This window comes from Haliotis rufescens, unplaced genomic scaffold (assembly GCF_023055435.1).
Source record: "Haliotis rufescens isolate VD_foot unplaced genomic scaffold, xgHalRufe1.0.p SCAF_78, whole genome shotgun sequence".
In the NCBI taxonomy this organism is placed as follows: domain Eukaryota; kingdom Metazoa; phylum Mollusca; class Gastropoda; order Lepetellida; family Haliotidae; genus Haliotis; species Haliotis rufescens.
In genome coordinates, this window is record NW_025964370.1 from 1,546,792 (window position 1) to 1,618,880 (window position 72,089).

The window sequence follows — 72,089 nt, forward strand, 5'->3', positions numbered from 1 at the left end:
CCTCTACTACTCTGGTGTAGCCTAGCTTACATAGCCTCTACTACTCTGGTGTAGCCTAGCTTACATAGTCTCTACTACTCTGGTGTAGCCTAGCTTACATAGTCTCTACTACTCTGGTGCAGCCTAGCCTACATAGTCTCTATTACTCTGGTGTAGCCTAGCTTACATAGTCTCTACTACTCTGGTATCGCCTTACATAGCCTCTACTACTCTGGTGTAGCCTAGCTTACATAGCCTCTACTACTCTGGTGTAGCCTAGCTTACATAGTCTCTACTACTCTGGTGTAGCCTAGCTTACATAGTCTCTACTACTCTGGTGCAGCCTAGCTTACATAGCCTCTACTACTCTGGTGTAGCCTAGCTTACATAGTCTCTACTACTCTGGTGTAGCCTTACATAGCCCCTACTACTCTGGTGTAGCCTAGCTTACATAGCCTCTACTACTCTGGTGTAGCCTAGCTTACATAGTCTCTACTACTCTGGTGTAGCCTTACATAGCCTCTACTACTCTGGTGTAGCCTAGCTTACATAGCCTCTACTACTCTGGTGTAGCCTAGCTTACATAGTCTCTACTACTCTGGTGTAGCCTAGCTTACATAGTCTCTACTACCCTGAAATAAAATCTGTGTGGCCTTGGCTTAGTCAGTGCAGGGTGGTTGTTACTTCTAGCTCGGCGGCCTTGACTTAGTCAGTGCAGGGTGGTTGTTGCTTCTAGCTCGGTGGCCTTGACTTAGTCAGTGCAGGGTGGTTGTTGCTTCTAGCTCGGTGCCCTTGACTTAGTCAGTGCAGGGTGGTTGTTACTTCTAACTCGGTGCCCTTGACTTAGTCAGTGCAGGGTGGTTGTTACTTCTAGCTCGGTGGCCTTGACTTAGTCAGTGCAGGGTGGTTGTTGCTTCTAGCTCGGTGCCCTTGACTTAGTCAGTGCAGGGTGGTTGTTACTTCTAGCTTGGTGCCCTTGACTTAGTCAGTGCAGGGTGGTTGTTACTTCTAGCTCGGTGCCCTTGACTTAGTCAGTGCAGGGTGGTTGTTACTTCTAGCTCGGTGCCCTTGACTTAGTCAGTGCAGGGTGGTTGTTGCTTCTAGCTCGGTGGCCTTGACTTAGTCAGTGCAGGGTGGTTGTTGCTTCTAGCTCGGTGGCCTTGACTTAGTCAGTGCAGGGTGGTTGTTGCTTCTAGCTCGGTGGCCTTGACTTAGTCAGTGCAGGGTGGTTGTTGCTTCTAGCTCGGTGGCCTTGACTTAGTCAGTGCAGGGTGGTTGTTGCTTCTAGCTCGGTGGCCTTGACTTAGTCAGTGCAGGGTGGTTGTTGCTTCTAGCTCGGTGGCCTTGACTTAGTCAGTGCAGGGTGGTTGTTACTTCTAGCTCGGTGGCCTTGACTTAGTCAGTGCAGGGTGGTTGTTGCTTCTAGCTCGGTGGCCTTGACTTAGTCAGTGCAGTGTTGTTGTTACTTCTAGCTCGGCACCGGCCGTTGTCGGTAAGTTTGAATTGCTTATCACTAATGTTTGTGCATTGTCATTAATTGGCCTTTTGCCTTTCAATTTTGTCTATTTTCATTCCATTTGGCGTAATGGGCAAACTAGCGGTCATAAGATATGAACGGACCACTGAAAATCATTGATGACACCATTCGCGAAAACACTTTACCGGTTAGTCTTTGGTTACCATATCTGAAGTGTGACATTGCCTTTTGCCATTTTCTTTCTGGCAATAAATACTTTAAACACAACCAGACTTGCTTCTCGCGCACGGTGACCAGTGAAGAGAACCGGAAGAGAACCGGAAGAGAACGGGTCTTCACCAAACCAAGCTTGTCGTAGGGAGACTAACAGGATCGGGCGTCAGTCTCAAATGAGTAGATCAATGCTCATGACGTCAATCATTGGACTGGCTGTTCCAGTCTCGATTATTTACAGACCGCCGTCACATGGAGCTAGATCTAGCTAGGTGTAATATTGCTGACCGAATGCAAAAGAACAAACAAACAAAACAAACATGCACGATAGGAGTATAGTGTGTGTACAGATAAATAAAACAGAATATTACTATTTTCAAACCTTTTTTACCAACCAGAACAAACAATAGGTAGCGTAACGTTTTATCCGGAAAGGCCTTTCGTTATAAACTCTGCAGCACTCACAGGGATCGGGGAATTCCCTTGCCGATCCCTACACTTCACTGTAGTGAGTATGGTGAGTGATAACCGGGCCGTAATAAACCTGTCTCCGTCTCGTGATATCCCGTGTTGAGGAAGCGCATAGAGATTCGGGAACCAGCTTAAATAGAATGTCTGCGCGTGCGCACGAAGAATGGATATGACATCAGGAACGGAGGTTGGGAATTCCAGGATTTCAGTTACTTCGTTGTTTACATCGAACTTTGATAAGTTTTCGCTGCATATTGTAAAAGTTCGAAATAACACACATGAATAACACGCGACAAGGTGTGTACGTTATCAATACTGTCTATAGATTATGAAAAATATAGTTTTTGTGTGAAATGAAGTGATATATAGAGTGCTCAAACGACAAATAATGTCCGCAACGGAAAGTTCTGATGAATTCATCGTTTGTCATGATAAGGTCGGGTTGATCGACGCTCTGAAAAGCAAAGTAGAAAGGTTGTACGGCACAAGAGTTTTCTTTCACGAAGTATCAAATGACGGTGGCAAGCAAAAGAGATGGGTTTCCGTCACAGGAGGAAAATGGGACAGACAGAATGCAAAGGTGACTATGGGTAAAAATCTCAAAACAGACCCATTTTCTTATTATCAACTAGCCAAAATAAAAGTGTCCTTAATATAAGTTTTCTCTTGATATTAGAGAAAATGATACTTGAGAAGTACTTTCTAGATCAGTGCAGTGCATTAATATGTTTGATTAATTAGAAAATAATTAATGAATTAGCCTAATCCGCTAGGACATTCAACTCTGTTACGTATCACAAAATGGAAAGTATTTTTAATAGCACTAGGTTACTTTGAAATATGAAATCATATTGACCAATTAACTTTAAGGATGAATACAATTCAGTGTTAATATAAATGGAAACTTGCTAAATAAAATGTATGCTTAAACAATTGTAAGTACTCCATCCATATTTCAAAAGTTTGCCAAACAACAAAGTCATTTGAAAGACGGTATCCAAAATATGGTATTTTTAATCTTTTGTCACAACATATATTACCATTAATCCTAATCTAAAGTTAAAACTCATGAAAATATCAAAGTTTTTCGGCAATTGTCAAACACTGTCAAAAGAGTTGTCATCTATATAAAAATCCTGACGTAACAAAGTTGAGTTTGTTGTAACGGAGTTGTAACTCATACATTTTGTTATTGCTACATAGCATAAAATAAGAACCTTTTCACCCCTTTTGAGATGAAATGTGAAAATACATGTACTGTATTGTGTTACTTGCTAGGACTTTGGTACTCAATCAGTCATGCCAGAGACCATCTAGAGAATCTATTATATGGTCTCTGGTAATGCCTTATAAGCCAGTTACTGTGGTAATGACATACAAAACTAGGTCTACTAAATTACCAATGTTCAACCCTTTGTATATATATATAAGCACAAAAACAACACTGTGAGAAAATATGTACGAGTTCTTCCTCTCCGTTACGCTTAACAGCATTACAGAGTTGAGTGTTACGGAGTAGAGAAACATTACTTTTTATGCCTCGTATCCCACCATGCTTTGCATTTTATAGATCTATAGACAGTATAAAAGAGTTTAGATTTTTTATTCGGTACTTCAGGCCACCGGCCCATAATACAATGGAAATATACTGTACATATATTTGCATGCTGAGTAGATTTAATAATGATTTACCGTTCAACACTATGTTTCCGTTCAAATATTCATGACTTGGAGGAGAAATTTACCTATGCTTTTTATAATTTGTTCGTTTTCAGCTGACAAGTCTTATAAAATTCTCAGTAGAGGGTGGTGATTAATGTGTCCAAATTGTTTTTGATAATTATATACTGATAGAAGTGCTTTCCTTGCCTCTGCTGCTAGACATGCTTGGGCCATGGTCCAAGATAACTTTGGTGAGAAAATAATTCCTAAATATCTGTTCATGTTGACAACTTCTATCTGATGACCATTCTCAAAAACCACTTTTCATAACTGAGAAGAGAATCTCCATTCTGGAATACTATTATTTTAGTCTTATTCAGATTGACTCTCATGCCAGTATCGTCACATAATTTCTCCAGGGTCTTTATTTTCTTTTGAAGCTGTAAAGCAGTATCAGAGACGGTTGACACATCATCAGCAAATAACAGAGCAAATACATCAGGGATATGAGTAGATATAAACACACCTCTACCACCTTCTTCCTCCAAAATTGAAACTAACAGATTAAGGGATATGATGAAGATCTGAGGGCTTAAGATACACCCCTGACGAGTACCCATGGTACACTTGAAGTATGGCGATAGTCCACAATCATTTCTCACACATGCACATAGTGTTGAATACATCTGAATTATAAAATTGAGAAATTTACTTTTAACTCCCAGTTGAAGGAATCTGTTAAATAACATTTTGTGGTTCACACTCTCAAAAGTTTTTGAAAAGTCTATGAAAAGACAATAAAACCTTCCATTTCTCTTTGATAAATATTTGTTGACCATAGCTTGTAGGGTAAATATCTGGTCAATAGTGGAATAATTTTTTCTGAAGCCAGCTTGAAATTCAGATATAATATTGGTGTTATCACATCAATGTTGAAGTCTGTTGTTAACTACTGTTGTAAGAACTTTACACAATGAATTTATCAAGGAGATGCCTCTGTAATTATTTGGGTCTGAGAAGCTGCCTGATTTGTGTAGGGGACAAATAATATTCTTGCCCCAGCTACTAGGAAATATACCACTGTCATAAAGTTTATTGAATAGTTTTGTTAATAATGGTGAGATATAGTTCTTAGTTGCTTTAAAGAATTCGTTAACTATGCCATCTGGGCCAGGAGATTTGCTTGTTTTGAGCAATTTCAAACTTGCATTAATTTCCTCTTGTGTAAACGGGTAATTTAATTCACATAAATAGTCCCTGTCATCTGCATCTGTGTATTCCCAAATTGGGTCACTGTAGTCATAGCTGCAGTCAGAATTACAGTTCAACAGGTTATTAAAATGTTCAAACCACTAATCTACTGTTATGTTGGAAGGATTCTTATGATTTACTCTGCAGGATTTTAACACTTTCCAAAAAGATTTTGAATCATGTTCGGATGTACTGAGCATTTCCCTCTGTTTATGGCAATAATCTTCCTTCTTCAAATAAAATGTTTCTTTAAATTTCCTTTTACATTCTATATATATAGCAATATCCTGTCCATATTTCCTATGGAGCCTTAGAGCTGTATATTTCTTTTGTTTTAATACTTCCAGCTGATCATCCCACCAAGGTGGCTGTGGTGAAATGTCAGTTAGCTTACTACCTTTGTACACTTTTTTAAACTCGTCTGCAGCACTATGGTAAAGGTCTGTTAAAGTATCTACACTGTCTTCTACATTTTCTTCAATCTGTTTGTATATACTGTCACAGTATGTTAAAAAGAGATCTTGGAAATTCACCATAAATGATTTACTGTAATATGGGCACCATGTATACTTGGTCCATCTTTCTTGCTGAGCTGAATCTTGATGGGCTTCATTACCAATATGACTATTATTAAAAACATCGGGGTTGCTGTTGGATTCCTCAGAGTAATTAAGTGGAAAGTCAATAGTACAGTAAAGAGGGAAGTACTGAATTTGTGTGTCTGTCTGTATGTATGTCTGTATAAAAGAGTTTAGGCATAGAAAATAGGGCAGGGACGAGCCCCAATCTACCCCCCCCCCCCGGTACCCGCTGTAGGTAAAAAATGTCAGATTGGGAAACTCTCAAAATAAATGTAGGTACATGTATTAACGGAACTGGTGTCATGCATACACTGAAGTTATATCATTATGCAAACATATAAAGTCAGAAGGAATGTGTGTCTAGTCAGAAAGTTATGTGAACATTTGTCACTTAAAGTGTAACCATAGTGTTCTAGATAATTTTTGCCTTAAACAATGTAATAACCACAGGTCCTACTCAGTACCCACCTGACCCGAGTTACCCGTCCCAGCCCTATTAGAAAACATACTGTACCAGAGACATCTTGATGTCATTAGCTTGAACATTGTCCATAAATGTGGCATCTATCTATCACCAGCAGATGATCTTCATAGACATATTGCCAAAAGAGGAAGCATATGAGAGTTATCTTCCATAGCACAGTTATTTTTTTAGTACGTTGTAACAGAGTCGAGAGCTTTTTGCATGTTTTAATTTGAGTGACATCTTTTTTTCCTAATTTTTTTTTTTCAATTAGGTTTTAGATAATAATGATAGGATACATGTAATTAATGTTCATTTGAGTATCTGAAAAATAAGATATGTTACATTTTTATAATATTTAGATCAGGGACAGCCATGTTTTAATTAAATCCAGGAAAATATTTCCTCATAAACAAACAAATATTAACTTAAAAGAACATTTTATTAGCATTTTACATTTTAAGAAAGGTAATCTACATGATCTACTTGTGAATAGTCTTGAAAATGAAATCAAATATCTTAAAATACATTTCTGCCAACAACCTACTGTTGTACAGGTCGAGTGGGAGATTTTCACCCGTATATCGGGTAGCAAACCAACTGATACAACTAGGCCTAGCTAGCTGATAAATATTAAATGTTTCGACATGTGAAGATCTGGGGTAGAATAGGTCTTCAGCAACCCATACTTGCCGTAAAAGGCGACTATGCTTGTCGTAAGAGGCGACTAACAGGATCGGGTGGTCAGCCTCGCGGGCTTGGTTGAAGCATGGCATTGATCACAATTGCGTGGTTCAATGCTTATGATATCACTCACTGGATTGTCTGGTCCAGACATATAGCTGGAATATTGCTGAGTGCGGCGTTAAAAAACCAACCAACCAACCAACCAATGAAATGTTTCAAGCTCTGACGTCATATGTTTTCAGACAGCCATTTTATCAGGATTACTTGCGAACAGCAAACTGTTGTGATTGTGAGAATCCGTTGGACGCGAACTTGCAAACTTCAGATTGTTATCACGACAGCTAACCGAGTAAACTACATCCACGCTGTGAAACCAAATAAAATTTCCCTAGTCATGCATACAATGTTACGGAACTGAACATAGATGGTTAAATAGGTGACAGCCTCTTACGAAGGTTAGGGGTAGGACTGGTGTCTCGTGACTTTAGTCTACAGACTCTTATGAGTGATCCCGATGGCATTTTGTACTTGTCCCATTGTCAGGAATGAGCCGATATAGCCCAAACTGAAAATGTCTCCAGGCGACGGCCATCGTACTTGCATGAATGACATTTTATTTAATAATTCATTGGGTGATTTTTGTAAGAGAAGAGTGTAGTAGGGAACACTGTAAGGGTAATGTGAATAATAGTAATGAACTAGGGAGGCATCAACATGGCTTGTGACAACACACGGGGGAGTTTGCTTTTGAATCAGTATTGAATAAATGTAGCGGGTGAAAGTGGCTTGTATGAATGTTCCAGGACAATTTCAAGTAGCCAAAATATTTGTCACTAAACCATTTCACCCTGTTTTCTCAACATTTTTGTTTAAAGAATGTTAGGAGCAGCTATAGAATCTATAATAGCCACTAAACGGGTACCTAACCCTAATGATTGTAAAGCTAGGTTTGATAGATTGTGAAGGGGATCCAAGGACTAAGGATAGAGTTTGGGTAATCCAATAGCCACGAAACTGGGACCTGACCCTTATGATCGTAAAGGGGTGATCGATTGTAAAAGGGATTGCAATACAGTCTTGTGCATCGTAAAATATTGTCGTAAAAGAATAGTTATGGAACTGAAAAACTGAGAACTGGGGGCACACTACTCTGGTGTCATATGTCCAATGGCCCATGTCTTGCTTTATCATTACGCGTAACGAAATCCACCTATTTGATTGGTCCAAGTGACTGTCCTAGTGTTTCATATTTGGTAATATTTCTAATGACCTGTACTTTTCATTTTCCAGAGTTACATTCTTGGCCTAAGTGACCCAGAAGAAACAAAGGTCATTAAGTGCTCTGCCGACTTTCTTGACGAAGAAATTCTTGAAAACGTAGAAAAAAACACAAATGCTGTGTTGATAAGACAATCTTCCGACAGCATCAAGATCAGTGGTAATGAACTGGCCGTTACTCTGGCTCTGTCAGCCCTGGAGGAACTGACCGGGTGTAGCAGTGACGCCATTGAAGTGGACAGCCCTGAGATCACTTCCTGCAATGACCCCAGTTCCCAGAATGCCAAGGGCAGGGCTGCCTCTCAGAGACTGGATGAGAAGTTGGAGGAGACGTTTGGAGAACACAGTGGGTCACTCCACTACCCCGACAAAATCAAGCGGGTCTTTCTGGAGGTGGGACAGCGTCAGACGGAAGACGTGTCGGACCAACAGCTCCACGGCTCAGGTGTTAGGAAAACAGCATCTGAGGTTATTGTGCGAGCGAGAGGTGAAGATACAAGAAAGGTATTTACTGCTCCAGTATGCCGGAAGAAATCATCAGATGAGGTTGATGAACTTTTGGGGAAGACAATGGAAGATGGCGTGTCTGGTAGGAGACCTAGTGAAGAGGTTTCCACGGTGACGAAGCAGTTCACATCAGCAGCACACATTAGTCCGAGAAGGAAAGGTCAGGGGTCAGATGCTGAAGAGCTGAAGGGGTTTGCTGCATCTGTTGGTTACACAGATGAGGAGATTGAGGAGGGGTTTCTTTATGCTCCCCCACCCATGAAGCCAGCCGATTTCCTCAGTCTGTTGATGAAGGTGAAGGAAGGGAAGGAGAGGCTGGGCGTGGGGACAGATGCCAGCCAGGCTGGTGCTGAGGAGTTGAAGGACGATGTGGTGTGTTTGGATGACGACATCATGATAGTGGAGGATCATTTCCAGTGTGACGAAGACAAACAGACAACTAAAGGGGCCAGCAAACAAGGGGGTTTGACACAAAGGGATAAAAAGAAAAATGAGCAGAAGCAGAAAGACTTGGAAGCAGCTTTCCGCCAACAACAGAGCAGCGGAGACAGGACAAAACAAGTGAAAGCAAAATCACCAAAGCACCAAAGTGTTTCAGGCACAAAACGAAAATCAGATCCAGATTCGGATCAAGAACAGACTTGTGTGATGAAGCTTTGGGAAGCTGCACCAGACTTGCCTGATAGGATGCCTCAGATCCCACCCAGACAACAGAGACTTGTGGCATTGGCACAGGATGCGCGACATACGGCACTTGATGCATCAACACGGGTGGTACCTCAGGTACGACACGAGGCACAGCAGAGAGGAGGGGGTGCACCACAGCAACAACAGGCAGTGCCTGTTCCTCTCATGTCTGTCAACATGCTGAGAGTTGCGCCCCCTGTTGCTGTCCCTGTGCAAGGTTACAGTACATCAGATGGTTTGGCTCCAGGATCTACACAACAAAACATTCCCACAAAGGATGCTCTTCGTTACGTCATCATCGATGGGAGTAATGTTGCCATGTTGTGAGTGCAAAACAGTATCTGCCTCGTTTTCGCTTATGATGTTCAAATTTCCTATACCATTGTGCAGAAAAGTTCCATATCTCAAGAAAATGTCTTTACGTAACTATGATATCAAATTTACATGATATTGTTGCCATGGGTACAAAATACCAGAACAAATCACCACCTCCGTAGTCTAGTTGTAGAGCATCAGCCCGAGAGCAGAAGGTCGTGGGTTGGAAACCCGGCCACGTCATACCAAAAGACATTAAAAGATTGTACTTGTTGTTACCCTGTCTGGCGCTCGGCATTAAGGGGCTAAAACAAGGACAAGGACTGGTCGGCACTATACTGTGTCTGAGTGGGGTGCCTCATGGTATCTCAGTGGGCTACCACACACACGCACGCACGCATGCACGTTCATGCTCATCGCTTTATAAGTGAACTAAACGTGGACGCGACCATGAATTTAAACCCCTATGTCTATCCATTCCCTTTCATCTCCAGACTGTTACCAATCTGTTACCATTGGGCACGCCAGAAACCTAGGATTGTGGATTCAAATCCTGTTTTGTCACAATTATGTTAATAGGTTTGTCAGCACCTTTCCTGTACTCATGCGTTCTATTTAAGTCGTAAAACATGTGCATCATTCAGGCTTTCCTCCCGCATTATGCTGACACGCCGTGATATAACTCGAATAGTGTCCAAAGCGGCATTAAACCCACCTCACTCACTCACTCACTCCCTGCAGTGAACTCAGCACTTCTGCCACAGGCCAGCAAGATGTAATGATTCGTCAAATCTTACACAGTCCATTCAACAAATGTTTCATCCTTGTCATTTTTGAAAGGTCCTCAAGATAAACATACAAACATATGTCATGGAATAGGTGAACTGTCATTCAGAAATATCCTAAAACATTCCAAACTATTTCCATTTGCATATTTGTCCATCGTTTACAATGGTTGTACATCCATGTGCAGACATCAAAGCCCTACAGAAATCTAGTGATATTTTGATGTTTATCATGTTGTGTTTATAGATATGTTGTCATACTGTCACTGTCGCTGGTGTAGTAGCACATCCTATTTGATATCAGAGCATGTGAAGCTTGAGTTAAACGTCTTGGCCAAATTACCTTCCTTTGACTTTGCCAATCTGAGCAGAACTTTCGATTCATGTGCATAAAGAAGAGGGTCAGCAAGAAGGCGGGCACAAGTGATGCCCATGGGATGCCTACTTCTTGACTAAATATCTTTCCCCAAAATTGTACACAAATGTCTTCAAAGAGGAAATCCTGCATGTCACATATTGTTTTCTGAGATGGCATTGGTTTCATTTTTTGACAAATTGCTCTGAATATAGATATGTGACTTGTTGATGGCCACCATGTGTTGTAACAAAAGCCCCATGGATCAAGGAATCAAGTTTTCCCCAAAGCTTGTTGTGTGAGATAGTAGTGTACAAAGTGGAAAATCAGATTTTTGACAAAACTGAACTTGGTTCTTTTTGAGATTGTCAAAAGTCAAGCAAATCCTTTGAGTTTTTGAGAATACACATGGTATTTATTCCACTTGTCTCAAATAATTTATGGGAATATAGAGAAAGTCCTTCCTTGTTTGTTTCATCGTTGAGACAGGGACTTGGTGGTACAGTTGCAAGACCCAGCATCAGCTCTCTCTGTACGGATATATAGGGAGCTTTGGAATCCAGTACAAAAGTGGAATGGACGGACATGTCTTCAGGTTTTTGAGTCAAGCCAAATGTTGATAACTGATGCATGATTTTGGCAGAATTCTTTCTCAGTTAACATACTGGCCTAACGTGTGGCACTATGTGATCTGTCACCTGTACCAAGTTCTCTGATCAAACAAGAACGGGCTGTGCCCAGTTACTGATGCATTGTGGGGCTTCTTTCCAGTCACGGCAACAGCAAGATCTTCTCCTGTAAAGGTATCCAGATTGCTGTTGACTACTTCCTGGACAGAGGTCACAAGGTCACAGTGTTCATCCCCGAGTGGCGGAAATACAGGAACTACCATGACAACAAGATCCGAGACCAGGACATCCTGCTGCGGCTGGAGGAATCAGAACACCTGGTGTTCACTCCATCCAGGAAGATACAGGGGAAGCTGGTGGCAAGCTATGACGACAGGTAGGTTGTGATGGCTAGCAGAGTCAGTTAGGGACACAATGTTGTTAAGATCCTATTCTTTACTCCAATATTATCCTCTTTGTTTGAAGATCTGAGGACGTCTTCGGAGGTCGCATCAGAAACTTTCTAATCATCCAAACAGCATCAAGGCTTCTAATTTCTCGGTACAACTAAGCGAGGCATTCAGACAAGCACATCTGATTTCTGCTTCTCGTTCATCAGAAACATATAATCAGGTAGTTCTGAATGCAAAATATCAAAGCGGGTCTAATAATGTGGATATTATATAAATCACCGTGGCATCTACACCAAAGAGGAGTACTATCGTGGGTGTATTTGTGTTCTGTATGCTGAGGATTATAGAATCAGGGTGGTTAAAGAAAAGAAGCTGAATCATTTTATGAAGCTAGCATCTAACTGGCCCAAGAACCCACACAGCATTTATTTAGATGAGGTAGTCACAGATGATCAGGCCCCGATTTCTCGAAACAAACTTTAGTTCAAAAACACACTTAAGTCTGAGTTTTTACTCAAATCTGAGAAAACTCAGCAAAATTCATTTCTCAAACCAAACTGAGTTCAATTTTCGACTCAAACTGAGTTCGAAACCACATAAAACTTAAGTAAGCCTACATGGTAACTTAAGTTTTTATTCGGACAAAAATGGCGATTGCTAAAAGACGTAAGCGGAGATTGAGAAGGAGACAGGTTATTTCCAGGCGGCTTACCGATCGTGAAAACCCACTGGAATACATGTCGGACGATGATTTGTTCCTTAGATTTAGGTTTCGGGCGGAAACGATTCTTTACATCGTGTCACTCGTGTCCAACAGACTGCAAAGACCAACTCAACGTAACAGCCCCCTTCCACCCTTAACACAGGTACTTGTTACGCTAAGATTCCTTGCTACGGGAGGCTTTTATTCCCTCATTTCTGACTCCTTCTCGGCAATATCTGCACCATCGGTCTTCCGGTCTGTCCGAGATGTTTGCACCAGTCTATGTTCAGCTGCTTACCAGTTTGTGAGGATGCCGACAGGATCAGACGCAGACACCACAAAACAGAAGTTTCACAAAATCGCAGGTAATTCATCGACCTTTCAACCGTTTTAACATTACGTTATAAAAGTAAGGGGGGCATAACTCTAAGTGCAAGTTAGAGCAATGCTAAAATCCGGAGTTTAGAAAACGGAAAACGGCATTGTTTTGAACAGACATAATAGTTCCCTTAGGCTACATTCTGTAATTGTATAGTGTAAAATGTTCAGGTATGAATCAATATGAAATTACCATCCACCATCATCCTTTTAACCAATAAAAATAATAAAAAATAAGAATGTTTGGTATGTTTATCAAATAATAAATCATTAACAAGTATTTGAATTATCTGACATTTTCAAAAGTAGTGTGCATTGACCTTGATCATATCAGTAAGTTTATTCATAAAGCTGAAACTTGATATGCTTATTTGAGTAATATTTACAAGTATTTTGCTGTTCCATATTATGTTCACTTCATTTAGGAGGATGAATGTTTTTACACAAATACAAGATTCCAACCAATTAAAAATAAAATCATTTTCTTTCAGGATTTCCAAATGTGCTAGGATGTGTAGATGGCACATTTGTAAGAATCATAGGCCCAAAGGTGAATGAAGGTGACTACCTGAATCGTAAAGGCTATCATTCGATGAATGTTCAGGTATGTATATAAATGGTTCACACAAGTTATGTATTTATTAACACCAACAAAAAATTAAATTATGATTACATGATACCTAACAAATAATGGTAATTTTATGTCATTATTTACAAATGAAAGTATATTTCAGTACCAATGAAAACGGGCCTCTGCTCCCTTTCAGATGATCTGTGATGCAGAATACAGATGTATCAACTGTGTAGCAAAATGGCCAGGAAGTGTACATGACAGCAGGATATTCAGGGACAGCAGAATCAGTGTTGCGTTTGAAAATGGTAGGTATCACATTTGATTACCAGACTTTGTAGTTGCTATGAACATCGGTACAAATGACTCTTAAAAAAAAATACAAGTAACGTGAATATTTCTCAAAGCTGGTTTTGTCAGAAATAAATTATGATCACATAACCACTGAAGTTGTTAAATATTTCTTGAGCTGGCATGTTGCAATGTTTTCATGAAGAAATGTAAAAGCACCATTCACGATATTCTAGCATCCTTAGCAGACAGACAGCATTATGATGTGAAATACTTAAGTTCTCATTTGTATAGTGTGATCATGTCTATCAATTTATCTCCCCTGCCGTTCCAAATATTATTTGGGTGACAGAATTTCATATGTCATGTGTTCTTATTTTTGTATGTTACAGGCACATACAAAGTTTTTTTGTTAGGGGATTCAGCCTACCCCTGCAAAACCTACCTGATGACACCATTCCTCTCTCCAGCATCTAGAAGTCAAGAAAAATATAACTGCTGCCATGTCCGAACCAGAGTTTTAATAGAACAAAGCTTTGGCATCTTAAAGCGGCGATTTTCTTGTTTACATAGTGGCCTTAGAACATCACCAGAGAGGGCCTGTCAAATTATCACAGCATGTGTAGTACTTCACAACATAGGAATTGATAGGAAAGACATAATTAATTTGCATCATGAACCCTCTGATGGAATGGAAAATGCCAATGTCAATGTCAACATTGCTAATGACTCGAGTGGTGTTAATGTCAGAAATTATATATGCGAGTCATTCTTTTCATAAATCTATTTGATGTATGGAAGGTAAGATTTAGTCTCCATACCTGATGCTTGTTTTAATGAATGACTAAAATGTTCATTCTGTAAGCAGATACATCTTATGAACTGAGGTGTGAATTTGATGCATGAATAAATATGTGCATCATATGTGATTATATATACATGTGTAATTGTGTACCAAAATGTTTGATTTGTGTAAGAGGATGTGTGCATTATTAAGTGTCCAGTTGATGTGGTATAAACCAACTGTTTCCACTGAATTTTATCTGTATAGATGCATCTGTAGTAATGAAAGATAAGAACATTTTTGCATGACTAAAATGGTCAACATTTATTGAAAGAATACCTCCAATAGTTTGGCATATTTCATGTGAATGGACAGACAGACAGCACACATTCATCTGTCCCCCTTCCACTTCATAGCAGGGGATAGTAAATAAATCCACAATAGTATTTCAAGTTCAACATTTATTAACAGTAAAACATTAATAAAAATCAGATTATCTCCCTTATCAATGTTATCAATGTTATCCATATTACATCCATTCCAATAAATTGATCAAATTGTTTTGGGGGCCAAACCAAATATATGAGTTCAGTTGAAAAGATTAGGTTACATGTAATGCTATTGAACTCAAGGATCAGGAATATACCTGCTCATCATCACACAGGTTTTCATTTCCCTTAAAGTAAGAGTTCATTGAAGGAAATTGGCAAAAGTAGAGTTGAAAACAGGCTTACATTCAGTAACACAAATTTAGGGCAAACAATGAAAAACTAGCTTGCCAATATTTACTCAGTTTCTTCTCATATCTTCATTATCTAATAAGAACATTTCCCTTGTTGTGTGGTTATTTCTTCCTCACAAACGTTACTTTTTTTCCCGCTTGTACATGTTGAGGCCTCGGTTACTTTTGGCGCTGTATGTAGTATCCCAACCAGGGATATTAAGACATCCATGCTCCTGTCCCTGCAACACTGATGCAAAATCATATACTGCATATCAGTAGTCTGGACAAGTTGATGTGGATCACTGAATATATATATTGAGAATGTTATAATGATTCGCCTGTGATCATTGCTTATGAATCTTGTATTGATAGTATGTAAGGATGTCCATGGCCACCGACAGGTCATACCAGCATAAGATTCATTTTATGAGTCCCATGCTGAACTTGTTGGTGTGTATTGAACTGGTTGCAAGCAAAAATTTGGAGGGAAAACTATTTGTGGTGAAGGGGCAGCTTGTATTTCTGCAAATACATACAAATACATCTACTTTTATACTATTGACATAAGATTATAATGTCTTACCATTGTCACAAAAGGCACTTTCTGTTGGTGTCACTGCTTCTAGGAGTAAAACTGCAGCTGAATCCCCATCTACAGCACAATAAGTAATGCAACATTAGCACATATGCAAACATGTACTTAACCCTACCTCTGATGGTTTATACCTGTTTGACTGCACTGGCACTACTATACATATTAGCCTTGAATAAACCTGTCGTCTGTAGACTGCAGGAGACGCCACCCAATGAAATATTGTGTTGTTGATAAATGTGTTATGTAAACTTGAGATAAATTAATCAGAACATAATGTCTACATTTTCAATAAACAGTTCCATCACTTAGAATACAATATGTTCATTACCAGTATACTTCGGCATTGTATCAATGGTCACGCAAGACTAAATAATCTTATGTATGTATCATAATTGTATTGTAACATGTCGCTGTTTCTTGTAAAAAATAGGAGGTATTTTAACATATTTCTTATAGTGAGTTATGAGTGAATAATACAAGGGAAGATGGGGATATTTATTTATGAAAATGATGAAAACATTTATGAAATTGTGAAAACAATAATAATTAATAGCAAGTTGCATACAAAATACAAAAAACAAACAGTATCATTTGTAAACATACATCTCTGTTTCAAGTACCATATTGCTTCCTGACCTCATCTGCAAATATTCACAAATAACTGTATTTTCTGGAATACGATTTGCTTCATTTCAATATACAATTTTCAAATATGTCATTCACAAATTATCCAATATTTTCGATTATTAAAAAAATTCTCACTGATATATGTACTTTTACTAAAATAGGCTACTGTAACATTATATCATTCATTTTCAACAACATCATTAACAAAGGCAGGTCCAGAATTTAGAAAATTGGTGAGTTTTTGGCAGTGTTAATTATTATGAGGGCTATGAATACGTGTAGCCATGATGGGGTCCGACAGTCTCGGCTGGGATGCGTGTAGACATGCTATGGTTCTCGTTTTTAAAGGCTCAGTGTATCCAGCAAGGTATTTCGATTTCTACATTCAATGTTACATCCGAATATTTATGTGCATTAACTTACGCATTTAGGACCTCGGTAATCTGCTCCCGACGACTGCTCCTTGTTCTTTGCGCCAATGCCGCACCCCTTGAATTTTCCAAAACAGCGATCGTGTCGCATATGAACTCCTTCAACAAGTAGCTCCCTCTCCCCCTCGGTCCAATTCGGCCTCCTCTTGCCACCATCGACATTAAACCGTCGTGTCTCGTACGTTGACACTCATGTGCAGACGGCAAAGTGTTTACGGTCCAGTGTTTACATTGAAAACGGAAGTCAAATCTCGCGCCAAGGCCGCTTACATCACATAAAAAAAACCAACTGAGATCGGACTTAAGTCCTGAGTTAAAAACTCAGCTGAGTTTGATTCGAGAAATGCAGTTGAGTAAAAAACTCAGCTGAGTTTTTTTTGCAAACTCAGTTTGAGATTTGAGTAAAAACTTAAGTTTGTTTCGAGAAATCGGGGCCAGGTCTCACCTGTCCCCACCTCCTATGGAGATGTCATGACATCGGACAATACAGGGGAACTGGTGGCAAGCTGTGATGACAGGTGGGTTGTGCTAGCAGGGCCAGGTAAGCTATGATGACAGGTGGGTTGTGCTAGCAGGGCCAGGTAAGCTGTAATGACAGGTGGGTTGTGCTAACAGGGCCAGGTGAGCTGTAATAACAGGTGGGTTGTGCTAGCAGGGCCAGGTGAGCTGTAATGACAGGTGGGTTGTGCTAGCAGGGACAGGTAAGTTGTAATGACAAGTGGGTTGTGCTAGCAGGGCCAGGTAAGTTGTAATGACAGGTTGGTTGTGCTAGCAGGGCCAGGTAAGCTGTAATGACAGGTGGGTTGTGCTAACAGGGCCAGGTGAGCTGTAATAACAGGTGGGTTGTGCTAGCAGGGCCAGGTGAGCTGTAATGACAGGTGGGTTGTGCTAGCAGGGACAGGTAAGATGTGATGACAGGTGGGTTGTGCTGTGATGACAGGTGGGTTGTGCTAGTAGGGCCAGGTGAGCTGTAATAACAGGTGGGTTGTGCTAACAGGGCCAGGTGAGGTGTAATGACAGGTGGGTTGTGCTAGCAGGGTCAGGTAAGCTGTAATGACAGGTGGGTTGTGCTAACAGGGCCAGGTAAGCTGTAATGACAGGTGGGTTGTGCTAACTGGGCCAGGTAGGCTGTGATCACAGGTGGGTTGTGCTAGCAGGGCCAGGTGAGCTGTAATAACAGGTGGGTTGTGCTGTGATCACAGGCGGGTTGTGCTAGCAGGGTCAGGTGAGCTGTGATCACAGGTGGGTTGTGCTAACAGGGTCAGGTGAGCTGTAATAACAGGTTGGTTGTGCTGTGATCACAGGTGGGTTGTGCTAGCAGGGTCAGGTAAGCTGTGATAACAGGTGGGTTGTGCTGTGATGACAGGTGGGTTGTGCTGTAATGACAGGTGGGTTGTGCTAGCAGGGCCAGGTAAGCTGTGATAACAGGTGGGTTGTGCTGTGATGACAGGTGGGTTGTGCTAGCAGGGTCAGGTGAGCTGTGATGACAGGTAGGTGAGTCCAAGTCGTCCATCCTGACGTCAAATCTGAAAACTGTTCATTTATTTTATGAAGTCATCTTTGCAGTTTGTCTTCATTTCTGTCAACAGATATATCTTAGGATTAGCTGAGAAGGAGGACTCGGTGATACTGTCCAATGACCAGTACCGCGACCTCATGAAGGAAAAAGCCAGCTGGAAGAAAATCATTGAGGAAAGGTAAGAACTGGGGGATATACTCATAACATCATGTAGAATACATCCTACTCATAACATCATGTAGAATGCAGCCTACTCATAACATCATGTAGAATACAGCCTACTCATAACATCATGTAGAATACAGCCTTCTCATAACATCATGTAGAATACAGCCTTCTCATAACATCATGTAGAATACAGCCTACTCATAACATCATGTAGAATACAGCCTACTCATAGCATCATGTAGAAGGCAGCCTTCTCATAACATCATGTAGAATACAGCCTACTCATAACATCATGTAGAATACAGGCTACTCATAGCATCATGTAGAAGGCAGCCTTCTCATAACATCATGTAGAATACAGCCTACTCATAGCATCATGCATAATACAATCTACTCATAGCATCATGTAGAATACAGCCTTCTCATAGCATCATGTAGAATACAGCCTACTCATAACATCATGTAGAATACAGCCTTCTCATAACACCATGTAGAATACAGCCTACTCATAGCATCATGTAGAATACAGCCTACTCATAGCATCATGCATAATAGAATCTACTCATAGCATCATGCATAATAGAATCTACTCATAACATCATGTAGAATACAATCTACTGATAGCATCATGTAGAATACAATCTACTCATAACATCATGTAGAATACAGCCTTCTCATAACATCATGTAGAATACAATCTACTCATAGCATCATGCATAATAGAATCTACTCATAACATCATGTAGAATACAATCTACTGATAGCATCATGTAGAATACAATCTACTCATAACATCATGTAGAATACAATCTACTCATAGCATCATGTAGAATACAGCCTTCTCATAACATCATGTAGAATACAATCTACTCATAGCATCATGCATAATAGAATCTACTCATAACATCATGCATAATAGAATCTACTCATAACATCATGTAGAATACAATCTACTGATAGCATCATGTAGAATACAATCTACTCATAGCATCATGTAGAATACAGCCTTCTCATAACATCATGTAGAATACAATCTACTCATAGCATCATGCATAATAGAATCTACTCATAACATCATGTAGAATACAATCTACTGATAGCATCATGTAGAATACAATCTACTCATAACATCATGTAGAATACAATCTACTCATAGCATCATGTAGAATACAATCTACTCATAGCTTCATGTAGAATACTGCCTACTCATAGCATCATGTAGAATACAATCTACTCATAACATCATGTAGAATACAATCTACTCATAACATCATGTAGAATAAAGTCTAGTCATAGCTTCATGTAGAATACTGCCTACTCATAGCATCATGTAGAATACAATCTACTCATAACATCATGTAGAATAGAATCTACTGATAGCATCATGTAGAATAAAGCCTACTCATAACATCATGTAGAAGGCAGCCTACTCATAACATCATGTAGAATACAATCTACTCATAGCATCATGTAGAATACAATCTACTCATAGCATCATGTAGAATACAATCTACTCATAGCATCATGTAGAATACAATCTACTCATAGCATCATGTACAGAGCTCCAAATAAGCTTTTGTTGTTGTTGGTATTTTACCCATGCATTTTAAAATCATTGGGTATCAGTAATTCTATCTGGGTATTCAAATTTCTGTTACGCACTAGTTTTTACACATGTGGGTATTTAAGTTAAATAATTAAAAACACTATTCATCTAGGCCCTGCAAACTGGTTTCATGTGGGTTCGAGAGCTTTATAGGACTCAAAATACCACGATACTTCCACAAGAAAGTGTGATGGCAAATGATCATGATGTAACTGTCATCTCGGACTATGGCAATCGAATGCGCAGGGTTACTTCACAATATTTTGATGATACGCACAAGTTTTATTTTTGTAGCGTATCTGTAATGTTCGTTGCGTATTTGATACACTTTGATTTGATTTTACTGCGTATTTCTGCATTTCTGATGCGTATTTTACGCAGATACACAGCTTATCGGGAGCTCTGATGTAGAAGGCAGCCTACTCATAACATCACGAAGAATACAATCTACTCATAACATCATGTAGAATACGGCCTTCTCATAACATCATGTAGAATACAATCTACTCATAGCATCATGTAGAAGGCAGCCTACTCATAACATCATGTGGAATACAATCTACTCATAGCATCATGTAGAATACAATCTACTCATAGCATCATGTAGAAGGCAGCCTACTCATAACATCATGTAGATGGCAGCCTACTCATAACATCATGAAGAATAGAGCCTACTCATAACATCATGTAGAATACAATCTACTGATAGCATCATGTAGAATACAATCTACTGATAGCATCATGTAGAATACAATCTACTGATAGCATCATGTAGAATACAATCTACTGATAGCATCATGTAGAAGGCAGCCTACTCATAACATCATGTAGAATACAATCTACTCATAACATCATGTAGAATACAATCTACTCATAGCATCATGTAGAAGGCAGCCTACTCATAACATCATGTAGATGGCAGCCTACTCATAACATCATGTAGAATAGAATCTACTGATAGCATCATGTAGAATACAATCTACTGATAGCATCATGTAGAATACAATCTACTCATAGCATCATGTAGAATACAATCTACTGATAGCATCATGTAGAATACAATCTACTGATAGCATCATGTAGAATACAATCTACTGATAGCATCATGTAGAATACAATCTACTGATAGCATCATATAGCCACAGTTAACTGGATGAAGCCAGATGTACAATAAGGATAAGGATTAAAAAGGTTGTGACAAGCTGATTTGATGCTTGTTGAAAAGTCTTTTGCTTAATTACATCTTCACAGGCAGGCAATATGTAATACCCTTGATCTCTGTTAGTGAAAGGTCTGTGATGGTGGATTTCTAGAGCGTCTGAGTTTCCTTGTAGTGAGGGGAGTTTTGTTGAGGGGAGATGATGCCAGTCTTGGGTTTAGGGGGATGGCTACTAGCTGTGCTACTTGTTATCTATTAAGGTCATCTGAGTTTCCTTGTAGTGAGGGGAGTTTTGTTGAGGGGAGATGATGCCAGACTTGGGTTTAGGGGGAAGGCTACTAGCTGGCTACTTGTTATCTATTAAGGTCATCTGAGTTTCCTTGTAGTGGGGGGAGTTTTGTTGAGGGGAGATGATGCCAGACTTGGGTTTTGGGGGATGGCTACTAGCTGTGCTACTTGTTATCTATTAAGGTCATCTGAGTTTCCTTGTAGTGAGGGGGAGTTTTGTTGAGGGGGGATGGTGCCAGACTTGGGTTTAGGGGGAAGGCTACTAGCTGGCTACTTGTTATCTATTAAGGTCATCTGAGTTTCCTTGTAGTGAGGGGAGTTTTGTTGAGGGGAGATGATGCCAGACTTGGGTTTTGGGGGATGGCTACTAGCTGTGCTACTTGTTATCTATTAAGGTCATCTGAGTTTCCTTGTAGTGGGGGGAGTTTTGTTGAGGGGAGATGATGCCAGACTTTGGTTTAGGGGGATGGCTACTAGCTGTGCTACTTGTTATCTATTAAGGTCATCTGAGTTTCCTTGTAGTGAGGGGAGTTTTGTTGAGGGGAGATGATGCCAGACTTGGGTTTAGGGGGATGGCTACTAGCTGTGCTACTTGTTATCTACTAAGGTCTTATGCATAAAGTGGAACCCTGAATTTGTTTCAGATTGCTGATGTATAGATTTGTGGGTGATCACTTCATGCCGGCGGAAGACCCGCTTGGAAGGCACGGACCGATGCTGGATGAATTCCTGAGAAAACATCCACAGGCTCCACGAACAGGCGTTCCAGCACAGCCAAGGTAAGGGTAGTAACAGTAGGTAGAACAGCCATAGTTGTAAGGGGAGTAACAGTAGGTAGAAGAGTCACAGTTGTAAGGGGAGTAACAGTAGGTAGAACAGCCACGGTAAGGGGAGTAAAAGTAGGTAGAACAGTCACAGTTGTAAGGGGAGTAACAGTGGGTAGAACAGCCACGGTAAGGGGAGTAAAAGTAGGTAGAACAGTCACAGTTGTAAGGGGAGTAACAGTGGGTAGAACAGTCACAGTTGTAAGGGGAGTAACAGTGGGTAGAACAGCCATAGTTGTAAGGGGAGTAACAGTAGGTAGAACAGTCACAGTTGTAAGGGGGGTAACAGTAGGTAGAACAGTCACAGTTGTAAGGGGAGTAACAGTAGGTAGAACAGTCACAGTTGTAAGGGGAGTCACAGTAGGTAGAACAATCACAGTTGTAAGGGGAGTAACAGTAGGTAGAACAGTCACAGTTGTAAGGGGAGTAACAGTAGGTAGAACAGTCACAGTTGTAAGGGGAGTAACAGTAGGTAGAACAGTCACAGTTGTAAGGGGAGAAACAGTAGGTAGAACAGCCATAGTTGTAAGGGGAGTAACAGTAGGTAGAACAGTCACAGTTGTAAGGGGAGAAACAGTAGGTAGAACAGTCACAGTTGTTAGGGGAGTAACAGTAGGTAGAACAGTCACAGTTGTAAGGGGAGTAACAGTAGGTAGAACAGTCACAGTTGTAAGGTGAGAAACAGTAGGTAGAACAGTCACAGTTGTAAGGGGAGTAACAGTAGGTAGAACAGTCACAGTTGTAAGGGGAGTAACAGTAGGTAGAACAGTCACAGTTGTAAGGGGAGAAACAGTAGGTAGAACAGTCACAGTTGTAAGGGGAGAAACAGTAGGTAGAACAGCCACCATTGTAAGGGGAGTAACAGTAGGTAGAACAGTCACAGTTGTAAGGGGAGAAACAGTAGGTAGAACAGTCACAGTTGTAAGGGGAGAAACAGTAGGTAGAACAGCCACAGTTGTAAGGGGAGAAACAGTAGGTAGAACAGTCACGGTAAGGGGAGTAACAGTAGGTAGAACAGTCACTGTTGCAAGGGGAGTAACAGTAGGTAGAACAGCCACGGTAAGGGGAGTAACAGTAGGTAGAACAGTCACTGTTGCAAGGGGAGTAACAGTAGGTAGAACAGTCACAGTTGTAAGGGTAGTAACAGTAGGTAGAACAGCCATAGTTGTTAGGGGAGTAACAGTAGGTAGAACAGCCATAGTTGTAAGGGGAGTAACAGTAGGTAGAACAGTCACAGTTGTAAGGGGAGTAACAGTAGGTAGAACAGTCACAGTTGTAAGGGGAGTAACAGTAGGTAGAACAGCCATAGTTGTAAGGGGAGAAACAGTAGGTAGAACAGCCATAGTTGTAAGGGGAGTAACAGTAGGTAGAACAGCCATAGTTGTAAGGGGAGTAACAGTAGGTAGAACAGTCACAGTTGTAAGGGGAGAAACAGTAGGTAGAACAGTCACAGTAAGGGGAGTAACAGTAGGTAGAACAGTCACTGTTGCAAGGGGAGTAACAGTAGGTAGAACAGTCACAGTTGTAAGGGGAGAAACAGTAGGTAGAACAGTCACAGTTGTAAGGGGAGAAACAGTAGGTAGAACAGTCACAGTTGTAAGGGGAGAAACAGTAGGTAGAACAGCCATAGTTGTAAGGGGAGTAACAGTAGGTAGAACAGCCATAGTTGTAAGGGGAGTAACAGTAGGTAGAACAGTCACAGTTGTAAGGGGAGAAACAGTAGGTAGAACAGTCACAGTAAGGGGAGTAACAGTAGGTAGAACAGTCACTGTTGCAAGGGGAGTAACAGTAGGTAGAACAGTCACAGTTGTAAGGGGAGAAACAGTAGGTAGAACAGTCACAGTTGTAAGGGGAGAAACAGTAGGTAGAACAGTCACAGTTGTAAGGGGAGAAACAGTAGGTAGAACAGCCATAGTTGTAAGGGGAGTAACAGTAGGTAGAACAGTCACAGTTGTAAGGGGAGAAACAGTAGGTAGAACAGTCACAGTTGTTAGGGGAGTAACAGTAGGTAGAACAGCCACCGTTGTAAGGGGAGTAACAGTAGGTAGAACAGCCATAGTTGTAAGGGGAGAAACAGTAGGTAGAACAGCCACCGTTGTAAGGGGAAAAACAGTAGGTAGAACAGCCATAGTTGTAAGGGGAGTAACAGTAGGTAGAACAGTCACAGTTGTTAGGGGAGTAACAGTGGGTAGAACAGCCATAGTTGTAAGGGGAGTAACAGTAGGTAGAACAGCCACAGTTGTAAGGGGAGTAACAGTAGGTAGAACAGTCACAGTTGTAAGGGGAGAAACAATAGGTAGAACAGCCACAGTTGTAAGGGGAGTAACAGTAGGTAGAACAGTCACAGTTGTAAGGGGAGAAACAGAAGGTAGAACAGTCACAGTTGTAAGGTGAGTAACAGTAGGTAGAACAGTCACAGTTGTAAGGGGAGTAAGTGGAGTAACAGTAGGTAGAACAGCCACGGTAAGGGGAGAAACAGTTGGTAGTTTCCTAAGTATTTCGTTTTTAATTTCTATATCCTTTGAGGTGTCAAACAATGCTTCGATATGTTTTTGTCAGTCGTTTTCTCTCTGTTCTTCCTTTCTTTTTGATAGAGGAACTATGGTAATTCTCTTTTGCTCTTTTTCATTTAATGTATAATAAGTATGCATCATGCTTTGTAGTTAATTTCCAGTATGAAAGGATTCCAAGAATGTATGTTGTGCTAAGCATTGATTATCCCACACTAGACTGAAATATATTTGGAGAAACATGTGTTCATTTCAAACATAATGCATCCTCATGGGGTGACAAAGGAAAGGGCAGTTCCTCTGACTTAAAGCAACAGGTATATTTTATTTATTAACAAACTATTTACTATTTGTTGTTGACCAGCGGGGATAACGGGGGTATGTGAGCTTTGCTCACTTCTTTCTTGTTTCTCTGGCATTTAGGTTGTTTAAGTTTTTATAGTTATACAAATCAATCTCCACAGATGTAGCAGTGATCTGACTAAAACTCATTGACAATATCTATTATTTTTTCGAAGAATGCTGGCGTGTCGGTATTTGGGCCGTACAAGTTGATTAGAGTAAATATTTTTTCTCAGGGTTGCATTTTAAGCGCAAGAAAATTACCAAATTCATTATCATGAACTTCTTTCAATATTTTAAATTCAAAGTTTTCTTCAAACATAATAGCTACCCCTCGGGCGTTACTTTTATAACAACTAAATATACAATGTTTTGATCCCCATTCTTGTTTAATTTTATTTTCTATGTTCTAAGTGAAATGGGTGTCCTGCAGGCAATATATATTTGCTTTGTTCTTTTTCAAATTTAAAAAAAACATCTCTACGCTTTTTGTTGTTGTTCAGGCCTTGGCAGTTTGTGCTGATTATTTTTATATTGTCAACCATTTTCTGATCTTGCAATGTCATAATTTTGCATGAGAACTCGATAGATGAGAGTATGTTGTGTACACGGTATAACAAGAAAGGAATAAAAAAACAAGAAAGTAAGAAACAGATAGAATTTTTATTTATAATCATATCCAAATGTATGATAGACCTCAAATATTATTTGTTACTTTTGTTAATAATTTTAAAGATGTTGCAAACACGGAACAATGTATCAAGTTGCAATTACAAGGGGTGATGAAACCTCCCTGTCTGTTAGGTAGGTTTTGCATATGTAATGAATCTAATCAATAGCTCTGTAGACAACTACACAAAAAGTATATCATAAATGGGATATTCCATGTGTCAAGTGAAATATCATGTTCCTCTCATTGAGTGATAGGGAAAGGAGGTATTTTCACGAGTGGCAGAGCCTTACATAACATCCCCTCTATTCGACCAGTTCTGTGTGTGTAGCCTTTCAGTATGTCTTCTATTACCGGTACATGTTTTCTATAATCTGTGATCTGTGTTCTATTTTCTATGCTCTGTGTTCTGTGACTGTCATGTGATCTGTGTTCTATAATTTGTGATCTGTGTTCTGTGACTGTCATCTGATCTGTGTTCTATAATCTGTGATCTGTGTTCTATGACTGCCATGTGATCTGTGTTCTATAATCTGTGATCTGTGTTCTGTGACTGTCATGTGATCTGTGTTCCAGGTACCCCCCTCCGGCCCAGTTTGGAGGCAGACAGCCACAGCAGGTTGTGAATGTGGGCAACCACTTTCCCATTGGACATTGGGGAGCTGATGGTGTCGCCCACCACCATACAGATCACCATGGCAACATGGCCAATGGGGGAAGTGTCTGGCAGACAAGGGGGAGACAACCACCGCCCCGAGTACATAACGCCGACAGAGAGGAGCCGCCAAAACGCATTCCTAGTGTCACTGAAGACTTGTTCTTACATTTGAAAAGTGTTTTTCCGGAAAAATCTCAAGAAGACTCCATCAGAAAAGTTTTAGATAACCACAGCAGTGAGACTGATTTGAACAGACTAACCAACTATTGCATGGAAGTGATTTTCCAGTGACATATATTGGTGGTGCATATTGTGTGGGAGGGAGATCCTGTGTGGTGCCCATGATTGTTGACCTTGATTGAATACAATTACCTGTGCTTATTAGAAGTATTTGATAAGGACGAGGATGCTGATGTAGGCGAGTTCACTCATAAAGGGACTAATTGATGATAATCTTAAATACTAGTTACTTCATGTTATTTATACTTCATATACTTGATGGTCTTCAGTGTTCGAGACATAGTGCTGTTGTGTGCAGAAACAGTATTTCGAACAACGCTTTCTTTTTATACACGTTTTACACAAACAGATGAAAGTATAGTGAAAAACAATACTAAAGTAAATTGATTTGAAATAAGTTTTAGGGAGACATGTATTTTGGAGGATTTTTTTCATTATTGCTTATTGAAATATTTTGTGTCATTTAACAATTGTTCATGGTATGGCTTTATTAATGACTCACAGTTATATACACCAAAATCGTTTCATATGAATTTTATATATTAGAGCTGTATATACAAGACATAATGCATTCCATATCTCACTTATCTGTGTACGTCAAATCTGACAGGCAGCAATTGTAACTTGCTGCACCGATGACAAATGAAGTGGTCTTGAATATTTATTGTGGGTACTTCTACAGGAGATAAGCTGACATCGTTACTCAATTGACTGGCCAATCCAAAATTGACAAAACATTAGAATTTTGTTTCAGCTTCAAATATTTAACTTTTAGAATGTGTGAGATTTCAGTGGTCAAGACGGAAAATTAAAAAGAGCTAAATTAATTTGTGTTTCTATCATTATGGTTGAATTGTGTAGCTGTGTGACACTATCAGCGGTTGTTGTGTATTACCCTGAACCCCGAGGACTTGTTTGTGTTTTATTGAGGCATAACTGTGTTGCCTTCTGTTCCTGCCACAGCGTTCACAGAGTGGTGTGTGCCTCCTGACCATTACTCCTCATGACAAAGTGAGTAGTGGAAATATTAACCTGGAATCTCGGAGCAGTATTATGTTGATGATTATTGTTATGATTTGTGGTAGTTCAAAGAATAGTGCTCTCTCGCCTTTGCTTAAAAGCATGGGATTTACAGGAATTTATTTAAACCTGCTCGGAGGTGGGTATTCAGCCACTGACAATTCAGAAGCAATTGTCAGACAACTTCCTAAATTTGAATGTTTTAGGGTTGTTAAGCTGTAAAAGTACTAGATATTGATATGGGTGACTTGAATTTTACTGACAACAGGACCAATAAACAAGAAGAGACTTTAATGTCTAGCATTGAATGAAAAATTAAAGACCTCAAGTCTCAATTTTGAATAGAATTACGTCTTTTTTCCATTTTGTCTGCAAGGCACCTAGTTTGGAAATCTTGATAAATCTCTGACTTTATGTTTTATTAAAATATTTTATGTGTGTAAAAACCAGAAGAGCGATGGAGTTGAATCTGCCACAAAGCTGGTTCAGTAGCAACTCTGTAAAACTATGTGAGGCCATTACTCTGCTGACATTCGAGCATCAGTTTGCTTCTTGAGGGACACAGAGGCTTTCCATGTAACACGCATGCTTGGGCTGGAGAGGCTGGGGCCAAGCCTGGTCAACACACAAACAGAAGTGTGGCCTTTATACATGCTGTTACTATTTGTCAGTGATTTGTCATGTCAGTGTCAGGATTCTCAATTCTACAGTAAGACAGGAGTTGGGTTCTGGAAGTAGACGCCAGCATTGTGGACTTTTCAGTTGAGAGGTATGCTGTGACAAGAAACAATCAGTGTGAAATTAATTGAAAATTCTGTTACGATTTCTTCTTTATTGAATAAAATAATGTTACCCAATAATGTTTTAGTTAATCTCTGAAGAAAACATGTAAAATGTTGTAACGGCCATCAGGCACAGGCCGTACCACAGAGAGGATGCATGCAGCACGTCTCACTCACCACGACTTCTTCGGAATGGGAATAAGCCTGAAACTTTTGCAGGGGAGATAACTTGTTGGGAGGTAACTCTTGTAGAACAATAGTTCCATCATGTTCACTGTGCAGAATTATGCGTTCATGGTGTTAAAAAACCCATCTGCATACACTGTGTTAAGTTTTTATATTTTTTAACTTATCCTGCATTACTCCGTATTGCATCTACTGCTGTCTTTTGACAGAGTGACAAACTGTGTGAGATCCAGCTGCTGAAGAAAGTTGTATCAACCGCCAGGAGGCAGCACCCCCCTCGCACAGTCCGCACGTGACCCGGAAGTCATGACGTCACTTCAAAACACATAACTGCTTTGTCACTTCCACTAAAGCTTATTGTTTCCCTATTTTGCGTTTTTCTACATTCATTGTATGCTGCTACATTGTTACCTGTTTATGGGTTGTTACCTTTAGGGTCTCCCATTCGTAATTTCTAACGTTTATTGCTCGTTTGTGGCTCTAGTCACAGTAATTTACAGGCGCAATGTTGTTCCCGCCATTTTGTTTCTTTCATGCCATTTTTGCCATTCACCACGTGGCCACATTATTTCGTGTTCTGCGTTTTGAATTCATTCTTTGGCTTGGGCAATACACAAAATATTTGTATTTTGTTTTGTTTAAAGCTTTGCCTTTTCGCTACCTTTTAGCGTAATTGTTTGCTCTCATAAACTTCAATAAAATACAAAATTTCCAAGTTAAGAATAAACAAAATCAAACACTGATCGAAGGCTGGCAGTTATTATTTCACAGGCACAACACAATGACTTGAAGTGCAGTAGATGGTGGTTTGTGAATGTGTCAACATCTACAAAGACGATGATTGTTCCCACTAAGGCTCTACTGTGTGAACTTCAACCAGTGACAATAGAAGACCTACCAGACGAGATGTTCAGACTCTGAGAGGTGGATTAACGACATTGAGCTGGAGGAAGATGGACTTAACCTTGATGAAGTTGCACGGGGACTTGACGTTATAAGGAGGTATGGTGACATCTACTCTAAACATGATAAAGATCTTGCAGATACCAACATGGTCAAGCATCGGATAGAACTCTATGATGACGTGCCCTTCAAGCAGAGACATTAGGGTATACCACCAGCGATGTATGACCAAGTTCAGAGTCATCTTCAAGAGCTGTTGTCCTCTGGTGTGATTAGACACTCTCATAGTCCTTGGTCATCCAATGTTGTGTTAGCCAAGGGCAAAGATGGCCGTTTACGTCTATGTATAGATTTTCGCCAGCTGAATAACAGGACCTTATGGACAGTTATGCTCTCCCAAGCATTGAAGAACTTGTAGATTGTCTCGGAGGGAACAAGTTCTACTCAGTGCTTGATGAAGAGCAGCTATTACCAAGTCGAGATAGATGATAACCAAAAGGAGAGAACGGCTTTTACTGTTGGTCCACTCGGATTTTTCGAGTACAAAAGGATGCCGTTCGGCTTGTCAAACGCCCCAGCGACCTATCGGCGCCTTACGGAGAAGTGTCTAGAGGGACAGAACTTGAAGATTTGCCTTATATACATAGATGACCTCATATTTTCCCGGACATACGCAGAGCATGTGGAGAGGCTGGAGCTCGTCTTTAGAAGATTACAAGAATGTGGACTAGTCGTCTAAGGCGCCGCAATTCGCTGTGTAGAGTTATGTCCCTTGGGCACGCCAGAAACCTATGATTGTGGGTTCGAATCCCGTTTCGCCCCAAATATGTTTCTAGGTTTGTCAGCACCATACACGTGCTCCTGGGTTTCACCGAAGGGGTAAACGTCTTAGACCTGCATCACTTCCTCCCACATTAAGCTGACACGCCGTGATATAACTGGAATAATGTTAAAAGCTGCGTTAAACCCAACTTACTCACTCGTCACACGGAGAAGCCGCTCCTGTCGCTGCTCTCCCGTACGTCGTTGAGATCGTGACTGTCGTTCAACTTCCTCGGAGGAATCTTTTCAACCAGTAGACATTTGGTCTGATTCAACTTGCCAACTGGCGACGTTCTCCTTAACCTCGTCGTTTTGAAGCGCCATGCTTTCTGAGAGATGACCTGCAGGATTCTATCGAAACAGAGCTTCTGGTGGACAACGTCTGTATCACAACTGGCAGATCTTCACTGTTCAGGCTCATTTAGCCTGTTTGACCCCTTCGTCATAGGCTACCGGGTACCCACTTCTCAAGATCAAGACTGGTCTCGCATATCATGGTGTATAAAAGAAGCATATCGCCCTGCACCGGCCCCACCATTCGATGACGTCATCCACTGTCTTCTTCGTCCACATCGCCGGCACTAACGCTCCTCTACCCTGCCTTAGCGCCAGCGTTTCTCAAAGAGACTAGTCCTGTGTGCTCCCCGAGTTTTCCACGGCGCTCCCGCTGCTCCCGGTGGAGATTGCACCTCATTTCCGGCTCCAATGCCGCTTCCTCGGCTACTGCGCAGAGTGATTTATATGTCACGTGTACTCCGGCTGTCAACTGACGTTGGCGAGCGGTGCAATGTATTTCTGCAGATTGGTTTGCATGCTTACATGTATGCATGGTACAACCACTCAACCAGACGCCTGTTGCAGTCCATCCATGCACAGATGATGGAAACGATAGACCTCCGCTGCCAACACGGCAGCTGACTGTTGCTGACTTTTCAACTTTGCAGTCTTGTAGACGACCTCATTTACCGTCTTCCAGCTCTTCCACTGCCGCTTCCACCTTGTCAGTGGCTCGTGTTCTGGGATTGACCACACCAGCCCACGTTGTGATCGACTGTGATCCGGAGATCAACACCACTGGCACAGCAACAGTCTCGAGATAAAAGTACTTATCCAGGACGTCACTTGCTGGCAGAGAATTCTCGGCCACGCCCTGTTGATCATGTCCATTGACAACATCACCATGGTGTGGTGTTTGAGGAACCAGGGTACTCTCCACTTTCCGTCCCTGCTAAACCAGACCTTCCGCTTCCTCGACTTGGTTGTCTGCCTGGACCTGTACTTTCTCGTCTTACACTCACCAGGTTGAGAGCATGTTCTGGCACAGGCTCTGTCCAGGCCGGACTAGGTGGAGCCCACCGAATGGAAACTCCACCCAGAGGTCTTCGCCAGACTATGTCAAACTATCGACTGCCCAAACATCGATCTGTTCGCCAGATATCAGAACTGTCAGCTGTCGCCTTACATTTCACCGGTGCCGGTTCCGGCCTTTGTGGCAGTCGACGCCTTCAGTTTTCCCTGGGAAGGATAACACGCGTACACTTTTCTGCCTCCGGTTCTCCCTGCCACGGTTCTCCAAAGATCCAGGCCACTCGGCACCTATTACTGATTTTGGTTTGTCGACCTTCGAAACATCGCCAGAAACAATCCCCTGGAACTTCCGCTGTGGTCCAACCTTCTGCTCCACCCACACAGTCGTTTGCCAGACCCTAAAACCAGCACGGTTTCGGCTATTCGGCTAGAGTGGCCAAGGCTGTGGCTTCAGCTCATCGTCCACCTACACGGGGACTGTATGATGATAAATGGTGCTTGTTCCAGGCATTCTGTTCAGACCACTCCACTCGTCTTCCTTCTACAACCTAAGCATCAGGGCACTGAAGGTTTCCAACGATATTCAGCATGATCTGAGTACTATTTACAACTGCAAGAAAAATGAACATATTTCTTAAACGGTTTTTACCTATACTCACAAGCGGCACAATCCCTAAATTAACATATCATTTTTATATTGAAACCACTGAAAATACATAATCAACTTTAACTTACTGAATGACATGGAAATTATTTCGGCAGAACATCTCAAAACGAATGGATTGAGATTCGAACCGGTACAGATTGCAACAATCTTGCTGACTACACCCTCAGATGCACCAACTCGGTGAGCCCTGAGGATGGTTTTTGTTTTGTAAACTTGTTGTTCATGTTCTTTGTTAAAGCTGAATGTCCAATTTTGTCTCCTACATGCTCTCAGTAAGGGTAGGAATTTGCATTCTTTTAACAATTTTTTTAATATGTTTTCATTACAAGTATGGCATAATTCTGGTTGACTTTGAAGGTCATGGTTACCACATGAAATTTACAAGCAAGCGTTTTAGGATAGCAATAACATGAGATTTCATGCTAGGGTATTTATCCAACTGGGAACAGCTCTTGAATAAGTCACTGTTGACTTTGTTAATGTTTAAGCTCACCACAATTGAGAAATGAACATGTGTGAAGTACTTAAATTTGGACAACTTTCATATTAAGAATTTTTTTTAATCACTTTTTATTTGTGTCAAGAACATAAAAAAGAATATAGTTTAATCATCAAATACTGAAATAGCAAATGGGTAATTTATTGAAGTTAGGGATAGGGCCAGAAGTATCAGATAAAAACCGATTGATTTCTCTTCTGAATAAATTATATTATAAAACCATAACTTGACTACTAACATTCTCACAGCTAACTCTCTCAAGCCTCTGTTCAAATATTAGACGCCCCTGCCTGTGACTTCAGTAATAATATATCTATCTGTTAGCTGGAACCTCTTCTTCTCGAGGCAAGAGAGTTAACTGACTATTAAAATCCAGTTTCCACCCTTTCCGAACTAGGCTGGTATTATGGAGTTAGATTTTGGATTGACTAACGAGTCTATGCATAGTCCAATCAAAATCGCGCAATGAAATCGAATTCCGGTTCGTAAGCCGTCATGCAGAGTTCGGCCGATTGTAGGATTTGCAAAGCATGTGCACCGCCAACTCGTTGTCACAGATATTTTCTAAATCTGTTCATGTTTTTAATCAAGGTGCTCACGTGATTTGATGCACTTCGTGATGTAAGACCCGTTTTTTTGGACGGATCCCTTCGAACCACTCCACTCGTCTTCCTTCTACAACCTAAGCATCAGGGCACTGAAGGTTTCCAACGACGATCTAAAGCCTGCCGCAAGTCTAGGAAAGGCCTCTTTTTCCGCCGGTCTCCCCTTCGTCGAAGTTGGGGGTCAGCCGGAATACTTTTTCCCTGTGGCTCCGGTCGGTTATCCTCCAAGCTTATAAAGCCGCCGGATTGGACCCTCCCCCAAGGCTATCAACCCACACGAGATCAGGGCGATCGCATTTACCATGGCTCTTCACAATATAAGTTCCATCCAATCGCCCATGGAAGGCTGTTCTTGGCGATCTGACAGCGCCTTCGCCACTACCTCCGTGATGTAGCCTTGGAAGATGTTGCCGGTGTTCACAGTTTGATCCCTGGTTGTAGCCCAACAGGTCACCAGTCACCAACGCCACTGATTCTCCGTTACCATGAGCGGGGCCCGTCGACCTCTCTGGTGTATCTCACCTCCAGACTAGAGGGCTCTACTGCGTTCCGCATTCGCTCTTAGGTCAGTTCTAGTTTTTGGCTACCCGCCTCATTCTACTTCTGTCACCTATTCGGGTTTTACTTTTTGTATCGACTCTCGTTTCCTGACGACAGGAATGGTAGTAGATGTTGACACCGGCGCCGACGCCAACGCCGCTGATTCTCTGATACCCCTAGCGGGGCCCGTCGACGCCGACGCCGCTGATTCTCCGATTACCCAAACGGGGCCCGTCGAACGCTCTGGTGTTTATCACCTCAGATTAGAGGGCTCTACGGCGTTCCGCTTTCGCTCTTACGTCCGCGTCCACTAGGCGAACAAACATGGCGGACACGCCATGTATTTACTATAGAAAAACGCTAGAACGGATGGTTAATTTTTTTCTTAGCATTTTCATGAATGCTCTTGCAATGTATATGTCACGAGAATAACGTCCATTGTTACTTTAGAAAAAGGTTAGGGTTTGTTTAGATTTAATTATGTCATAAATTCTGCAACAGGGGCGGGGGATATAGCCACGTTAGTGGCAAACTCTTGTTTAAGCTGCTTCGAGACTCGAAATTGGTCAACAGTGACACAAAATGTTAACGCACATATCACTACTGAAAATGGTGTGCGTGTCATTGTTTACATTTCACCGTTGTGACGACCAATTTCGAGTCTCGAAACAGCTTTATTAATGTTTGTGCAGTCATTGCCTGGGTAGCGCCAGCGCAGCATACCCAGGGAACCCGGCTGCTATGTGTTTTGATGTGCAGTCGTGACTTCCGGGTCACGTGCCGACTGTGCGAGGGGGGTGCTGCCTCCTGGCGGTTGATACAACTTTCTTCCGCAGCTGGACCTCACACAGTTCGTCTCTCTGTCAAAAGACAGCAGTAGATGCAATACGGAGTAATGCAGGATAAGTATACACATGTAGAATATATTTAGATTTTACTAAATTTATTGTGGTGTAGATGGTTTCTCTTGTTTCAGATGGTGGACAAAAGGCTACGATATTCAGCATGATCTGAGTACTATTTACAACTGCAAGAAAAATGAACATATTTCTTAAACGGTTTTTTTCTATACTCACAAGCGGCACAATCCCTAAATTAACATATTATTTTTATATTGAAACCACTGAAAATACATAATCAACTTTAACTTACTGAATGACATGGAAATTATTTCGGCAGAACATCTCAAAACAAATGGATTGAGATTCGAACCGGTACAGATTGCAACAATCTTGCTGACTACACCCTCAGATGCACCAACTCAGTGAGCCCTGAGGATGGTTTTTGTTTTGTAAACTTGTTGTTCATGTTCTTTGTTAAAGCTGAATGTCCAATTTTGTCTCCTACATGCTCTCAGTAAGGGTAGGAATTTGCATTCTTTTAACAATTTTTTTAATATGTTTTCATTACAAGTATGGCATAATTCTGGTTGACTTTGAAGGTCATGGTTACCACATGAAATTTACAAGCAAGCGTTTTAGGATAGCAATAACATGAGATTTCATGCTAGGGTATTTATCCAACTGGGAACAGCTCTTGAATAAGTCACTGTTGACTTTGTTAATGTTTAAGCTCACCACAATTGAGAAATGAACACGTGTGAAGTACTTAAATTTGGACAACTTTCATATTAAGAATTTTTTTTAATCACTTTTTATTTGTGTCAAGAACATAAAAAAGAATATAGTTTAATCATCAAATACTGAAATAGCAAATGGGTAATTTATTGAAGTTAGGGATAGGGCCAGAAGTATCAGATAAAAACCGATTGATTTCTCTTCTGAATAAATTATATTATAAAACCATAACTTGACTACTAACATTCTCACAGCTAACTCTCTCAAGCCTCTGTTCAAATATTAGACGCCCCTGCCTGTGACTTCAGTAATAATATATCTATCTGTTAGCTGGAACCTCTTCTTCTCGAGGCAAGAGAGTTAACTGACTATAAAAATCCAGTTTCCACCCTTTCCGAACTAGGCTGGTATTATGGAGTTAGATTTTGGATTGACTAACGAGTCTATGCATAGTCCAATCAAAATCGCGCAATGAAATCGAATTCCGGTTCGTAAGCCGTCATGCAGAGTTCGGCCGATTGTAGGATTTGCAAAGCATGTGCACCGCCAACTCGTTGTCACAGATATTTTCTAAATCTGTTCATGTTTTTAATCAAGGTGCTCACGTGATTTGATGCACTTCGTGATGTAAGACCCGTTTCTTTGGACGGATCCCTTCGAACCACTCCACTCGTCTTCCTTCTACAACCTAAGCATCAGGGCACTGAAGGTTTCCAACGACGATCTAAAGCCTGCCGCAAGTCTAGGAAAGGCCTCTTTTTCCGCCGGTCTCCCCTTCGTCGAAGTTGGGGGTCAGCCGGAATACTTTTTCCCTGTGGCTCCGGTCGGTTATCCTCCAAGCTTATAAAGCCGCCGGATTGGACCCTCCCCCAAGGCTATCAACCCACACGAGATCAGGGCGATCGCATTTACCATGGCTCTTCACAATATAAGTTCCATCCAATCGCCCATGGAAGGCTGTTCTTGGCGATCTGACAGCGCCTTCGCCACTACCTCCGTGATGTAGCCTTGGAAGATGTTGCCGGTGTTCACAGTTTGATCCCTGGTTGTAGCCCAACAGGTCACCAGTCACCAACGCCACTGATTCTCCGTTACCATGAGCGGGGCCCGTCGACCTCTCTGGTGTATCTCACCTCCAGACTAGAGGGCTCTACTGCGTTCCGCATTCGCTCTTAGGTCAGTTCTAGTTTTTGGCTACCCGCCTCATTCTACTTCTGTCACCTATTCGGGTTTTACTTTTTGTATCGACTCTCGTTTCCTGACGACAGGAATGGTAGTAGATGTTGACACCGGCGCCGACGCCAACGCCGCTGATTCTCTGATACCCCTAGCGGGGCCCGTCGACGCCGACGCCGCTGATTCTCCGATTACCCAAACGGGGCCCGTCGAACGCTCTGGTGTTTATCACCTCAGATTAGAGGGCTCTACGGCGTTCCGCTTTCGCTCTTACGTCCGCGTCCACTAGGCGAACAAACATGGCGGACACGCCATGTATTTACTATAGAAAAACGCTAGAACGGATGGTTAATTTTTTTCTTAGCATTTTCATGAATGCTCTTGCAATGTATATGTCACGAGAATAACGTCCATTGTTACTTTAGAAAAAGGTTAGGGTTTGTTTAGATTTAATTATGTCATAAATTCTGCAACAGGGGCGGGGGATATAGCCACGTTAGTGGCAAACTCTTGTTTAAGCTGCTTCGAGACTCGAAATTGGTCAACAGTGACACAAAATGTTAACGCACATATCACTACTGAAAATGGTGTGCGTGTCATTGTTTACATTTCACCGTTGTGACGACCAATTTCGAGTCTCGAAACAGCTTTATTAATGTTTGTGCAGTCATTGCCTGGGTAGCGCCAGCGCAGCATACCCAGGGAACCCGGCTGCTATGTGTTTTGATGTGCAGTCGTGACTTCCGGGTCACGTGCCGACTGTGCGAGGGGGGTGCTGCCTCCTGGCGGTTGATACAACTTTCTTCCGCAGCTGGACCTCACACAGTTCGTCTCTCTGTCAAAAGACAGCAGTAGATGCAATACGGAGTAATGCAGGATAAGTATACACATGTAGAATATATTTAGATTTTACTAAATTTATTGTGGTGTAGATGGTTTCTCTTGTTTCAGATGGTGGACAAAAGTCCACGATATTCAGCATGATCTGAGTACTATTTACAACTGCAAGAAAAATGAACATATTTCTTAAACGGTTTTTTTCTATACTCACAAGCGGCACAATCCCTAAATTAACATATCATTTTTATATTGAAACCACTGAAAATACATAATCAACTTTAACTTACTGAATGACATGGAAATTATTTCGGCAGAACATCTCAAAACAAATGGATTGAGATTCGAACCGGTACAGATTGCAACAATCTTGCTGACTACACCCTCAGATGCACCAACTCGGTGAGCCCTGAGGATGGTTTTTGTTTTGTAAACTTGTTGTTCATGTTCTTTGTTAAAGCTGAATGTCCAATTTTGTCTCCTACATGCTCTCAGTAAGGGTAGGAATTTGCATTCTTTTAACAATTTTTTTAATATGTTTTCATTACAAGTATGGCATAATTCTGGTTGACTTTGAAGGTCATGGTTACCACATGAAATTTACAAGCAAGCGTTTTAGGATAGCAATAACATGAGATTTCATGCTAGGGTATTTATCCAACTGGGAACAGCTCTTGAATAAGTCACTGTTGACTTTGTTAATGTTTAAGCTCACCACAATTGAGAAATGAACATGTGTGAAGTACTTAAATTTGGACAACTTTCATATTAAGAATTTTTTTTAATCACTTTTTATTTGTGTCAAGAACATAAAAAAGAATATAGTTTAATCATCAAATACTGAAATAGCAAATGGGTAATTTATTGAAGTTAGGGATAGGGCCAGAAGTATCAGATAAAAACCGATTGATTTCTCTTCTGAATAAATTATATTATAAAACCATAACTTGACTACTAACATTCTCACAGCTAACTCTCTCAAGCCTCTGTTCACATATTAGACGCCCCTGCCTGTGACTTCAGTAATAATATATCTATCTGTTAGCTGGAACCTCTTCTTCTCGAGGCAAGAGAGTTAACTGACTATAAAAATCCAGTTTCCACCCTTTCCGAACTAGGCTGGTATTATGGAGTTAGATTTTGGATTGACTAACGAGTCTATGCATAGTCCAATCAAAATCGCTCAATGAAATCGAATTCCGGTTCGTAAGCCGTCATGCAGATTTCGGCCGATTGTAGGATTTGCAAAGCATGTGCACCGCCAACTCGTTGTCAACAGATATTTTCTAAATCTGTTCATGTTTTTAATCAAGGTGCTCACGTGATTTGATGCACTTCGTGATGTAAGACCCGTTTTATCACAATATAGATCTTGATTATCGATCAGATCGTCTTAAATGGGCCCCGCAATTTTGTTTGAAGCAAATGCAAGTGATGCGAGAGGTGGAATCTCATTTGTCCAGAGAGGCATAGAGTGGACATAACTCGTAATAGCCACTGGTGGAGCTACGATCGTGCGCAGGAATTCCAGTCTTGTTCGCCAAGTATGAAAACTGGACATGTAAAGTCAGTTAACTCTTTTGCCTCGGGAAGATGATTGAACCCCCACGCCCACCCACAGACACACTGCACCCGTACGACTGTGACATCTAATCTTTTGGGTCATAATCGTGACCTTGCAGAGCATGTTTGGTTTCCTTTAAGGGCGACCACTTAGGTGTACTACATTCTTTCCATAGCCTGTCATGTGTTCGACTGAAATATTAGGGTACAAAAACGATTGAGCACACTCAACGCCATATTTTGTTCAAAGGCTGTCGTCGGTGATTCAGTAGGTCAGATCCACGAACAACTCATAACACCAACTACAGCCAAGCCGCTTCACTAAATATATTTGTTGACACCAAAAAGTTCGAGTTTTATTCAGCCATGGTAGAATGCAGTTAAACACGTTATGTTTGGAATGTTTCAATCCTTGCTCAACTATCACCCACCATGTAATCAGGCTCTTCCCCTCCCCAATTCACAGTGGACCATGCTGGCCAACTATCATACTCTTTCACAGTGGACCATGCTGGCCAACTATCATACTCTTTCACAGTGGACCATGCTGGCCAACTATCATACTCTTTCACAGTGGACCATGCTGGCCAACTATCATGCTCTTTCACAGTGGACCATGCTGGCCAACGATCATACTCTTTCACAGTGGACCATGCTGGCCAACTATCATACTCTTTCACAGTGAACCATGCTGGCCAACTATCATACTCTTTCACAGTGGACCATGCTGGCCAACTATCATACTCTTTCACAGTGGACCATTCTGGCCAACTATCATACTCTTTCACAGTGGACCATGCTGGCCAACTATCATACTCTTTCACAGTGGACCATGCTGTCCAACTATCACACTCTTTCACAGTGGACCATGCTGGCCAACTATCATACTCTTTCACAGTGGACCATGCTGGCCAACTATCATACTCTTTTACAGTGGACCATGCTGGCCAACTATCACACTCTTTCAAAGTGGACCATACTGGCCAACTATCACACTCCTTCACAGTGGACCATGCTGGTCAACTATCATACTCTTTCACAGTGGACCATGCTGGCCAACTATCATACTCTTTCACAGTGGACCATGCTGGCCAACTATCACACTCTTTCACAGTGGACCATGCTGGCCAACTATCATACTCCTTCACAGTGGACCATGCTGGCCAACTATCACACTCCTTCACAGTGGACCATGCTGGCCAACTATCACACTCTTTCACAGTGGACCATGCTGGCCAACTATCACACTCCTTCACAGTGGACCATGCTGGTCAACTATCATACTCTTTCACAGTGGACCATGCTGTCCAACTATCACACTCTTTCACAGTGGACCATGCTGGCCAACTATCATACTCTTTCACAGTGGACCATGCTGGCCAACTATCATACTCTTTTACAGTGGACCATGCTGGCCAACTATCACACTCTTTCAAAGTGGACCATACTGGCCAACTATCACACTCCTTCACAGTGGACCATGCTGGTCAACTATCATACTCTTTCACAGTGGACCATGCTGGCCAACTATCATACTCTTTCACAGTGGACCATGCTGGCCAACTATCACACTCTTTCACAGTGGACCATGCTGGCCAACTATCATACTCCTTCACAGTGGACCATGCTGGCCAACTATCACACTCCTTCACAGTGGACCATGCTGGCCAACTATCACACTCTTTCACAGTGGACCATGCTGGCCAACTATCATACTCCTTCACAGTGGATCATGCTGACCAACTATCACACTCTTTCACAGTGGACCATGCTGGCCAACCATCACACTCTTTCACAGTGGACCATTCTGGCCAACTATCATACTCTTTCACAGTGGACCATGCTGGCCAACTATCACACTCTGTCACAGTGGACCATGCTGGCCAACCATCACACTCTTTCACAGTGGACCATGCTGGCCAACTATCATACTCTTTCACAGTGGACCATGCTGGCCAACTATCATACTCTTTCACAGTGGACCATGCTGGCCAACTATCACACTCTTTCACAGTGGCACATGCTGGCCAACTATCATACTCTTTCACAGTGAACCATGCTGGCCAACTATCATAGTCTTTCACAGTTGACCATGCTGGCCAACTATCACACTCTTTCACAGTGGACCATGCTGGCCAACTATCATACTCTTTCACAGTGGACCATGCTGGCCAACTATCATACTCTTTCACAGTGGACCATGCTGGCCAACTATCATACTCTTTCACAGTGGACCATGCTGGCCAACTATCATACTCTTTCGCAGTGGACCATGCTGGCCAACTATCACACTCTGTCACAGTGGACAATGCTGGCCAACTATCATACTCTTTCACAGTGGACCATACTGGCCAACTATCTGGACCATACTGGCCAACTATCTGGATCATGCTGGCCAACTATCTGGACCATGCTGGCCAACTACCAGGACCATACTGGCCAACTATCTGGACCCTGCTGGCCAACTATCGGGACCACACTGGCCAACTATCTGGACCATGCTGGCCAACTATCTGGACCATGCTGGCCAACTATCTGGACCATACTGGCCAACTGTCATACTCTTTCACGGTAGACCATGCTGGCCAACTATCTGGACCATGCTGGCCAACTATCTTGACCATGCTGGCCAACTATCGGGACCATACCTGTCAACTATCTGGACCATGCTGGCCAACTATCTGGACCATGCTGGCCAACTATCTGGACCATGCTGGCCAACTATATGGACCATGCTGGCCGACTATCTGGACCATGCTGGCCAACTATCTGGACCATGCTGGCCAACTATATGGACCATGCTGGCCAACTATATGGACCATGCTGGCCGACTATCTGGACCATGCTGGCCAACTATATGGACCATGCTGGCCAACTATCTGGACCATGCTGGCCGACTATCTGGACCATACTGGTCAACTATCTGGACCATGCTGGCCGACTATCTGGACCATTCTGGCCGACTATCGGGACCATGCTGGCCGACTATCTGGACCATTCTGGCCGACTATCTGGACCATGCTGGCCGACTATCGGGACCATGCTGGCCGACTATCGGGACCATGCTGGCCGACTATCTGGACCATTCTGGCCGACTATCATACTCGTTCATCAAATTGATACTCAACTCATTGTCAGTCATGTCTCCTTAACTTTGCATGGAACAGTCAACACAGTTATAACTTAAATTCCTGACGAACAGATCACTATGCTGTGTGAAACATAGAGAATCTTGCCCGAGTGTCTTTTGATATCAAATATATCAACACAAAATTATAAAAGTGGAAAAACTCTGAGGCTTGCCGAGGAGTTTTTCCACTTTTATCAACGAGTGAGATTTCATTTATCATCCAACATCATTCTTCCAATTTTTTCAGCTTGTAGACAGTGTTTTAAGTGTAAAAAGTACTGCTAACAGCTTCAGTAGCAGAGCCATTAGTGGTGTCATTTGATTGTGACGTCATGGTAACCAATGATGTCACAATAGTCTACAAAGCTTTGTGATGCAATTTCATTGCAGCGATATCTACAATGTAGATATCGTTTGATCTCATCCAAGTGATATCTCCCGTGGGAGCCATTTTTGGATGATAAATAGAGATTACTACACGAGTGTCTGTCAGATACCATTGATCTTACAACGAGTTGTTTCAAAACATATCTAACGAGCGAAAGCGAGTTTCTTACACACCCTAAAATCGCATCTTTTTAGCGTCGAACCGAGGAATTTTGTCTATTCTAATGATTGCAGTAGCGCATTGATACATATAACACCACTGTCATAAGTGACGTCATCCTATGTGCTGCCTACTACTCATAAATAATGTGACCCTACACAAAAAGGTTTCCGTCCTATCTGTGGATTATCAAGGCGATGATGAAAATGCAAACTAGACAAAAACCAAGAACGCGCTGGGTGCCAAGTTGAAAGTTTACACCTCAAAGAAATTACCAAATATGTACAACAATGTTTACTTCCGTATGACATCACTACCGGTGACCGACTTTTACAAAATGGCGTGTTCACTGACAACAGTACGCGGGATTTCCAGAGGAGGTTTTCGTTGATTAAGGGATCGTATACACATAAATGTGTCACGTAAGTAATCAGAAACATTCTGACAATCTGCGTACTGTTATTTGTTTACCATGTTTTCCAATGTAACAAAGAGAATTAGTCAGAAATGCAGATAACTAGTACCGTCATCGTTGTGCGTGATTTAGCGTCAGTCATGGCGTCACACAGGACGGAAACTTTTACGGCTTCTGTTGAATTTACCACATCATTGTAATGTATATATGTGTAGTTCCATAATTAGTGCAACGATACTCTTCCCATGAATATGCTCAAACGCGTGATCGAGCCAATGTATGTAACAATTAGACGAAAGTACCTCTTTTAATGCAGTGTAACATCTGAATTTTGCTTTGTTTACATTTCAGCAAGTACAATTTTCCGAGCACAGTTTTCGTTTCCATACCTAATTTATTTCGCATGATTTCATCTAGATAATTGCACTGGTGACAAAGACCATTTATCCATTGTTTCGAAAATGTATGAGGAATTCAGGGATGCATGTATAGCAGCTGAGTTTGAAATATACCTGATCGAATATAGGCGTCTCATAACCGGCATTTTGTAAACACAATCCAATATGGCGGAACGTACACTTCGGCGTTCGTGTGTGCATATGTTCCAAAACATTCTAAACGATTCTAGGCTTATCAGCGACGTTTCAGGATTATCATTAGTGATTTGATACCCGTGATCGCTAACATGAATGCTATCTTGCTACTTTCATTATTCGAGTAAATATCCGATATTTAGATTTCTAAACACACAGTAAATATTCATATAACGCCGTGAATTGTGATTTGGCGAGATTTACAATGTACCTAACTTTCAGGCACTTTCAGTAATTTTGAATTGCCTAAAATGACAGTAAATGATAAACAGAAGGGGGAATTCAAAACTGTGAAGTGTCTGCGTGATGTATTTTGAATTTTATTCGATTTCGAAGTGAGGGTTGAAGAGAAGGGACATATGTGTCGCTGTGGCAGCCAGGGGGTTTGCACTCTGAAAAAACGATAATGTTGACATAACAACAGATAATATAACTGATAATAATAACAAACAAACTCGCAGACGAGGACGAGTTTGTTTATTTTTATTATTAATTACACGGTCCTCTTGTTCAATGCACACGTCACTCTCCTACCCAGAGTTCCATGCGGCCGGCAGCCAGCTAGCATAGTACCTCTGCCACAGGCCAGCGCCATGTGACGATTCGTCACATCTTTCACAGTCCATTCAAGATATTGCATATGCTTTTCATCCGTTTCATGTTTGACAAGTCTACACATTTTCATAAACAAATGTCAAAGAAAGGTTAACTTTCATTGAGAAAGTATGCAAATACGTAAAAATCTACTTGTTTTTGCGTAGTTATCCTATGTTTACATTGGTTGTACGGCTCCACGTGCTGTCATCGAAGCCCAACGGAGAGCTAGCGACACGGTCACTTTGATGCATAAATATATATTGTCATGCAACTCACTGTCGCAGTTGTAGTAGCATATCTATATAGATATGCAAAACAATATGTAAAGCGCCCCCAAATACTTGCATTAGTCCGTTCTATACTGATTTCTGAAAAAGCGCGTTTGTTTACAAACAAGAGAAAAGTCCGGTCACGTGATATGCAAATTAGCCTGTGGCAGTGGTGTTATGCTGAGTCACCACTGCGACGGAGTGTGTGCACACGTAGGTGAACATTCGACTGAAGCACGAGCAACTTATGAATGACTTACACTCAGGAAAGTAGTCCGTCATCATCTGACCCCAGGTCATCACCATGGAGTAGCCAATCACGGGCCTTGAATTCGATCTCACACAAATGTTTGATACCAGTTATCTCAAATGGGTTTCTCACCCACAGGTGTGTAAGAAAATGACTTCTCATGGAAACAAAGTCGCCCACTCGTCCAGCACCTTTGGATAAGGACAGACTTGGTAAAGCAACTTGTATGACTGGGAAGAGTATAGAAGTGTACGTCTTTCTTAACATGGATAAGGACAGACTGGGTAAAGCAACTTGTATGGCTGGGAAGAGTATAGAAGTGTACGTCTTTCTTAACATGGATAAGGACAGACTTGGTAAAGCAACTTGTATGACTGGGAAGAGTATAGAAGTGTACGTCTTTCTTAACATGGATAAGGACAGACTGGGTAAAGCAACGTGTATGGCTGGGAAGAGTATAGAAGTGTACGTCTTTCTTAACATGGATAAGGACAGACTTGGTAAAGCAACTTGTATGGCTGGGAAGAGTATAGAAGTGTACGTCTTTCTTAACATGGATAAGGACAGACTTGGTAAAGCAACTTGTATGACTGGGAAGAGTATAGAAGTGTACGTCTTTCTTAACATGGATAAGGACAGACTGGGTAAAGCAACGTGTATGGCTGGGAAGAGTATAGAAGTGTACGTCTTTCTTAACATGGATAAGGACAGACTTGGTAAAGCAACTTGTATGGCTGGGAAGAGTATAGAAGTGTACGTCTTTCTTAACATGGATAAGGACAGACTTGGTAAAGCAACTTGTATGACTGGGAAGAGTATAGAAGTGTACGTCTTTCTTAACATGGATAAGGACAGACTTGGTAAAGCAACTTGTATGACTGGGAAGAGTATAGAAGTGTACGTCTTTCTTAACATGGATAAGGACAGACTTGGTAAAGCAATTTGTATGACTGGGAAGAGTATAGAAGTGTACGTCTTTCTTAACATGGATAAGGACAGACTTGGTAAAGCAACTTGTATGACTGGGAAGAGTATAGAAGTGTACGTCTTTCTTAACATGGATAAGGACAGACTTGGTAAAGCAACTTGTATGACTGGGAAGAGTATAGAAGTGTACGTCTTTCTTAACATGGATAAGGACAGACTGGGTAAAGCAACGTGTATGGCTGGGAAGAGTATAGAAGTGTACGTCTTTCTTAACCATTGTCGGCATTTTTAAATAATACAGAGGGTTACAGAGTTGCGGAACAATTTAAAATCTGTGTGTCAGTACATTTTGTGGCAGAAAACACTGTCGAAATTGAAGAGTAGAGTGTCCTTAAAGTAAACAGAGAGCTAGAAATTGGGTCTGACTGTGACGTCATATAGTATACTTTACAATGAGCAGTGTGACGTGAAACTAACCCTTGCACGGCTTGCTTCTGTTTCTTTAGTGGTCCCCAAATCATGTTGGCTTGCGAAATGGACTTTAAGTGCCTGCCAGTGTTTGCAAGTATAATATGACAGCTGAGCATATGCAGTGCCAATCTGGGTTTAAAGACCACTCGCGGGGGCTCATTCATTTTCATCGGCAATCCATTCAAACACTCATCATGTTTGCGTCTTGTTTTGTAAGACACAGTGTGTGTCTCCCCTACTTAGTGTCGGCGTGGTTGGCGCCGGTCCATGCTCATTGACAGTTATCAATATATTTGTTCTTCGTCTTTTGGTTGTAAGAAATGATTGGTCACTTGATACAATGCAGCAATGTTTACAATCTGAATCAGATATAGTAACGTATTGGATAGAACTGAATTGTTATTGTTTGACTGTTTGATGCTCTACCGTGCACCTAATCCAATCATAAACAACTTCAAGTAGTGCTGATAATGTGAACTCCCTGAGAGGTTCTCACTCTCTGAGTCCAGTTTGTATACAGTAAACTACGGTTATAACGAACTCAAAGGGACTAATATTTTTAGTTGGTTGTAAGCATTTATAAGTATAACTACAGCAAATAGTCGGGTCCAAAAAAGTAAGTTCGTTATATCCGTCAGATCGTTATAAGCGTGTTCGTTATAACCGTAGTTTACTGTAATTACAAACAGTATCTAGCATTGCTAAGAGAAGAAATTAGTCTGATATAGTTGTAGAGGGGCGGTCGGGTAGCCTAGTGGTTGAAGCGTTCGCTCGTCACGCCGATGACCCAGGTTCGATTCCCAACATGGGCACAATGTGTGAAGCCATTTTCTGGTGTCCCCCGCCGTGATATTGCAGGAATATTGCTAAAAGCGGTCTAAAACCATATTCACTCACTCATTATGCCACGGAATACATATTTTGTTCGCTTGCTGTTTAACGCCGCACACATCAATATAACAGCAATATGACAACGTTTTGTAAAAGAATCGACTCTGGACCAGACAGTCTAGTGACTGACATCATAAGCATCGATCTACGCAATTGGAATACGATGACAACCAGATCAGACATACTGACCAACCGATTCCGTTAATTGTCTCTTTTGACAAGCATAGAGTGCCGAAGACCAATTCCAACCCTGATCTTCATTGAATGAAGTTGAGCTGTATCGGTGCTACTCTGTTTTTAGTTGAGAACGACCGATTGGTTTACCGTTTTGAAATCTCTCAAATTAGCACCAACTATGTCGTTTAAAGCGTTAGCACTATGAGAATCAATAAGACGGTTTATCGTTGAATGTCAGTGTAAATTTTTCATAGCTTTAAGAAAATCAATTCTCTTGGTTATATGTCGTTGCCAGGGTAGCAGAAAAATCTTTCTCCTCACATATACTCCAAAACCTACAGTGGACCACGTGACATCCACCCTCTGGAGGCCATACGTGACCTGAAGCAACGAATGCTAGAACGACCAGTATAATCCATTATATTTATATTGACTTGTATGACAAGTCGGTGCAAGTACAGAGCATGGATGGCAAGAAATGTATGGCAGATAACGTCTCCAACACGAAGACTACAGTGTCACGGGGTGTCGGGCCGTCTCCTGGCGGGGTGGTTGGACAGGGGCGGGGAATCCGCACCCCCCCAGGGCAGCACTTCTACACCCATGTCAGTCAAAACACGCTACCCAGGGACAAACCTCGCAATCTCAAGGTAGGCTGTTGAGTAATAGTAGTATTAGTAGTGGTAGTTGCCTTATTATCATTATTATTATTATTATTATTATTATTGGTTGTAGTAGTAGTGCTAGTACTTGTGGTATTATTAGAATTATTATTAGTATTATTGTTATTATTAGTGGTACTGATGGTAGTAGATGCAGTAGTAGCAGTTGTAGTTGTAGTGTGGTAGTGGTAGTGATGGTAGTAGAAGTAGTAGTAGTGGTGGTAGTTGTAGTAGTAGCAGCAGTACTGGTAGTAGTGGTGGTTGTAGTAGTAGTGGTGGTGGTAGTAGTAGTAGTAGTAGTTGTAGTTGTAGTTGTAGTAGTAGTAGTAGTAGTAGTAGTAGTAGTAGTAGTTGTAGTAGCAGTGGTGGTAGTGGTAGTAGTAGCTGTAGAAATAGTGCCAGTGGTGGTTGTATAAGGAGTAGTGGCAGTAGTTGTAGCAGTAGCAGCAGCAGTACTAGTATTTCATTATTATTATTATTATTATTATTATTATTATTACAGTCAGGCTGATTAGGCTCATCGTCAGCTCAGGGCCCTTGCCCCCTTGCTGCCTAGTCAAACACACCCATAACTTTTCGGAGAATGTGAAGACTCCCCAACACTGCAGCCTTCTGCATTACCCAGCTTGTCAGAAGGGCTGTATTCCTGGTACCAAACCCGCGTACTCTCCCAATGTCAGTCAACAGATTGGGAGGTACCAAACCTAAGGCACCGAAAACAATGGAGAGTCGGACAACTTGGTACTTGGGATGCAAGCGTGACATTTCGAAAGCGAGGTTTTTCCTCAATCTTGTCAATCACATTAGTGTCAAAGGGGACTGAAAATTCAACGATATAAATGATTATATTGGATTTATCAAAAAGGACAAGATCAGGTTTGTTGACCTGGATACGTCTGAGGCTGTAAATGGGCCTATTCCAACGAATTCTGTATTTATCATTTTCCATGACGCCCTCTACATATTCCGGGTCGTACCATGGGTGGACCTCTGTGACAAAACCACAAGCATAGCTGAGACGGTAATAAAATGATCGAGCTACACCATCATGTCGTTTAAGATACTGTGTTTGTGCCAAAGCTGGGCATCCACTGACAATGTGTTGGACAGTCTCATTAAAATCATTACATAATCTACATTTCATATATACATTTTGATGCAAAATCACACATTGACGGTTTCGAGTTGGAAGTGACTGGTCCTGAGCAGCAAACAGAAAGCCTCCTGTTTCACTTTTCAGGCCAGACGACTTCATCCAAGCGAAGGACTCTGCAGGATTGCTGATCTTCTCAACACACTGCACATAAACTAGATGCAGTGGTCGTTCAGATAGCCTCTCCTTTAAAAACTGAGTCTGGGCCGACTTGATATGGCACTTCGCTTTGTTGACACTCATTTCTGTACCGTTCAGCAGTACAGAACCATCAACAAAATCAACACCGACATTGAGATTTTGTCCCACATCCTTGGCTCGTTTTAGAAAACTGTGAAATGCCTTGTTGTCATCATGAGTCTTGACATGCTTCACAAGAGGATAATCAGACAAATAAATGTGTGCAAAGTGCACAAAACAATTCTATCATGAAGAGTCCCAACGCCAGTCAAACCACGTCCTCCCATAATGACTGGTAAATATAAGCGATTGAGGAAAGAGCGAGGGTGGTGGGATCTATTGTCTGACATGATTCTACTTGTGAGGGTGTCAATGCCCTGAATTTCCTGTTTCGTCCAATCTACAACACCAAAAGAATATGAAACGATGGTCACAGCATAAGTATTTGTGGCTTTTACTTTATTGCGAGCGTTCAGCTCTGAACTCCAGATTTTCTTAAGTCTACATTTGTATTCTGCCCGAAGTTTTTCCTTGATATGGGCATTCTGGAGTTTGTCCCTAATCTGCATCCCTAAGTACGCATAGGCCTGACCTTTAACAAGATGGTCAATAACTCCTCCTCCAAGTAAACGGACTGACCTTCCCTCTTCTACCTTATCACGTTTCAAATGAAGAATATTTCATTTGTCGAGTCCAAAGGACATGCCGATATCTTTAGAAAAGTACTCGGTAAGGAGAATCTGTTTTTTGAGTGTAGGTCCTCCATTTGCAATAAGTTCAAGGTCATCCATGTAAAGGGAGTCAGGGGTGTTGGGATCTGTGCTGGGAGGTCACGGGTGATAACCTTCCTATTTGCTAAGCAAAAAGCTTAAAGGATTTAGTGACAAACAGAAAAGCAAAGCGCTAAAAGAATCGCCGTGAAATATCCCTCCTCTGATGAAATGGGTTCCGAAGTCACCACCTGCCCCTGCGAATACATCTCAAGTTGAGTTGACCAGCAATTCATTAAAGACTTGAGTAAAGCAAGTAGTCGCTCGGGAAAGTCAATACATTCCAGTGACCTCAAAATCCATTCGTGAGGTACAGAATCATAAACTTTTCTATAGTCTGGGAAGAGTATTGTTCGACCCTTGCACAACCAAGGCGGAACATCCCTTGTGTCCACAAGAGAATTAAAACAGTGAAGTAATGGTGTTTGGACTCGAGGAAACAGTTTCCAAAACCGGTTTCGATTACCATCAGGCCCTGGCGCCGTATTAGATTTGGACTTTTTAATTACATTTTTCAGGCAATCAGGTGTTCGAGCAGCAGCATACACACAACATATCAATTTCATTCTGTGGAAATGATTTATTTAAATGTTTAATTGGCCTCCGTTTCTCAATCGATTAATCACAGATTTGATTATAGAATTACATAAACAAAATATACAAAGGGGTCATTATTAAGATCATTGACAAAAGAGGGGTCAGAAGAGGGAGAAAACTCAAAAGCTTCGGAGCAACCATCAGGAATTTCATTTGTGAGCCCATGAATGTGTCATCAGTGACAATTCCATCAGGTAATTTAGGAAGAATAATGCGAACGTTCATTGGCAATTTCGGGTCTGCTACTGTTGGATCTGAAGGTTCATGCACAGGCGCCTGACGAGTGTTGGCAGTTAGCTCACCAGGTTCACGGCGCAGTATAATTTTAGTCGCCGGAGCTGGTCACGGATGTTTTGTTCTGTGAGATGTGCACAGATTGGTATGGCTTTGTCCCACTGCTGCTTCAACAATCTGCCATTTACTCGGGGTATTTCTGGCCACCCTGTTGCTTTCGCACACTCAAGAAGGGTGGACTTAAGTTGTTGCGTCCAAGATATTCTTGGGCGGTTCTCCCTGGCGCAAGTCCCATCTCCAGTTTGGTTGGTTTGTATAACGGAGGGAGGCCGACTGGGCTGCGGAGTTGTAAATTAGTAACCTAGTTACGTACGTTTAGTTCATCAGGCCCATTATTATTATTATTATTATTATTATTATTATTATTATTAATTTTATTATTATTATTAGTGGTAGAGGTAGTGGTAGTGGTGGCAGTAGAAGCAGTAGTAACAGTTGTAGTTGTGTGGTAGTGATAGAAGGAGTAGTAGTGGTGGTAGTTGTGGTAGTAGTGTTGGTAGTAGTAGCGGTAGTGGTAGTAGTTGTAGTAGAAGTGGTAGTACTGGTGGTAGTGGTAGTAGTAGTTGTAGAAATAGGGCCAGTGGTGGTTGTATTAGGAGTAGTGGCAGTAGTTGTAGTAGTTGTAGTAGTAGCACAAGCAGTACTAGTTGTAGTAGTGGTAGTGGTAGTGGTAGTTGTAGTAGTAGTAGTATTAGTAGTAGTAGTTGTAGCAGCAGCTCTACTAGTAATAGTAGTGGTGGTGGTAGTTGTTATAGTAGTAGCAGCAGCTCTACTAGTAATAGTAGTGGTGGTGGTAGTGGTTGTAGTAGTAGTAGTAGCAGCAGCTCTACTAGTAATAGTAGTGGTGGTGGTAGTGGTTGTAGTAGTAGCAGTAGTAGTAGTAGCAGCAGCAGCAGTACTAGTACTAGTAGTGGTGGTTGTAGTGGTTGTAGTAGTAGTAGTAGTAGTAGTAGTAGTAGTAGTAGTAGTTGTAGTTGTAGTAGTAGCAGCAGCAGTACTAGTTGTAGTAGTGGTAGTGGTAGTTGAAGTAGTAATAGTAGTAGTAGTAGTAGTAGTTGTAGCAGCAGCTCTACTAGTGATAGTAGTGGTGGTGGTAGTTGTTGTAGTAGTAGTAGCAGTAGTAGTAGCAGCAGCAGCAGTACTAGTACTAGTAGTGGTGGTTGTAGTGGTTGTAGTAGTAGTAGTAGTAGTAGTAGTAGCAGTAGTAGTAGCAGTAGTTGTAGTAGGAGTAGCAACAGTACTACTAGTAGTAGTGGTAGTGGTTGTAGTAGTAGTATTTGTAGTAGTAGCAGTAGTTGTAGTAATTGTAGTAGGAGTAGCAGCAGTAGTAGGAGTAGTGGGAGTGGTTTTAGTAGTAGTGGTAGTATTAGCAGTAAGAGAAGTCCTTGTGCTATGTCCTTCTAAACAACTTTGTGAACCGTATCGTAACTTGTGAAACCTAAATTATTACTTGCCCGTGAAGAGATCACCCGTTTAATAAACATACAGCTGTATTACACATTGTGTAATACCAGAACGCGTGCTTATGTACTCTCGGGACATGTTTTAGGAACAAATATTGAAATCCCTTGGCTTATACAACGACATTGCGCGTGGAGTTGATAGATCACTGAGAGGAGCTTATGCACACTCGATGACTCCAGCAACCTTGTCGCTAGGCTGACGTCACATGGCATTGTTTCGCCAATGGATCTTGCAACAAAATTCAACAAATTACGTCATCGGGTATTGTGACGTTATTGTAAACTTTGAGGTGCAAGGGCCGTTCCACAAGGCGATCGTATTGTAGCGCAACGACAGTCGTTAGTCTGTTAAAGTATGTGAGTTGCGATAGTCTTAGCCCTACGATAATTTTGTGAATTCTAAAGGTGGACCGTTGTATGGTATTAAATTCATACGTTTCAACTTTTGACGTGTTTGAAGCTTTTTTATGTTAAACTCAATTGGACTATGCTTTGGATCGTGTAGATGTCAGCCTGTTCATACTCAACAGTATGATTCTAAAAACAATATAAATGGCAAGTAATAAATAAAATACTAAACTCGCTCCCGTGTCAAACCAATTTTATGAAACTCGTGAATAGTTGTGGTATCTGACTCGCTTTTGCTCGCCAGATACATGTACTTGAACTATTCACTCGTTTAAAAAAATTGGTATGACACGGGAGCTCGTTTAGTATTCTATATTTAATTGATGGATTCCTTATGTAACTGTGTGATCTAGCCCATCACAACAAAGCGCGGTACCGTGTGTTGCTCTACGCCATCGTGTGCGTTAAACCATCACTTTGACGACCATCAGCTGATCGTGCATCTTCCCCAGGCAAGGGAGTTAACTGACTATAAAGGTCCAGTTTTCTACCCTTGCCGATCTAGGCTGGAAATATAGAGTAATAGTTTGGCTGGACTAACGAGTCCATGCATAGTCCAATCAAAATCACGTAACATTCGATCGATTCCAGGATTTGTAGAGCATGTACACCGTTAGGTAGGCATCGACAGATGGTTTCAAAATCGATTCATATCTTCAATCAATGTGCTCAAGTGATTTGATGTACTTCGCGAGGTAAGACCCGTTTTACTTGCCTGGTCGTCAGATGTTTTGGTACCAGCTATTTTATTACAGTTGTATATTTAAAACTTTATTTGGAAAAACTCAAGGTGCCTCTCTTAAATCACTATACGTTTCTTAACCTATCATTTATTTATTCTTGAGTATCAGGCTCAAACTAATCACCCTATTCTATACCCGATTCTTGAGTATCAGGCTCAAACTACTCCCCCTATTCTATATCCAATTCTTGAGTATCAGGCTCAAACTACTCCCCCTATTCTATATCCGATTCTTGAGTATCAGACTCAAACTACTCCCCCTATTATATATCCGATTCTTTAATTTCAGGCTCAAACTACTCCCCCTATTCTATATCCGTTTCCTGAGTATCAGGCTCAAACTACTCCCCTGTTCTATAACCGATTCCTGAGTATCAGGTTCAAATTACTCCCCCTATTCTGTATCCGATTCTTGAGTATCAGGCTCAAACTACTCCCCCTATTCTATATCCGATTCTTGAGTATCAGGTTCAAACTACTCCCCCTATTCTATATCCGATTTGTGAGTATCAGGCTCAAACTACTCCCCCTATTCTATATCCGATTCTTGAGTATCAGGCTCAAACTACTCCCCCTATTCTATATCCGATTCTTGAGTATCAGGTTCAAACTACTCCCCCTATTCTATATCCGATTTTTGAGTATCAGGCTCAAACTACTCCCCCTATTCTATATCCGATTCTGAAGTATCAGGCTCAAACTACTCCCCCTATTCTATATCCGATTTTTGAGTATCAGGCTCAAACTACTTCCCCTATTCTATATCCGATTCTTGAGTATCAGGCTCAAACTCCCCCCCCCCTATTCTATATCCGATTCCTTAGTATCAGGCTCAAACTACCCCCCCCCCCCCCCCCCCCCATTCTATATCCAATTCTTTGATATCAGGCTCAAACTACTTATTATTAGTTGTTATTTTATGTTTTAAACAATATAGATTTTCATTAATTTTGTTCCATAATGATCGTGCATTCATAAGTTTGGAGAAACTGTGAGAGAGACATTGTGTTTATGTAAATTTACAGAGATTACCAACCGTGTGGTTGTATGTGTTCGGTCCGAACTTTGTCTAGATTTCACCGATATTATATTGGTAGATTGTGAGAAACGTTTGCTTAGTTCATCGTATGATTACCTCTTTGTATTTACATATATACATCCTACTGGCTCCTCTGTGGTAACAGATGTTAGACCACTGCAAGGCATAGACAATCTGGAGCAAAGCTTTTTATTTATTACTACTCGTTTTCCAAATGGTAAGTTTATAGTATTTGGGGATCTTAACGCCAGGTGTGGAAATCAGTCCGAATTTGTTGTGAATGATGGGAATCGGTACAAACCGACACACTATGTGTCTGATTCCTTTGACACTCCCAGACGAAGCCGTGATGATATATGCAATGAATATGGAAAGGAGCTCCTAGGTTTGTGTTTCACTCATAACGTTCACATGTTGAATGGGCGATGTTCGGGTGAGACAGAGGGTAGCTTCACTTGTTTTAAAGGAGACGGAGCAAGTTTGGTTGATTACTGTTTATGTTCAAGTGACTTATTTACCAGAGATATCGACTTTACTGTACCTACACGGTGTGAGTCTGATCACTTTCCAATTGTTATGTCATTGCAAGTACATACTGACCATGGTACAACGGAGAACGGGGCAGAAAACGAGAAAAAGGACGCGGTTATTGAAACTTTTCGTCAGTCTGTAGCTGATATGTTATCACCTTATGTATTAGACAGTGACAGAGACCAGGTTCCACTTAATATCGAGTCTGCGGCATAAAAATGAATTGATGTATTTCATGTTTGTGCTGAGTCCTGTGGTCTTTTAAAAAAGAAGTAAAGTACTGTTGTACTGTTTGACTAAGGATAGTGAGAATTGGTACGATGATTGATAAAAGACAAAAGTTTAAAAAACTTGATTTATTCTGAATCTCAGGAAGTAAGGAACTTCGAAGGAATATTTTGTAATTAAGAATATAGACAAAAAGATTGGAGCATGATGAACATTGTATGACTGATTTTGTCAATAATAGCAAAAATGGTAAATCCTTTTGGAGACGCGTCAACAATATCATTTCTTCACCTTCTGTGAAAGGAAGCCCAGGTATTTGCAATATGCAGTGGACCGAATATTTCCAGCCTGTGTTTAATTAAACTGATATACCTGTGGATGGGGACAATCTGGCTGAGGCAGAAATTTGTATGAACAGCCATGATATTAATGAGTGCAATTACTGTAATGATTATGTTGTGAATAATCTCCTTTATGCTGATATAACCGAAGAAGAAGTATCATCAGCTGTACATAACTTGAAACTGGGTACATCGGCAGGACCGGATGGAATTCTTCCTGAAATGGCGAAATATTGCAGCACTTCAATCATACCATACTATTGGTTTTAATAGTTGGTTTGGTTTGTTGTTTAACGCCGCACTCAGCAATATTTCAGCTATATGACGGCGGTCTGTAAATAATCGAGTCTGGACCAGACAATCCAGTGATTAATATCATGAGCATCGATCCACGCAATTGGGATCGATGACATGAATCAACCAAGTCAGCGAGCCTGACCACCCGATCCCGTAAGTCGCCTTTTACGACAAGCATAGTCACCTTTTACAGCAGGATGAGTTGCTGAAGACCTATTCTACCCCGGAATCTTCACGGGTCGTGTTTAATAGGATTATGCATAGTGGTGTATTACCTTACGAGTGGACAAATGGTATAGTAGTTCCTCTGCATAAGAAAGATAATATCTCGTAGACTCAAGACATTTGCGGACGTTTATGATACAATTCCTGAAGCTCAGGCAGGATTTCGAAGCGGATACAGTACAAATGATAATATGTTTACATTACAGTGTTTAGCACAAAAAATATCTCTCTAAACGTCGGGGAAGATTTTATTGTTTGTTTGTTGATTTCCGTAAAGCGTTCGAGTCGATTAACCGGAAGCTCTTGTAGTATTCATTAATGAAAAATGAAAAACGGTCGTGTGTAGGTGGTTTTGAAGGAATACATACTCTAAGATTCAGTGTGATGTCAGGAGTTCAAATAACTCTCTTTTAGATTAGCTCGAATCACTGCGTGGTGTTCGACAGGGCTGCGTGTTGAGTCCGTTTCTGTTCACGATGTGTATCCTTGAATTACAGTCTATGATAGAAAGTAACGAGTTGCGAGTGATTTATATTGGAGAGGAGTTTATAGACATATTACTTTTACTATATGCAGATGATTTGTATATTTTTGATGACACAGTAATAGGTCTGCAAAGAAAAATTGATATTTTATCCACTTTTTGTAAAATGTGGGGACTTTAAATTAACATGTCTAAAACCGAAATGTTGGTTTTCAGAAGAGGCGGCACTTTAAGGTATGATGAACGATGGTTTTTGAATGGTAAACGTATCAATGTTAGTACTTACTAAAGTTATCTGGGTGTTCTGTTTTCAAATAGATTGTCTTGGGCTAAATGCTTTGATACCCTCAAGTTTAAAGCCATTAAGGCTTTTTTTTGCCATTAAACAATTGCAGTTTCACTTTGTAAATATGCCAGTTAACATTTTATTTAAATTGTTTGATATTATATTCTTCTCTATGGCGCTGAGATCGGGGGTTGCAAAGGTAGTCAAATTATCGAAACTTTTCATACTAAGTTTTGTAAATTTGTTTTAGGAGTTGATAAACATGTATCAAGTACAGCAATATTAGCTGAATGTGGAAGATATGGTTTGCATGTGGATTATCATATGAAGTGTGTTAAAAACTGGTGTAAACTTATTAGAATGAATAATGAAAGATATCCCCGACAGTGTTATTTGTTAATGAAGAAGCTGGATGAATGTGGTAGAATTACTTGGGCAACTCATGTTAAATATTTACTCGACATTTATGGATTTGGTTATGTGTGGCACGAACAGAATATTGGTGATGTTAATTGTTTCTTGCAGCTGTTTAGACAGCGTTTGTTGGATTGTAACAGAGTATACAGATGGAAATTTATGAGTCTTACAAATTAAAGTATTATTCACACGTCAAGATATTATTGGATATGGCATATTATGTTATAGCTTTCAGAATAGAGACCATAGACGTATGCTGTGCCTGTTAAAATTAAGTGAATTGCCTATACGGAGTAATCTGGACAGAATAGAGGATATTGTTTATTCACAACGCTTTTGTCGGCAATGATACAATGGTGGTATTGAGGACGAAGTTCATTTTGTGTTTTTCTTCCCGTTGTACGCATCATTAAGACAAAAGTATATTCCTGTAAGATTCTATAACAATCCATGCATTAATACTTTTAGCAATCTCTTAAATAGCCAAAACGACTGGCCACTCAGAAATGTAGCTAAGTATGTGAAGGATAAACATATGTAAAAGGCGACTAACGGGATCGGGTGGTCAGGATCGCTTACTTGGTTGATGCATGTCATCGATCCCAATTGCGTGGATCGATGTTCATGATGTAAATCACTGGATTGTCTGGTCCAGACTCGATTATTTACAGACCGCCGTCATATAGCTGGAATATTGCTTAGTGCGGCGTTAAACAACAAACCAAACCACCAAATAAACATATATATATATATATATACATTGCATGCATATCAACATTTTACATGAAAAAATACATTTGCCAAACAAGTCATAGTGCCAATATAATTATCTTTCTCAAAAATATCACAGACATTACAATCAAACATCAGGTGCAGTTTTATGTGAAATACAAAGTTAGTAAATCAAACAGAATAATGAATTCAAATCTTTTCTAAGTTAAACAAATATTGCTGTAATGCATCAATATCACACATCATATCCAGCCATTATGTCAGAAAATAAAGTTGCTGATGAGTACCAGTATATAACAAGTCTAAACGAAATGATTTGATAATAATGTCCTTCAAATTTATCACATAAAATCTTATTATGCCAAAAATCTGGAAATTTTACAATATGTAAACTAATGGGGTGCAATCATCGAAATATATTACTTGTGTACGACATTCACAGTCTGTTGCACAATTAGTGTCCAAACATTTGTATTCTTCATCGTGAAACAGCACCCTGGTGCAGACAAGTGTTTTACCATACTCATAGAATAGGGACACCATTGTAAACTTAATTGATTGCTGCATTGATCTCCACCACGCGCCCATTGCACGAGTCCCGTGTCCAGAAACAGTGTTGGTTCGGAACAGTATGTTTAGCAGTGACGTGGAGGGGGGAACATGTATCTTTATTTTACTGCATTGACAGATAGTAGAGCAAACCTCATACACGTGCTCAGCTAACTCTGGCAAGAAGCTGACGACCACGGGCGTAGGGCCATCGTATAGGTCGGTGTACCGGACACTGCAGGTCACCGCTGATCATCTCGGGGAGCCCCTGCAACGCATGGCTAACACGCTCCGCGAACCAAGGAGCATTCTCCGTCAGACACGACCCCACCCTCCTGCTGCCCTGACCACCCAGAGAGACAAACACCACCCCGGTGGCCCTTCAACAACACACGGCTTGTTGACACCGCAGGACATGCGTGACGCAGTGAGGACCCAGCGTCCAGTTGCCCTGACAACCCAGAGAGACAAACACCACCCCGACGGCCCTTCAACAACACACGGCTTGTTGACACCGCAGGACATGCGTGACGCAGTGAGGACCCAGCGTCCAGTTGCCCTGACAACCCAGAGAGACAAACACCAGCCCGGTGGCTCTTCAACAACACACGGCTTGTTGACACCGCAGGACATGCGTGACGCAGTGAGGACCCAGCGTCCAGTTGCCCTGACAACCCAGAGAGACAAACACCACCCCGGTGGCCCTTCAACAACACCCGGCTTGTTGACACCGCAGGACATGCGTGACGCAGTGAGGACCCAGCGTCCAGTTGCCCGACCTCGGCCTCGTAGAGCACTGGGGTATCCAAGCCCAGTAGTCGCCTCGGTTACCCATGGTCACAGTCACGTGCAGATGAAGGTCAAGCCCACTGTGTCCATGCCACCGATATCTGTCCAAGGAGCGCAATACAAAGGTCAAGGTCAGACGGAACGGTCACAGGAATCGCATGGTGGACAGCGAGATGCACTCCGGCATATAGTCATAGATGGCTGTAATGCTGCATACTCGTAAGTAATACCCATGTAGTTCAGAAGAGCCACGTAGTCCTGAAGATTTAGTTTTCATTTAGATATTTTATAATACAAAATTTGAGACACACGGTGTACAGACTGTAACTGGGCTCCATAGTTGTTGCCAGATACGCTAAGCATGGCTTAGAATTCGATGTATGTCACCGCCAAGCCATTGCAAATCGCTCGTGATTTTCACAACATTTGTCTACCTGCGTCACTTGGGATTTTTTTCCAAATATAGCCGACACGCTATTATATAACGTGTATACTGTTTGTGGCGGTGTATACACTGTAAATACCTATAGACTGTAATAACCTTCATGTATTATTTCAAAAAGTAGTGATACATGGAAATTGAATTGTATCTCAGACATGGACACCATTCAACCTTTTCCGGCGCTGGGATCCACCTTGCTGCAGGCTATTTCCTTCGGCTGGGACACACAGTGGCCGTTGTTCTACCACAAACGTGCAAGAAACGTTTCCGAAAATTGCCCCTCCCTGACCAGGAACGTCTAAAACGTTTGGAAGAGTCGGGTGTTTTGGTGTACACGCCCACCAGGAGCATCCACGGTCGATACGTGCAGCACCACGAGGAGAGGTGGGACACTAGTTCTTTTCTAGTTTCCAGTAGAAGAAAAGATTTTAAATCTCAAATGCTTCAGGTGTAAGACGCCATATTTGTTTCTGAAATGTTTAATAATTCATAATAATATTGATTAATTTGACCACATATTCAAGTAAGGAATTGCTCCACTGTTTAGGATGCTGTTGCGTCTAGCGGAACAAACCGAGGCAGTTATTGTCTCAAACGGGCACTTCCGTGACCTGATGATGGAGAATAAAACATGGAAGAAAATGGTCGAAGAAAGGTGACGTATTTCTCGTTGTTTGTGCACAGATTAAGGGTATGCATGTGTTAACAAAGACGTGAAGTAGATATGATGTGAAGTAGAGGAAGTTGTTCCTAAGTGATTCCCAATATTGGGAACGAGGAAGGACTTAATGAATATAAATTCTGACAGAGATTGATGACGTTCTTCCTTTTTCAATATGTCTGATATAGTGTTCCCTTTCTAACATATGTAAGTCTTGACCCCAAATGTCAGGGAGTCACACCTCCTATGAAGCTCTTATGCCATGAATTGTTTGATAGGCATTTCTTAAAAGTTGACGGATGACAAAGTAGAGAACATTTGTTGAAATAATTTCTTTATTCACTGTAAAGGCGACGCTTCGGTATGGAGCTAATGGCATATTATGAAAAGTTTTGTTGTAGATGTGTCATGTTGCCTATCAATTGAACGTTCTCTTCAAAAGGATTTAGGAAATATATAATTTGTCAAGACTAATAAAGAAATCTTATAAAAAGAGTAACAATACCATAATACAATTTATGGTATGAAGTAATTTACATCGTTAAAAATAACAACAGTTTCATGGTGTGTATCCTCATGTCTTTGCCAGACAGTTTGGGTAGAGGTAGAAATCGGAATGTGCCAAAACTGGAGGATGTTCAAAGTTATATATCTTATATATCTTCTTTGGCAGATCTATTCTTGGTTGTAGATGGTAGGTTTCACCAAAGAGGAACACGTCTGAGACCTGCATCTCTTCGTGCTTTCCTCCCACGTTAAGCTGAAACGCTGTGATATATCTGGAATACTGTGAAAAGTGGCGTTAAACCCACTCACTCACTGTAGACGTTCACCTAACATCTTGATGAACTTTTATTTGTTTTCAAAATAGAGCATCAACTGGGACAGAGGAAGGTATGTGGTTCTCTCCGCTGGACGCGTCCAATCAAACGACGTTAAGAAAACGTACTTGTTATTACCCTGCCATGCGGATTGGCCGGCTCACAGTCGGTATACTGTGTCTGAATGGGCTGTCCATTTTAATCTATAATGTTAGCACTATAAAGGGCATGCGTCTGACTAATACAAGCAGTCACATACACATGTAGATACGTCGGTTTGTAAGTGAAGTAGTGAGTGAGTTGGGTTTAACACCGCTTTTAACAGTATTCCAGTTATATCACGGCGTGTCAGCTTAATGTGGGAGGAAAGCCCGAAGTGATGCAGGTCTCAGATGTCTATCACTTCGGCGAAACCCACGAGCACGGGTATGGTGCCGGCTAACCTAGAAACATAGTCGGGGCGAACCGGGATTTGAACCCACAACCATAGGTTTCTAGCGTGCCGAAGGGACGCAACTCTGCACAGCGAATCGTGGCGCCTTAGACGACTGGGCCACCCGTTCCTCCTTTAAGTGAAATAACCTTGACCGCAATGTTACACCCAATTTGAGTTCACCCACCTCTAACACATCCAGTTGTATAACATATTCAGTGGACGTGCTGCTCCGGTATCCATCAAACACAACAGTGTTCTGTGGTCAATGCGTTGAGACACATGTGCAATACATATTGCACACATGAGACTATATGATTCCACAAGGCCAATCCAACATTGGAACAACGCTTCTCAATCAAATGCACACCAAGCGTAGTCTGTATGTCCAGACTTTCAGCATCCAATGAAGTGGAGACGATATGGCTAATTAGTTTCTCTTAAAAACACAACCGAATAACCGAAAGAGTGGGTGGATTGCTGCAAAGTCCAAACTTCAGCAATGTTTAAGGCCTTCTGTTAAATGTCCAGCTGCTGCACAACTCCTCTGGAAGAACAACACTATATGCCTTGAAATACTTAATTGCCGTTATTTCTAAGATGCTAATCCCAATTGTTTATCCCCATTGTATTGTAGATCGACTGTCTGCCATCAGGAATAAGATGTGCAAGTAGGTCACGGATGAATTACTGTTGTTTATATTTATGACTTACTAAATGTCAGGTGACCTTGGTCCAGAGAGTAAGAGAGAGAGAAGGAGAAGAGAAAGAGAGAGAAGAAAGGTCTTACCCTTAGCCTAACTTAGCCTAACTAGGGCTGGGTGCTCCGGGACACCAAGACAACAACCACTACCACTGTGTGCTGACCTGGCACATAGTGTTTTTGTATGTATATATCTACCTGTATAAAGTAATATTGTATATACCGCAAGCCATCGTCTCCAAGTTGTCACTTCCTACCGAGAACCATACGCCGACCCCTTGCCTATACGAGTATGCAAATTATTCATTAGCAACGCCACGTGTGTCTGCAACGCACGCGCGCCAGCCCGTTGTCAGACCTTTCAAACATTCCCGTTCCTCTGCTCGTTCCTCATCTGTGGGTCTCCAGTGGCAGTCTGAGCGACGTTCAACATGGTGACACTCGAATGTCTGTGGAGGTAGATTCTCACGGACTTCGTGTGACCAGCTACTGTGAAGAACGGTAACGTGTTGGACATAGATGTAGATGCAAATTCCCCCATTCTGAATTGCGTAGAAAATCAACAATGTTCATGTACTGGATCCACAACTATACAGTTCTGATGTCTCTCAAGACAGCCTTCTCCTGATCTACCTCTGATGAATTGTGCAGAGAATTAGATGAACACTCTGTGCTGATAGACACAACTTCGGGAGGAGAAAAGGTCAAAAGGTCTTGACACCAACATTGCATTGAGGGCAGTGTCCATAGCTAGGTCCAGAAAGGTCAGACCATTACAATCCAATATTATGCTAGTCTGCGTGGGGAACTCCGTATGACTATCAAGGCTAAACGTCGTGGTAAAGGTGCTAAGGTGCGTTGTTCCACCTGGACGATGCACATGTGAACAAGTCTACTGTCGCCATGGCTGCAATGCATAACTTTGGCTTTGAATGTTGAACATCATCCAGATTCAGATTGCCACCTCTTCTCAAACTTGACGGATATATAAGGATCTATTCCGAAACGTCGCCTTTACAGTAAATATTGTTGTTAGCCATAAATTATGTCTACTTTGTTCTCTTCTCAAACTTGAAGAAGGGACTTTCTGGCAAGCATTATGCAAATATAATGACGTAATTTCTGCGGTGGAGGACTTTATGCACCACCAGGGGAAAGCCTTCTATACCAGTGGCAGAAGTGTTTGGCACTCGAAAGGGATTATGTTTAAAAATAATGAGCAAGCAGCTCCATCCTAGTTATTGACGACGTACCTGACCTATCAAGGACACAATACCATGAAGACCGACTATTTATGAAAACCTATCACGTATTGACATGCTGCCATTATAACCAACATCGTGTGACATATCACAGGTTGTTGATGTTCACGTTTGCTGGCAACATCTTCATGCCGCTGGAGGACCCGCTAGGGAGACACGGGCCGTCACTGACGACGTTCCTGAGGAACGGTTCCTGGTGAGTAAACATTCATTCTTTCTTTCATGTGACCATTGGTATCTTTCATATAAGTCCATGTATGTGACCATTGGTATCTTTCATGAGCCCATGTATGTGACCATTGGTATCTTTCATGTGCCCATGTATGTGACCATTGGTATCTTTCACATAAGTCCATGTATGTGACCATTGGTGTCTTTCACATAAGTCCATGTATGTGACCCTTGGTGTCTTTCACATAAGTCCATGTATGTGACCATTGGTATCTTTCATATAAGCCCATGTATGTGACCATTGGTGTCTTTCACATAAGTCCATGTATGTGACCATTGGTGTCTTTCAAATAAGTCCATGTATGTGACCATTGGTGTCTTTCACATAAGTCCATGTATGTGACCGTTGGTATCTTTCATATAAGCCCATGTATGTGACCATTGGTGTCTTTCACATAAGTCCATGTATTTGACCATTGGTGTCTTTCACAGAAGTCCATGTATGTGACCATTGGTGTCTTTCACATAAGTCCATGTATATGACCATTGGTGTCTTTCACATAAGCCCATGTATGTGACCATTGGTATCTTTCACATAAGCCCATGTATGTGACCATTGGTGTCTTTCATATACGCCCATGTATGTGACCATTTTTGTCTTTCACATAAGTCAATGCATGTGACCATTGATATCGTTCATATAAGCCCATGTATGTGATCATTGGTGTCTTTCACATAAGTCCATGTATGTGACCATTGGTGTCTTTCAAATAAGTCCATGTATGTGACCATTGGTGTCTTTCACATAAGTCCATGTATGTGACCGTTGGTATCTTTCATATAAGCCCATGTATGTGACCATTGGTGTCTTTCACATAAGTCCATGTATGTGACCATTGGTGTCTTTCACAGAAGTCCATGTATGTGACCATTGGTGTCTTTCACATAAGCCCATGTATGTGACCATTGGTATCTTTCACATAAGTCCATGTATATGACCATTGGTGTCTTTCACATAAGCCCATGTATGTGACCATTGGTATCTTTCACATAAGCCCATGTATGTGACCATTGGTGTCTTTCATATACGCCCATGTATGTGACCATTTTTGTCTTTCACATAAGTCAATGCATGTGACCATTGATATCGTTCATATCAGCCCATGTATGTGATCATTGGTGTCTTTCACATAAGTCCATGTATGTGACCATTGGTGTCTTTCACATAAGTCCATGTATGTGACCATTGGTGTCTTTCACATAAGTCCATGTATGTGACCATTGGTGTCTTTCACTTAAGTCCATGTATGTGACCATTGGTGTCTTTCACAGAAGTCCATGTATGTGATCATTGGTGTCTTTCACATAAGTCCATGTATGTGACCATTGGTGTCTTTCATATAAGCCCATGTATGTGACCGTTGGTATCTTTCATATAAGCCCATGTATGTGACTATTGGTGTCTTTCACATAAGTCCATGTATGTGACCATTGGTGTCTTTCACAGAAGTCTATGTATGTGACCATTGATGTCTTTCACATAAGCCCATGTATGTGACCATTGGTATCTTTCACATAAGTCTATGTATATGACCATTGAACTCTTTCACATAAGCCCATGTATGTGACCATTGGTATCTTTCACATAAGTCCATGTATGTGACCATTGGTGTCTTTCACATAAGTCCATGTATGTGACCATTGGTGTCTTTCACATAAGTCCATGTTTGCGACCATTGGTGTCTTTCATATAAGTCAATGTATGTGACCATTGGTGTCTTTCACACAAGTCAATGTATGTGACCATTGGTGTCTTTCACGTAAGTCCATGTATGTGATCATTGGTGTCTTTCAAATAAGCCCATGTATGTGACCATTGGTGTCTTTCACATAAGTCCATGTATGTGACCATTGGTGTCTTTCACATAAGCCCATGTATGTGACCATTGGTGTCTTTCATATAAGCCCATGTATGTGACCAGGTGCTTTTCAACATCACAGCTCTTTCTGGTAAACAACGCTAGCCTTTGCGTTAATCTATTTCCGTCAATAATCGTTAAGCCATATGAAATTCCAAAAAAGGTATGGCTTAACTGCACTGATTACAATGTTACTATATATATACATTTATATACATTCTTTCTGTCATGATCATCCGACTTTAAAGGTATATGTTTCTACCTCATGCACAAGCACCTACCTAGCTGACTAAATACTTACTGGATAATACCCCATCTACCTAGCTGGGAAAAGACTTACTGGATAATACCCCATCTACCTCGCTGATTTAAGACTTACTGGATAATACCCCATCATGACCAGCTGACTAAAGACTTACTGGATAATACCCCATCTACCTGTCTGACTAAAGACTTACTGGATAATACCCCATCTACCTGGCTGGCTAAAGACTTACTGGATAATACCCCATCTACCTGTCTGACTGAAGACTTACTGGATAATACCCCATCATGACCAGCTGAATAAACACTTACTCGATAATACCCCATCTACCTGGCTGACTAAAGACTTACTGGATAATACCCCATCTACCTGTCTGACTAAAGACTCACTGGATAATACCCCATCTACCTAGCTGGCAAAAGACTTACTTGATAGTACTCCATCATGACCAGCTCACTAAAGACTTACTGGATAATACCCAATCATGACCAGCTGAATAAAGACTTACTGGATAATACCCCATCATGACCAGCTGAATATAAAAACTTACTGGATAATACCCCATCTACCTGTCTGACTAAAGACTTACTGGATAATACCCAATCATGACCAGCTGACTAAAGACTTACTGGATAATACCCCATCATGACCAGCTGAATAAAGACTTACTGGATAATACCCAATCATGACCAGCTGACTAAAGACCTACTGGATAGTACCCCATCATGACCAGCTGAATAAACACTTACTGGATAATACCCCATCTATCTGTCTGACTAAAGACTTACTGGATAATACCCCATCTACCTGTCTGGCTAAAGACTTACTGGATAATACCCCATCTACCTCGCTGATTTAAGACTTACTGGATAGTACCCCATCATGACCAGCTGAATAAACACTTACTGGATAGTACCCCATCTACCTGGCTGACTAAAGACTTACTGGATAGTACTCCATCATGACCAGCTCACTAAAGACTTACTGGATAATACCCAATCATGACCAGCTGACTAAAGACTTACTGGATAATACCCCATCATGACCAGCTGACTAAAGACTTACTGGATAATACCCCATCTTCATGTCTGACTAAAGACTTACTGGATAATACCCAATCATGACCAGCTGACTAAAGACTTACTGGATAATACCCCATCATGACCAGCTGACTAAAGACTTCCTGGATAATACCCCATCATGACCAGCTGACTAAAGACTAACTGGATAATACCCAATCATGACCAGCTGACTAAAGACTTACTGGATAGTACCCCATCATGACCAGCTGAATAAACACTTACTAGATAATACCCCATCTACCTGTCTGACTAAAGACTGATTGGATAATACCCCATCTACCTGTCTGACTAAATACTTACTGGATAATACCCCATCTACCTCGCTAATTTAAGACTTACTGGATAGTACCCCATCATGACCAGCTGAATAAACACTTACTGGATAATACCCCATCTACCTGTCTGACTAAAGACTTACTGGATAGTACTCCATCATGACCAGCTCACTAAAGACTTACTGGATAATACCCAATCATGACCAGCTGACTAAAGACTTACTCGACAATACCCAATCTACCTGTCTAACTAAAGTACTTACTGGAAAATACCCCAACTACCTGTCTGACTAAAGACTTACTGTAAAATACCCCATCATGACCAGCTGACTAAAGACTTATATGATAATACCCCATCATGACCAGCTGACTAAAGACTTACTGGATAATACCCCATCATGACCAGCTGACTAAAGACTTACTGGATACTACACAATCTACCTGTCTGACTAAAGACTTACTGGATAATACCCCATCATGACCAGCTGACTAAAGACTTACTGGATAATACCCCATCATGACCAGCTGACGAAAGACTTATTGGATAAAACCCGGTCATGACCAGCTGACTAAAGACTTACTGGATAGTACTCCATCATGACCAGCTCACTAAAGACTTACTGGATAATACCCAATCATGACCAGCTGACTAAAGACTTACTGGATGATACCCCATCATGACCAGCTGACTAAAGACTTACTGGAAAATACCCCATCTACCTGTCTGACTAAAGACTTACTGTAAAATACCCCATTATGACCAGCTGACTAAAGACTTATATGATAATACCCCATCATGACCAGCTGACTAAAGACTTACTGGATAATACCCCATCATGACCAGCTGACTAAAGACTTACTGGATACTACACAATCTACCTGTCTGACTAAAGACTTATATCATAATACCCCATCATGACCAGCTGACTAAAGACTTACTGGATAATACCCCATCATGACCAGCTGACTAAAGACTTACTGGATAATACCCCATCATGACCAGCTGACTAAAGACTTACTGGATAATACCCCATCATGACCAACTGACGAAAGACTTATTGGATAATACCCGGTCATGACCAGCTGACTAAAGTACTTACTGGATAATACCCCATCATGACCAGCTGACTAAAGACTTACTGGATAATACCCCATCATGACCAGCTGACTAAAGACTTACTGGATAATACCCCATCATGACAAACTGTCTAAAGACTTATTGGATAATACCCCATCATGACAAACTGACTAAAGACTTATTGGATAATACCCGGTCATGACCAGCTGACTAAAAACTTACTGGATAATACCCCATCATGACCAGCTGACTAAAGACTTACTCGATAATACCCAATCTACCTGTCTAACTAAAGTACTTACTGGATAATACCCCATCATGACCAGCTGACGAAAGACTTATTGGATAATACCCCATCATGACCAGCTGACTAAAGACTTACTGGATAATACTCCATCATGACCAGCTGACTAAAGACTTACTGGATAATACCCCATCATGACCAGCTGACCAAAGACTTACTGGATACTACACAATCTACCTGTGTGACTAAAGACTTACTGGATAATACCCCATCATGACCAGATGACTAAAGACTTACTGGATAATACCCCATCATGACCAGCTGACGAAAGACTTATTGGATAATACCCCATCATGACCAGCTGAATAAACACTTACTGGATAGTACCCCATCTACCTGGCTGACTAAAGACTTACTGGATAGTACTCCATCATGACCAGCTCACTAAAGACTTACTGGATAATACCCAATCATGACCAGCTGACTAAAGACTTACTGGATAATACCCCATCATGACCAGCTGACTAAAGACTTACTGGATAATACCCCATCTTCATGTCTGACTAAAGACTTACTGGATAATACCCAATCATGACCAGCTGACTAAAGACTTACTGGATAATACCCCATCATGACCAGCTGACTAAAGACTTCCTGGATAATACCCCATCATGACCAGCTGACTAAAGACTAACTGGATAATACCCAATCATGACCAGCTGACTAAAGACTTACTGGATAGTACCCCATCATGACCAGCTGAATAAACACTTACTAGATAATACCCCATCTACCTGTCTGACTAAAGACTGATTGGATAATACCCCATCTACCTGTCTGACTAAATACTTACTGGATAATACCCCATCTACCTCGCTAATTTAAGACTTACTGGATAGTACCCCATCATGACCAGCTGAATAAACACTTACTGGATAATACCCCATCTACCTGTCTGACTAAAGACTTACTGGATAGTACTCCATCATGACCAGCTCACTAAAGACTTACTGGATAATACCCAATCATGACCAGCTGACTAAAGACTTACTCGACAATACCCAATCTACCTGTCTAACTAAAGTACTTACTGGAAAATACCCCAACTACCTGTCTGACTAAAGACTTACTGTAAAATACCCCATCATGACCAGCTGACTAAAGACTTATATGATAATACCCCATCATGACCAGCTGACTAAAGACTTACTGGATAATACCCCATCATGACCAGCTGACTAAAGACTTACTGGATACTACACAATCTACCTGTCTGACTAAAGACTTACTGGATAATACCCCATCATGACCAGCTGACTAAAGACTTACTGGATAATACCCCATCATGACCAGCTGACGAAAGACTTATTGGATAAAACCCGGTCATGACCAGCTGACTAAAGACTTACTGGATAGTACTCCATCATGACCAGCTCACTAAAGACTTACTGGATAATACCCAATCATGACCAGCTGACTAAAGACTTACTGGATGATACCCCATCATGACCAGCTGACTAAAGACTTACTGGAAAATACCCCATCTACCTGTCTGACTAAAGACTTACTGTAAAATACCCCATTATGACCAGCTGACTAAAGACTTATATGATAATACCCCATCATGACCAGCTGACTAAAGACTTACTGGATAATACCCCATCATGACCAGCTGACTAAAGACTTACTGGATACTACACAATCTACCTGTCTGACTAAAGACTTATATCATAATACCCCATCATGACCAGCTGACTAAAGACTTACTGGATAATACCCCATCATGACCAGCTGACTAAAGACTTACTGGATAATACCCCATCATGACCAGCTGACTAAAGACTTACTGGATAATACCCCATCATGACCAACTGACGAAAGACTTATTGGATAATACCCGGTCATGACCAGCTGACTAAAGTACTTACTGGATAATACCCCATCATGACCAGCTGACTAAAGACTTACTGGATAATACCCCATCATGACCAGCTGACTAAAGACTTACTGGATAATACCCCATCATGACAAACTGACAAAAGACTTATTGGATAATACCCCATCATGACAAACTGACTAAAGACTTATTGGATAATACCCGGTCATGACCAGCTGACTAAAAACTTACTGGATAATACCCCATCATGACCAGCTGACTAAAGACTTACTCGATAATACCCAATCTACCTGTCTAACTAAAGTACTTACTGGATAATACCCCATCATGACCAGCTGACGAAAGACTTATTGGATAATACCCCATCATGACCAGCTGACTAAAGACTTACTGGATAATACTCCATCATGACCAGCTGACTAAAGACTTACTGGATAATACCCAATCATGACCAGCTGACCAAAGACTTACTGGATACTACACAATCTACCTGTGTGACTAAAGACTTACTGGATAATACCCCATCATGACCAGATGACTAAAGACTTACTGGATAATACCCCATCATGACCAGCTGACGAAAGACTTATTGGATAATACCCCATCATGACCAGCTGACTAAAGACTTACTGGATAATACCCCATCTACCTGTCTGACTAAAGACTAACCGGATAATACCCCATCTACCTGTCTGACTAAAGACTAACCGGATAATATCCCATCTACCTAGCTGACTGATTACTTACTGGATAATATCCCATCTACCTAGCTGACTGATTACGTACAGGATAATACCCCATGTACCTGGCTGACTGATTACTTACAGGATAATACCCCATCTACCTGTCTGACTAAAGACTAACCGGATAATACCCCATCTACCTAGCTGACTAAAGACTTACAGGATAATACCCCATCTACCTAGCTGACAAAAGACTTACAGGATAATACCCCATCTACCTAGCTGACTAAAGACTTACAGGATAATACCCCATCTACCTAGCTGACTAAAGACTTACAGGATAATACCCCATCTACCTAGCTGACTAAAGACTTACAGGATAATACCCCATCTA

At 41.3% G+C, this 72,089-nt stretch overlaps 4 protein-coding genes and 1 long non-coding RNA gene across 5 annotated transcripts; 4 read left to right on the forward strand and 1 right to left on the reverse strand.

Annotated features, from left to right (window-relative positions):
* The first annotated feature begins 2,299 nt into the window (after positions 1–2,299).
* Positions 2,300–28,697, forward strand: LOC124126526 (NEDD4-binding protein 1-like). The gene is made up of 6 exons (XM_046489982.2): positions 2,300–2,720; positions 8,075–9,579; positions 11,483–11,716; positions 18,426–18,533; positions 22,221–22,355; positions 26,499–28,697. The coding sequence occupies exons 1-6, from the start codon at positions 2,529–2,531 to the stop codon at positions 26,869–26,871; spliced, it is 2,547 nt and encodes an 848-aa protein (XP_046345938.2). The 5' UTR covers positions 2,300–2,528; the 3' UTR covers positions 26,872–28,697.
* On the forward strand, positions 11,728–15,345 carry LOC124126527 (putative nuclease HARBI1). The gene is made up of 4 exons (XM_046489983.2): positions 11,728–12,800; positions 13,305–13,417; positions 13,581–13,692; positions 14,068–15,345. Exons 1-4 carry the CDS (start codon positions 12,380–12,382, stop codon positions 14,454–14,456), a joined length of 1,035 nt encoding a protein of 344 aa, XP_046345939.2. The 5' UTR covers positions 11,728–12,379; the 3' UTR covers positions 14,457–15,345.
* Positions 15,339–16,966, reverse strand: LOC124141853. The gene is made up of 3 exons (XR_006862088.2): positions 16,829–16,966; positions 15,767–15,835; positions 15,339–15,430 (listed from the first exon to the last, which is right to left on the reverse strand). It is a non-coding gene; the product is annotated as an uncharacterized LOC124141853 (long non-coding RNA).
* An 11,296-nt stretch (positions 28,698–39,993) lies between the features above and the next one.
* On the forward strand, positions 39,994–41,358 carry LOC125376793. The gene has a single exon (XM_048388739.1). It carries the CDS (start codon positions 39,994–39,996, stop codon positions 41,356–41,358), a length of 1,365 nt encoding a protein of 454 aa, XP_048244696.1.
* Positions 41,359–48,036: 6,678 nt separating this feature from the next.
* LOC124126528 lies at positions 48,037–60,655 on the forward strand. The gene is made up of 3 exons (XM_048388740.1): positions 48,037–48,222; positions 59,110–59,978; positions 60,355–60,655. The coding sequence occupies exons 1-3, from the start codon at positions 48,037–48,039 to the stop codon at positions 60,653–60,655; spliced, it is 1,356 nt and encodes a 451-aa protein (XP_048244697.1).
* Positions 60,656–72,089: the final 11,434 nt, after the last annotated feature.

Bases quoted from the DNA above. Each gene is read 5' to 3' on its own strand.
- LOC124126526 (XM_046489982.2), top strand. From the start codon at position 2,529: ATGTCCGCAACGGAAAGTTCTGATGAATTCATCGTTTGTCATGATAAG. The intron at 2,721-8,074 runs GTGACTATGGGT...TTCATTTTCCAG, and splicing joins GGGACAGACAGAATGCAAAG to AGTTACATTCTTGGCCTAAG. The intron at 22,356-26,498 runs GTAAGGGTAGTA...TCTGTGTTCCAG, and splicing joins GGCGTTCCAGCACAGCCAAG to GTACCCCCCTCCGGCCCAGT.
- LOC124126527 (XM_046489983.2), top strand. From the start codon at position 12,380: ATGGCGATTGCTAAAAGACGTAAGCGGAGATTGAGAAGGAGACAGGTT. The intron at 13,418-13,580 runs GTATGTATATAA...GCTCCCTTTCAG, and splicing joins ATCATTCGATGAATGTTCAG to ATGATCTGTGATGCAGAATA. The intron at 13,693-14,067 runs GTAGGTATCACA...TGTATGTTACAG, and splicing joins CAGTGTTGCGTTTGAAAATG to GCACATACAAAGTTTTTTTG.
- LOC125376793 (XM_048388739.1), top strand. From the start codon at position 39,994: ATGCTGGCCAACTATCATACTCTTTCACAGTGGACCATGCTGGCCAAC.
- LOC124126528 (XM_048388740.1), top strand. From the start codon at position 48,037: ATGGATGGCAAGAAATGTATGGCAGATAACGTCTCCAACACGAAGACT. The intron at 48,223-59,109 runs GTAGGCTGTTGA...CTGCATTGACAG, and splicing joins ACAAACCTCGCAATCTCAAG to ATAGTAGAGCAAACCTCATA. The intron at 59,979-60,354 runs GTAAGTAATACC...ATTGTATCTCAG, and splicing joins GGCTGTAATGCTGCATACTC to ACATGGACACCATTCAACCT.